This window comes from Suncus etruscus, chromosome 6 (assembly GCF_024139225.1).
Source record: "Suncus etruscus isolate mSunEtr1 chromosome 6, mSunEtr1.pri.cur, whole genome shotgun sequence".
Lineage (NCBI taxonomy): Eukaryota > Metazoa > Chordata > Mammalia > Eulipotyphla > Soricidae > Suncus > Suncus etruscus.
This window is the reverse complement of record NC_064853.1, coordinates 2818332-2879279: the sequence shown is the minus strand read 5'-3', so window position 1 is coordinate 2879279 and position 60948 is coordinate 2818332. Positions and strand designations below refer to the sequence as shown.

The following is a 60948-nucleotide window of genomic DNA, read 5'->3' as shown; positions in this document are numbered from 1 at the left end:
CTCTGTGCTGGTGTCACCCCAAGGGTATTTGAGCTGACCTCTGAGGGTAGATTTTGGCGGTATCACCCTTCACTTGTCCTTGAGGAAATGTGGCCTCTACAGCCCTTCTGTCTCCCAGTGGTGATGTGCTGGACTGTCCTGGACCCAAAGGCCCATGTGTTGTTGAGGGAGAAAGGGCTGTGAGGGAGAGGGGTGACTCTTTCTGCTCGTTCCCAGTTTCTATCCCCTGAAGCTGGAGTCTTGTTATACTGTCATGGATATGGAGGCCCAGGCAATCTCTGAGAAGCCATGACTCAGGTCCAGGGTCTTATTTGGAGTAGAGGGACTTGCAGAGTGGCAGAAGGGATTGCCTTGGGCTGCCTTGGGCCTTTGGTGGGCTTTCTGGGCTTCCCTGGGAAAGCCTGTGGGACCATCAGGGGCTAGACCCCTGCACAGCGGCTGTCTTAGAGGACCCAAACAGGGCGTGATCTTGACCAGCCCAGTGTTGAGGTTCTGGGGTGCTGGGATGAGGCTGGGGGCGGTTTGTCACCAGTCTCTGCTTAGCTGGGTGGCAGCTTGCATCCCTTGGACCCTGGTTGCCAGGAAGCTACGTTGCCCAAACACACCTTAACCGGCTCTGACCAAGGAAACTAGGGGTGTGGTTGTTCAGGGAGATCTGCTCTTAAACCTTAAACCAGTGCTCTAAGATGGGCCCAGAGGGGTGACACAGTGGTAGGGCATTTGCCTTGCATGCGGCTGACCTAGGATGAACCTCAGTTTGCTCCCTTGGCGAACTATATGGTCCCCCAAGCCAGGGACGATTTCTGAACGCAGAGTCAGGAGTAACCCCTGAGCATCACTGGGTGTGCCCTCCTCCCCCCCCCCCCAAAAAAAAAACCCAGTGCTCTAAGAGTCCCACACCCCTGTGCTTCCTGTTTCTGGGTTTTGAAATGTAACTTCAGGGCAGAGCATCTGCCTTGCAGGTGGAGGGTCTGGGCTCTGGCCCCAGAATTTCCTTGGTGACCCCGACTCTTTTCCTGAGACCCAGTAGTGGCCTCAGAGACCCCATTTCCCTCCCACCAGAATTGGCAGCAGTTGGAGTTCACAGCTTGTTGGCTGAGTTGGTCACTGAGCTGGTCAGCTCCTGGCCCCGCTGGCTGCCCCCAGATCCCTGAGCTCTGGCTGGTGCCAGGAGGTGGGTGAGGCTGCAGGAGGGTGGGGTGTTGGGCCAGGCCTGGTTGGTTGCAGTGTGTGGCAGTGCTGGTGGGGACACCGACCCCTCTGAGCACATCTTTGCCCGCAGCAGCAGAATGGGTGAGTGGCAGCAGGCGTTGGAGCAGAGTGTGGTGGTGCCCCCCCACCCCCAGAGGCTGCGCCAGCCCCCCAAAGAATCCAGGGCCTTCCAGTGCATCCTCAAGTCACTCGATGGTGCCCCCGTCACTCAGGTGAGCTGCAGAGCCATCGATTGCTGCTTGTTTACCCAAGTGTCCTCCGGCCTTGGCAGGGCTGGCAGTGCCTGGCAGGCAGCTCAGAGAGGAGCCGGCTCAGCGCTCAGTGGGTGCGGCAGGGCAGGGGGTGCACCGAGGGCCTGCGATGCCCCTTCTGTGGGACCCGCTGTCTGGATTTCTGGCACAGGGACCCACCTGATAGGGCGAACCCAGAACCCCAGGACATCTGTTGGGGCATTCAGCAAAGGGCAAAAAGTGCAGCTGAATTCTGGAAGGGGGTGTGGGGAGAAGGGGCTCAGCAGTGGTGTAAGGGTCTGAACATGTGTGAGGGGGTCTGAGAACAGGTACGAGGGCATCTGAAGACATGTCCATCTGTCTGCCCATCCGTGCTCATCACGGGCCGCTATGCCCCTGTCCCCAGGGCGTGCTGGAGTCACCTTCCGAGTCCCGCTGCCACCTGCGTGTGACGCTCTTCGACATCACGTACCGGCACTTCTTCGGGAAGACGTGGAGGACACCATCGAGGCCTGTCCAGTTCCTTGCAGGGTCTCCACCCAGGGTGGTCTTCAATGAGGTGCGTGCAGGGGGTGGTGCTTGGGGACAGTTCTAGGAGACCTGTGAACCCACGTCCCTCCCTCCCCACCAAAGACAAGAAGGAAAAGAAAAGACACCCCCCCCCCCACTGCTTCCCAGCTCTCTCCAGCCCTAGCTCAGCATTTGGCTGAGATATGGGTTTGATCCTCATCACCCCACTTGGTCCCCCAGCACTGCCAGAAATGAGACCTGAGCACCCGCACCCTTTCTCTGGAGGCTTCTTTGAGCCCCGAGTTCCTGAGGGACCTGGTCTCTTGAGGGATTCAGGAGAGTGTGAAGGGGGAACCTTTGATTCTGGCTCCTCATTTCAGGCTGAATGTGGCAGAGAGGGGGGCTTGGATCTCAAGTTGGGGTTACCTGAGGCTGCTTCTGGCCTCACTTGTCCACTGACAGCCCCCATGTGTGTGGGGGGTCAGACTCCTGCATGTAGGGCCTGCATGAGGACTTTAATTCCAGAAGCCAGTTCAGGTCCAGTTTAGGGAAACTGAAGTTCAGTTTCCTGAGAGAGCCCACACACTGCTGAGACTAGCTGCTGGAGGGGTGAGTGGGGACCACAGCCCCTCGTTTCCAGAGAGGTCTGCATCCCACCTCCCTGGAGCCGTGGCAGGGCACTGGGTCTGGCACCAGACTGCTGCTAATGCAGCGGAGACCAGCTTTGCCCAGGGACGGGCTGTCCTGCCAGTTGGCCTCCGTCCCTCCCAGGTCCTGGTGCCCAGACCTGGGGACTGAGCTGGGCCGAGCATAGGTGACCTGGAGACGTGCCTCAACCCTGCTGGAGTCCAGGTCCTCAAAGTGAGGGTGCTGATGAGCATCTGCAGTCAGAAGTGGGGGGCTGGTGATTGGCATCCTGGGCTCTGCTGAGACCCCCCATAATTGGGGACAAGGAATATTTACTGTGTTTAGAGGGGCTTGAGATGGGGTGTCAGCCTCTCCCTCATATTTACTGCCTATGTTGGTATGGCCTCATTGGTCATAGTGGCTTGCTGAGGAGATCCCCTGGGCATGGCCGGCACCCTGCTAGGGGACCAACTGCTCCTCAGAGGCTGCGGTGCCCTCACCTTACATGCGGCTGAGAAAGGATGAGAGAAGGTTTTTATGGGTCCCCCATTGCTGGAGTGTACATGGCCTCTGATCTCCCGTCTTCCCCTGCCTGGGGAGAGTCACCTGCTCTCAGGTCCTCAGAGTTGGCCAGTTCGGTCAGTCACACAGCCCTATTCCCTGAGCATCTAGGAGAAGCAGCTTAGGAGGTCCGAGCCCCACTGAGCCTGATTCCTTCTGAGACGGGCCTGAACCCCACTTGCCTGTCTGGTCCACATGCTGCACTCCAGCGCTTTGCCCTTCTCGGTGGCATATGTGTGTGTGTGTGTGTGTGTGTGTGTGTGTGTGTGTGTGGTCAAGCTCGTACTCTTGCTGCTTCCTTGGGGCTCCACGGATCAGGTGCTCTGGTTACAGACTCGCAGCCACCCTCAAGGGGACGAGGTGACGTGTTCTGCCTCCTCCCCTGACCCTAGAAACGCCCCTCAGTGATGAGGGCCTGGGAAGTCCATGTGCCGTGGCTGGTGAACATGGACACCATCCAAAGAAACTTCCGAAAACTCTCCTAGAGATGCTGGTGACCTGGTCCTGACTGCGCGGCCCTCCTGCAGGGCACATGGTCTGGCCTGGCCTGAGCAGGGGGCCAGTGTGCAGAGTCTTTGCAGAGGCTCTGGGAATCTGGGATAGGGACCCTGGATCCAGGATCAGGATCAAGAAATAGGCTGGGGGATCTAGGATCAGGAATCAGTCCAGGCTCCAGGAATCGATGATCAGGAATTGGTCCACAGCTGCCTCCCAGTCTGTCTGAGCTGGGTATCCCTCTCTGCCTCCACAGCCCCTGTATTTCCACACGTCCTTGGACCACCCCCACATCGTGGCCGTGGTGGAAGCAGTCACCGAGTCCCGGAAGCGGGACGGCAGCCCCCAGGCTCTGGCATGTGGCTTTGGGCTTCTTCGGCTCTTCAGTGGCAAACCTGAGTCTCCGAGCTCAGCCGCCTCGCAGGACAAACGGTAAGGCTGAGCATTCATGACTGGGCTCGGGGGGGGGGGGGGGCATGGTGCCACCTCTGAGCTGGCTCTAGCCTGGCTGACTGGCGGGGGAGGGTGACACAGGCCCCCCAGGCCAGGGTGAAGAGTTGGCTCTGTTCTCCACTCTGGCTCGATCCCCCACTGACGAGCTCCTGCCCGGACTCCATCTCCATCAATTTCATCCCTCTGCTCTGGCTCGATTTGTTCTGACTTGATCCCCTCTGCTCTGACTCGATCTCCTCCACTGACTTGATCTCCTCACCAACTCAGTCCCTTGTACTCTGACTTGATCTGCAGACTCGATTCCTTTCTCCGACTTGATTCCCCCCCAACTTGATCCCCTGCACTGACTGAATCCCCCACCCATTCGATCTCTCCTGCTCTGACCTGATCTCTGCTCTGACTTGATTTCCTTTGCTGACTTAACCCCTTGAGCACAGACAACCAATGCAGGACGGGGTGTGGGAGCAGCAGAATCAGGGGTGGAGACAGTGGCTGTGGCCCTATCCTGCTGCTCACCACCAGGAGGGCTGGACTCTGGACCCCTATTGGGGGATCTAACGCTGAGGATTGGAGGAGTCTCTTGGACACTTGCCCCGGCCCCTAGATGCAGGATCTCCAGAGCCCCCAGTGTGGAAACTTGAGGAAAAGCTCCCATTTGGGGATGCCAGCATCACAGGGCAGCTCTGGGCAGTCTCTGTGGGCATAGGTGGGTGTGTGGGCACTGTGCCTCAGGCCCAGCAGACAGCACCCCTTGTCTCGGCAGGCTGAAGTTGTACCACGGCACCCCCAGAGCTCTGCTGCACCCACTCCTGCTGGATCCCATCGAACGTGAGTTCCCCCAGCCTGGCTACCCTGCGTCAGGGGTGCAGTGGTGAGACCCTCCAGACGGGAGGGCTGCATCCACCCTCACAGGGACTTTGTGTGTGCAAGATGGCAAGGGTCCCTCGGTGGATTGTTCCAGCACACACCCTCAAGGGGGACCAGGGCCAGCCCTGTGCAGGGCATGGGAGCCTTTCTCCCTGTTTGTCCACCCAGAGGGGCTTTGCCACGGGGACCGAGGGTACAGGTGCAGCTCCCCTTGCTTTTGCTTGCAGATAACAAGCACCTGCACTCCGTGGAGGGCTGCTCTCTGCGCTACAGCCTGCAGCCACACCCGCCGCTCGAATCCGCCTTCCCACTTGTTCCCGAAAACCTGCTGCTGTCGGGTCACCAGCCTGTCCCCGGCCTGCTCCCCGGCCCCAGAAACCTGGGTAAGGCTCGACCCTTGCACGCAGCTCAGTGGGCTGCGTGCCTGTGTGTGCACATGGGATTCTGGCCAATGCATGAGCATTTCAAGGTGGAACTGGCATCCACTCACACGCATGAACATACATGAACACACGAGTGCACTAGACTTTCCCAGCATCTTGTAGGGCACTGTAAATTATCTTCGCTGTTAAATCCTTTGTTGGGTATTTGTGAATCCAAGAACAATTCCCAGAATGAGAAATTACTTTCCATCCCCTTGCCTCCTTTCGGGGGGAGACCTTGGTAATATTTATCCTCAGCAAATAATAATCCACACAGACAAGAAGGATAGGGTGTAAAAGATTGGGCAAAGAGAGCGAGAGAATCCTCTTGCAGCCGGCAGCTTTCGCAAAAGGACCCCTCTCCCCTGTCCATCAAGCTATTTATTGCCAACTCCACAGCGCCCCCACCTGGAAGGGCTAGGTGGGGCAATAGTCACAGAACAATCCTAAGGAAATACTTTTATAGACAACAATTCCAAGAATAATCTTATGGAAACTTTTTCATATACTACAGGGCACAGAGCCTTTGGGGCTGCAGAATTTTCCCATGGTCCTGTCACAGCCCCGAGGCTCAGTGGCTGCCGACCTGTTCCTTCTGGAAATTTCCAATCCATCCATCCACTTTGGTGGCTTGGTCCAGGCTGGGTAGCTGAGGGTTTAATCCCCAGAACTTCTGTGTTTTGGGGCCAGAGAGATAGTACAGTGGTAGGGTGTTTGCCTTGCATGCAGCGGATCTGGGATGAACAGTGGTTCGAATCCTGGCATCCCATATGGTCTCCCGAGCTTTCCAGGGGCAATTTCTGAGTGCAGAGCCAGGAGTAACCCCTGAGTGCTGCCGGGTGTGGCCTAAAAAACCAAAAGGAAAAAAAAGGGGGCTCGCACGGTGGCACTAGAGGTAAGGTGTCTGCCTTGCCAGCGCTAGCCTAGGACGGACCTGGTTCGATCCCCTGGCGTCCCATATGGTCTCCCAAGCCAGGAGCGACTTCTGAGCACTTAGCCAGGAGTAACCCCTGAGCGTCACCAGGTGTGGCTCAAAAACCAAAAAAAAAAAAAAAAGGAAATTCCGTGTTTCCTTCTGTGCTACAGCCCTGATGCCCCAGTTGGTTGGGGGAGGGAGGTGTCCCTCCCCCTGCCCAGGGTAGTAGTGGTCTCTGTTGCTCCAGGGGACGCCCTCCGGAAGCCTCGCCTTCAGAAGACGGTCACCTGGTACCTAGATGACGTGTCCTTCACCCTGTACCCTTCTTTGGAGAAGTTTGAGGAGGAGCTGCTGGAGCTGCTGACCAGCGACCACCTCCATGAGGTACCCACACACCCAGGCAGCCCCTCCCTCGCTCGGGTCCTTCAGCTCCCCAGTGCTGGCTATGGCAGGGTGGGGATGGGGCTGCCATCCTGTGCAGTAGCCACTTCGATCTCAGCCCTCCTGGGAAAGGTCTTTCCCTTTGTGGAGTCTCTGGCCAGACACTCAGGTGGTATCTTGGCAGGCGAGAACCTTTGGGCTGCGGAACTTTCTCAGGACCCTGTCATGGCCCCTGGCAGGCTCAGGGACCATATGGGGTGCCGGGAATGAAACCTGGGTCTGTCCTGGCTCGGTCGCATGCAAGGCAAACACCCTCCCTGCCGATGTGCTGTCCCTCTGGCTCCCTTTAAATTTGTTTCATACCCCGGATTCATGGGTTCTGTTGAGCATTGTTCCTGGGACTGAGGGGTGAAGGGATGCGAGATGGGGGCACGGTCCTGTGCTGAGGACACTTGGCTGCCCATGGGTGGGCCTGTCTTACTCGTCCCCTCCAGGAACTCTGAGACCTGCATTCTGAGCAGGCAGACCCATATTAACTGCCTTCCCTCTGCCTAGAGACATCCTCTCCCTCTTGTCCCATTGCCCCAGTGGGCTAGCCTTGGGGGCAGAGGCACTGGGAAATGAGGGGCCCTGTCACTGCCCTCCACTGGGGAGGGGTCTCTCTGTTTCAGGAGGAGCAGGATCCGGGGATCCGGGCATGGAGGGAGATTCTGGAGAATCTCACTCAACTACACAGGCTAGGGGGTCGGTTCCTTATAAACCAGAAACTGGGGGTCCCATCCCGCATGGTCCCCACACGTGTCTTCGTAGGGGGGCACCGCGTCGGCCGGTGGCACTCTGCAGGTCCTGGAGCGGCGGCTGCACGTGGGTGTCCACAGCGGGCTGGGCTTCGTGCACAGGCCCCAGGTGCTGGTTCTGGTGCCAGAGCGTGAGGTGGCCCTGACGCGCTCTGCCAGCTGCAGGAGGAGGTTGGAAGCCACTGCCAAGGCCAGGTAGTGCGCCCCCCACCGCTCACCCCGGTTTCTTCCCCTGTTTGATGCCTTGGTGGGTGGGACTCAGCCCTGGGATGTGAGGAAGCCCCTTTGTCTGTCTTGATATTACCTATCTATCTAAGATAGATAATATATCTATCTATATAATAGATATATGTAATATATATATATAATATATCTATTATATAGATAATATATCTCGGGGGTCTCTGGAGAACCCTGTGCCACCCTCCCCATGTGCCATGGGCTGGACAGGGAGGACAGGAGGACGGGGCTCTGCTCAGTTCCTGCCCATGCAGAAGGGGCATATGGCCCTGCCCTTACCTCTTCTAGCCACGCCCCTCTCCTTGAGCCCCACCCGGATCCTAGACCTGCCCCTTATTCACAGGTCCCTCCTCTCCCCTCCGAGCCCCACCTCCCTTCCATGAAACCTGCCCCTTGTCCCAAGCCCCACTCCTCGCCTCTCTGAGCTCTGCCCCTCACCCACCCCGCTCATCACACACAAGGCCTGCCCCCTTCCCACTTGCCCCACCCCTTACACCCCAAGCCCAACCTCTTGCCTCTGAACCACGCCCCTCCATCACATGCCCCGCCCCTTACAAGTCCCACCCTCCCCAGATGCCCCGCCCCTTTCCCATTCACTCTGCTCCTTATACCCAATCCCGATCTCTTGCCTTGGTGAGCCACGCCCCTCTCCTCACCGCCACACCCACATAGGTTCCACCCTCACAAAGCCACGCCCAATACCAAGCCACACCCTTTCCGTTTGCCCCGCCCCTTCTACCTAAGCCCAGCCTCTTGCCTCATTGGGCCACGCCCCTTTCCACCTGCCACACCACAAACCCCACCCCTTAGAGGCCACACCCACAACTAAGCCCCACCCTCTTCTGATTGCCCCGCCCCTTACCTCCAAGTCCCACCCTCACCTCCCCAGGTCAGGTCCCTGACTTCCCTGAATCCTGGCCATGCTCCTTCTGTGCCAGTGCTGGAGCTTTGGAGCATATGGTGGGCATGACACTGAGAGGGCAGAGCTGGGACTACCTGGGAGGGGCACACGCATGTGTCTGCACCCTTTCGCACATGTGCCTGGGGTGGAGGGTGTGTGGCCTGGGCACCGGCCTAACGTGGCCTGGCCTTGTCCACCCCAGCCCTGGCAACCAGGCTCTGGTGTCGAGGAGCCGCCTGCGACTGCCCGAGGTGGCCCCGCACCCCACCTTCACCATCGTCTTCCAGCTGGAGTATGTGCTGAGCAGCCCTGCAGCGGCTGATGGCCACGTAAGTTCCTGGCAGCTCCCTCAGCCCAGACTGCTGTGCCAGAGAGGCTGAGCCTTGGGCCCTGGGTGGGTGACATCCTTAGTGATGGCCCTGCGTGGGCCCTGGGAGCGGTGACTGACACCTGCTCCTGTTGCCGTGTAGACACTGCAGCAGGTGAGCTCAGGGGTCCCGGGGAAATACTGTTACTGAACCTGGTATCCCCTGATGCTCGGGGCTTATTGTGAGTTGTTGGAGGGAGGGGGGAATTGCTCCCCGTGGGGCACACTGACTGGCGCCACGCCAGCTGCGAGGGAACCCTGGGGCATGCACATGCAGCCTGTGGTCACTCGCCCCGTGGTGACCTGTTTCAGAGGGACTCGGGGCGCCGCGGAGGGAGGCTGGGGGACATGTCTCAGCATGGCTGGTGAGTCAGGAGTAGAGCTTCGACTCACGGAGAGGCTGGTTAGCAGCACATGGTGGCCTGGCAGGGGACCCTCAAACAACGTCAGGTCCCACCTGAGCGGTTGTGTTGGTGATGAGGAAAGAGGTTCAACCCCTGGCCAAGGCCTTGCACATATGGAGGTGCACAACCTTGGATCTTTCTCGGGGTGCCCAGGGGGTTCTTCCTACAGCTCAGAACTGCACGGAGGTGTCAGGGTTCAGGGCCTGCCTGAGGCCAGCACTGCTGGTGGGAACTTTGATGTCCTTTGCCCAGAGCCAGAGTCCACACTTCAGAAAGTGTCTCAGGATGAATGACAGGGACGCGTCATTCTGAGCTGGGGCGGGCACTCGCTGGGAAGTTTCCTGAAGTTTACAGTCCAACGTTTGCCTCAGAAGCTGAACCCTGAGACACTCTCTTGGAGCACTAGGGTGTGTGGGTGTTTCCCGAGCACTGTCCACATATCAGGGAGGACTCCCAAGAGCTGTCCATGTATTCAGGAGGACTACCTGCTGCCCCAATTCTTGTCCCATCAGTCCCTTACATTTTACTGCCCCAGATCATGGGCTGGAGCAAGGGCACATCAGATATAAGAGTGGGCTTGAGCAGAGGCCATTGAGGTAACTGGGAGGAGCACTCTAGGAGGAGCACAGTTAAGAGTAGCATATTTGGGGGAGGAGCACCATAGGAAGACCAGAAAGCAAAGAGCAGTCAAGAGCATAACTGAGGGGGCTGGGAAGGTGGCGCTAGAGGTAAGGTGTCTGCCTTGCAAGCGCTAGCCAAGGAAGGACCGAGGTTCGATCCCCCGGCGTCCCATATGGTCCCCCCAAGCCAGGGGCAATTTCTGAGCGCATAGCCAGGAGTAACCCCTGAGCGTCAAACGGGTGTGGCCCAAAAACCAAAAAAAAAAAAAAAAAAAAAAAAAGAAAAAAAGAGCATAACTGAGGAGCATTCCCAGGAGCAAGAGCACTACCAAGAGAAGGAGCATAGCTAGAAGGGGTACTGTAGGAGGAGCACTGCAGGAGGAGCACTGCACAGCCCAGAGCAGTGGTGGATGGAGGCCTAGAGACACAGCTGGGACATGGTGGGGGCTTCTCTAACTCCGAAGCGGGTCCTCCCTGAGCTCCCACAATCAGCACTGCCCAGCAGAAACCCCAGCAGTGCAGAAGATCAACAGAGTGAAAACTGGCGAGTGGCAGTCACAGTCAGTGGAGGCGAGAAGGGCACTGTGCCATCCAGTGGCAGCAGGCAGGGCAACGGGACATGGGACCGGCCAGTGGCCAGGCCTCGAATCATCAGACCCTGTGAACTGGCCTGGAAAGACTTGAGTCTGAAGCTTTTGAGACCCAGGAGTCGGGTCAGATCTCACATCCCCAGACGGCTTCTCAGAAGTCTGTACCACATATCCAGACTCCCCGGTGTCTGTATCAACAATCCAGTTTCACCACTGCTGGTGCAAACCCTGGCTTTGGGCGAGGCGCTCTGATCCAATTCGCCCCTCATGTGACTTCTGCTGTTTTCCATCAATGTGGTGCTCCAGTAGGGCTAGAAAATTCTGCTCTGGGGGCATGAACAGACAGACAGTCAGACAGACAGATGGACAATGTGAGGGGCTGGTGGCTCATTGCTGCTCTGACACTTCAGTGGGACAGCAGGTCCCTGGTGTCAGCTCCACGGCCACCATCAGGGGCACTGCTGCTCCGACTAGCTGGTGACCGCACAGCTCCCAGGGGAGCTGGCCAACCGACCCGCAGCGCCCTCCTGTCAGACGAGGCTGGAATTCCTGCCAACAAGCAGGGGAACCTGCCAGGGGTCCACTAGACGTCGGACAATCACAGAGAGGCCACAGGGAGCTGGATGATCAGAGGCGACAGGCCAGCAGGAGGCCCCCGTGGGAGCAAACCATCCCCACTGCAAACCACAGTGAATCAGCCACTGGAGGAGGCAGTCCAACCCCCTGGGGGGAGTCAGGCCAGCACAGGGGCCCAGGGTGTGGCTTTACTCACATCTGGTGGCCCCAGCGACACCCAGGCCAGCCCTGCGAGGCTTGGGAGCCCCCAGGGCTGCACCCGGAGGTGCCAGGGGTGACACCTGGCCTGCAACTGACCATGACCCTTCTCCTGCCCCTCCTCATGGAACCTTTGAAGAGAACTGGCTGCTGGACCTCTCATCCCAGTGGGGAGACCCGAGTCTCCTGTGGGTGGGCCCCAGCTCAGTCAGCCCGGTTGCCCCTCCTGGTAAATGACCGTGGCACCATAGCCACATCCGAAAACCACCTTTGTGGAACTAGCTCCCTCCTGTGGTGACTAGGGACATGACAGCAGGGATAGCTGCAGAGTGGGTGCTGCGTCGGGTGGGGTGCACCTGCATCTCACCCTCATCAGGGCTGCCGACACCAGTGCATGCTGGGATATGCACCCATATCTCCCCTTGAGCATGCTGGGACATGTACCTGCTTCTCCTCTGATCTGGCCCCTGTGCATGCTGGGATGAGTACCCGTACCTCCCTACACCAGATCCCTGTACATGCTGGGATGTATGTCCATATCTCCCCCGTGCACGCTGGTATTGTACCCGCATCTCCCCTTGTCCCCTTGTGCATGCTGGGATGTGCGTCCCGATGGGTGTTCACCCTGTCTGTCTCCTCAGGGTGCTGCTCCCTCACTGTCCATTATGCACATGGTCCGCTGGGCCGCCTGGAGCCCGCCGCCGGGGCCCGACTGCAGGACAGTGACCGTGCCTCTCCAAGGTGGCACCCGGCCCAACCCTTCTCGCTGCCTCGCATTCAAGGTGCCCTCGGCCAGCAGGAGCTCTGAGGAGGTAAATGCTGGTGGCTCCAGGAGGGTTTTCTGAGTACGACTCACAGGTGCCACCAGGGGGGCCCGCAGGAGACTGTCACAGAACCTGGGTCGTGACTGTGGCGGCTGCTGAGTGGTGTGGGGGGCCTGGAGCACATGCCCAGCATGCACAGGGACCCATGTTTGCCTTCTCACCCCATTGGGAGTGACCTCTGGTCCCCCCGCACCTCTGGGTGCTACCATTTTGGAGAGCAGTAAGAGTGGGCACATGCTATGTGTCAGTGAGTGGGGACACTGTCATCCTGGCGGGTCTCTAGAGCCTCTGGCCACCTGTCCCTGGCCACTCTGTCACTGTGGGCTGCCTGTGCCTCTGGGGGCAGGACAGTTGGTGTCTCTAGAGCCACATCCTCGGGTGCTCACACCCCTGTGTTCTGGAGTCAATAACTCGGACCTCTGCACCTGTCACTTGGTCTCCACCTCTTCCATTGTGTCTGTGGCTCTCAGGTGTCATTCAAAAGTGACCCTGAGGGGCTGGAGTGATAGCACAGCAGTAAGGTGTTTGCTTTGCACATGGCCGACCCGGGACTGATCTGGGTTCGATCCCCAGCATATCCCATAAGGTCCCCCAAGCCTGCTAGGAGTGACTTCTGAGTGCAAGGCCAGGAGTAACCCTTGAGCGATGCCGGGTGTGGCCCCAAAACAAAAAACAAACAAACAGTGACTCTGGACAGGGCAGAGCCATGACACAGTGGGGAGGACCCCCGTGGGACAAGGGAGGCTGACACCATATTGCCGTCTCCCATGCAGGTGCAGCAGGTAGAGTCAGGCACCATCCGGTTCCGGGCCTCGATGGACCCCGAAACACGCCCTAACATGCCCACGAGCCCTCGGCCAGAGCCAGAGCCGGAGCAGCGGGTTACCAAGAAGCCATCCAGTAAGTGCCTGGGGTGGGGGTGGGGGTGGGGAGCATGGCCCACAGGTGCTGCAGGTGAGTGGAGGGCTGAGTCCCTGTTCCTTCTACCTGTCATGCTGGAGGGATGGCCTGGCTGACACCTGAGCCCCTTTTTCAGGGCTCCCCAGATCCCTGACTTATGAGCGGTTCCTGGGATGTCTGGGATGGCGAGAGGCACATCTGGAGTGAGTGGCTGTGGGCTGGGAAGGGGATGGGAGATGAGTGGCCAGTAAGGGCCTTCTGGGGCTGCAGCTAATTTTGGGGTGCAGGTCAGAGTCGGGGTGAGGCCAGTGTTCAGGTATAGAACAAGTGTTGGTTGACCAGTGCTGGAGTATGGACCCACTGTAGGTGTAGACAAGTGTTGGGTATAGATCAATATTGGGATGTAGTCCCATAGTCAGGGTTGGTGTGTCCAGTTTCTGCCCATCAGGGTTGTGGGGTTCAGGCCTGGCCCACCCTGTGGGTCCCCCAGATCTTTCTCTGTGCTGGCAGGAGAGGCCACAGGGGTGCTGGAGACCCTCTCAGGGGGATTAAGCTGGAGGGGAGAGGAAGTCAGGGGGGAGGGTTGTTTCGAGTTCCCACACATCTATACTGGGGTCCATACCTTTCCTAGGTCAGTCGCGTTGACACTGGGGTCCTCCTCTTCCCTGGATCCTCTGTCCTCTCTTTCCCTGCACAGATCCCAGAGTATTGCTTGGGCCTGTGCTGGCAGGGGTGGGGTCTGGGACCTGCAGAAACGCTCCTGTGACCCATTTCTCCCCAACAGGCCCGTCCACGCCTCCACCCCAGAGGCTTGCCGCCCCCTACGACTCCCCGATGGGGCCTGGGGTAAGTTCCAAGTCAGCTGTGACCAGACACGAAGCTGACTCAGCACTAGGCTGGTGTGGATGGGGTTCCCCATGCCAAGCGTGGTGTGGAAGCCACCGGAAGAGGCTGCACAGCCCTGAGATGTGTGGCTGGTGCCCTGGGCTGGCACGGCAGCCTCAGGACCCCTAATTGTGAGGGACCCCAAAGCAGAGGCAGGAAGGCAGGGGCTGGACAGTGTGAAGAGGTGCTCTGTACCCCGATACTGCCAGGAACCTCACCACGCCCCGCAGGTCCCTCCTGTCAGTCCCAGTCTTCAGGAACAGTCCTTCTGCTGCCCAGCTCTTCATCTGTGGTCCAGAAGTGCTGGGGTCCTCAGTGCTTCACAGGGGAATGGGGCGGGAGAGTCCCAGGCTTGGGGCAGAGGATCCCCTTCCTTCCTGCACATGGGCCCTTCCACTTCCATGAACCCCGAGATTCCTGGGCACTCAGGGTAGTGCCTCAGCACCAGCAGTAGAGGGCAGAAACGGTGGACCCCCAGGCCATGCTCACCCCCACTTTCTTCCTTAGCTGTCCCTCTCCCAACTGGCTGCGTCCCCAGCTCAGCAGCACTGCGATGGGTCCCCCCGCCCCAGCTCTGAGACCGCCCCGGCCCCGCAGGTCAGTCACACCTTCCACTATCCTGGGCCCCTCGCATGGGAGTTGGGGGTGACCGTGGTGGTTTGGGGATTCCTTGGGCTGAAGTAGGAAGCAGGCTTGAAGGGCATGTCTGTGCCCCAGCCAGGCAAGGGGGCAAGACATCACCTTCTCTTTGGGGGGACTGGGAACAGAGTCCTGTTGGGGGACATTGTTTTAACAGTTGCTCTAGGGTCCCCTACACTGGCCACCTTGGGGGAGCTGTTCCCAGGTACCCTGATCTCCCTGCTGCTCTGATGCTAGAAAACCCTGGGGCCATCCATCAATGCCGAGGGTTCGAGGACCCTCAAGTGGCTGCCCTGGACAATGCCAGTTCAGACAGAGCCAGGCTGGGCCCTTTCTGTCTCTGCCCCTGCCTTGCCTTTTGCTCCCATGGCAAGGTACCCCCAGGCTGCCCCCACAGAGGGGCTTGGGGTCCCCACACTCCCAGGCTCCACCTGACGGTTTGGCTGCAGGAGCTGCCATGGGCCGGGGCCGTGTCGCACCTGGAGGCCGAGCTCAGCCCCGCCCAGCTGCTCCCTGGGGTGACGCCACCCTTCGTCCCGCTGCTGCACGCCCCCATTGCTGCAGGGACCCCGAGCCGCGGGTGAGCAGGGGATCTTGTGTGTTTTGGGGGATTGGGTGGACCCTGTGGGTGTGCCTGGCATCTGGTCTCTATGGTGCCCTCTGAATCCAACCAACCCTCTGAGCCCTCTGGATCTTCTGAATCCTCTGACCCCCCCCTGAACACTCTGACTCTCCTGAACCTTCTGAACCCCCAAACCCTCTGAACCCCCTGAAATCTCTGACCCCTCTGAACCCACAGCCTGGGGCGGAAGCCCTCTCGGGCAGCCTTGCTCCGGCTCCAGGCCTCAGGCTGCTCCCCAATCCTGGATGCCGAGCAGCTGCCGGCTGAGGACGTGGATCCCGTGGGCCCCGTGAGCTTCAGCCCCCGAAAGGAGGAGGCGGATCCACTCCAGGGCAACGACATCCTCCTGTGCTTCCTGGCCTTCAGCCGGTGAGGGCGCGCTCGGGCTCCCCTCCAGTCCCTTCCCTGCCCTGTGTCCCTGCTCCAGACCCTGCCCCTCTGCGTGACACCATATGCCGGGCCACACTGCCCGCCATCCCTGGCCCCTGCATTCAGTGCATCTGAGCTTCTCCCCCAGCCACCGGTTCACTCAGACTCTTGTTGGATCCAGGGTGCCCCAGACGCCCCAGGGGACTCCGTGGCCCTCGACCATCTACCTCACTTTCCAGTTCTACCGCTTCCCCCCGGCCACCACCCCACGGCTGCAGCTGGTGGAGCTCGAAGGGTCCGGGGATGGGAGCTCGGGCTCTGTGTCCCACATCCTGGTCCCAGTTGCCAAAGACCCCTCCTGCCACCCAGGTACGTGTCCTGCAGGCTACGGACAAGACGCTGGGCCATGACTCCGTGTAGTGGCTGTGTGCTGAACATGCGCGTTGTGTTTTGGTTTGGGGGCTATACACCTGTGCTCAGGGCTTGATTCCTATTTCTGTGCTCAGGGAGGCTCGGGGGACCCTGTGTAGTTCCAGGATGGACCCCAGAGCTGCCGCGTGTACGCTGGTGCCTTTCCACTGTCCTGTTGCTCTGTCCTGGGCTGGGCTTCCCTTGTATAAGGAGAAACCTGATACTCCTGGTCTTGGGGTTCAGTGTTGGGGATCAGCCCCAGTCCTGGGAGCCCCATGACCCCCTCATATAGCCCCCTCCAGCCCTTCCACTAACCCGTTTACTTGGATGCAAATCTCAGACGCCCATCTGTCTGTCCATCCTTCCTTCATCTTTACGATGAGCAGTCTATTGCTTCAGCCTGAAAACTTGGAATCTTTTCCCAAAAGTGCAGAGTCCCTTGTATTTTTGGCTAGAAGAGCAGCATGTTTCTCACCTCTGGATGGCCCCACCCCTCCGCAGGGTCAGCAGCGGCATCCCTGGCCCCAGGCTCCGGCAGGCCTCCACAGGCACCACTGGCTTTGCTTCACGGTCTCTGCTTTGCTCCCCCTGGTTGAACTTAAATGTCCTTTAGTTTTGGCCTCCCCCCCCCCCCCCCGCTGGACTGCCATCAACTGCCCTGGGTGTTTCCGGAGGAGACCCTGTTCCTCACTGACATTGGCAGGCAGCCAGGGTGCCATCCGTTACCTGACCCTGTCCCTCCTTTCTGCCCCACCCTGGTTCCAAGTGTCCTCAGGGCTGGGTCCCTGGAGTTCCGTCTTCTCATGTAGTGGGTAGGCGCTGTTGATAGGGCTAGAACAATAGCACAGCAGGGAGCATGATTGCCTTACACATGACCAAACCAGGTTTGATTCCCGGCATCCCATAGGAGTAACCTAGTGTTGAGTCCTGGGTCGGCTGTGTGCAAGGCATTCACCCTACAGCTGTGCTGTCGCTCCGGCCCCCATTTGTTTTGTCTTTTTGGGTCACACTCAGCAGCACTCATTGACTACTTCTGGCTCTGTGCTCAGGAATTGCTTCTGGCAGGCTCAGGGACCATATGGGATGCCGGAAAAAAAAATTTTTTTTTTTTTGGGTCACACCCGGCAGCGCTCAGGGGTTACTCCTGGCTCCACGCTCAGAAATCGCTCCTGGCAGGCTCCGGGGACCATATGGGATGCCGGGATTCGAACCAATGACTTTCTGCATGAAAGGCAAACGCCTTACCTCCATGTTATCTCTCTGGTGGATGCCGGAAATTTAACTGGGGTCTGTCCTGGGTTGGCTAAAGGCAAGGCAAATGCCCTACCACTGTGCTATCGCTCCGGCCCTCCCCTTGGAATCCTGCTGCTGCTGTTGCTACTCTGAGTTGAGGGAGATAGGCTCTGGGCTTCTCCTAGGTGGTGCCTGGGTCCTGAAGGTTTTTGGGGGGCTAGCTTGAGCTGGGGGGCTCCCTCTATGCCAGGCCCGGCTCACTCGTGCCTATCCAACAGGGGCTCCGGGCTTCCAGCTGCAGTACAGGGTGGACCATGGCTTCCTGCGACCTGGGGAGCTGGGCCGCTTCGCCCACTACCTGGCCACGCACAGCCTGCAGATCGACGTGTGGGACGGGGACTCTCTGCTCCTTGTGGGATCCACCGCGGCACCCATGAAGGTAGCACTCGTGGCTGTGCCCATGCACTGGCCCCTGGCACTGCCTGCTGGGCTCTGCCTGCCCAGGAACCCACCCTGGGCTCTCCCCGGGGCAACTTTCGTGCCATCTTAGCTCTGCTCACGCAGCTTCCAGGCTGAGGGCAACTGGGGTCCTTTTCCCAGCCTCTCAACATTCGTCCCCCTGGACCCCGAAGCCCAGTCCGCCTGTTCTTTTGGGGAGGGTACCAGCCGACAGGCGCCTCTGTGCCCTGCAGTTGACACCCTTGGGCACCTGGTACAGACTCAGGCTTTGGGGTAATAATGCTCCCCTCTTTGTGGTCTCAGCACGGGAGCTAGACAGTTGGGGCCAAGACCCCAGGGCGGGCCCGGTATCCAGGAGCAGAAGCACCTGGGTTTGGGGGTGTTTTGTTTTTCCAGCCGCTGCCTCTCCTCACCCTGGGCTATGGCCTTTCTAAGCCCTGCAGTGGCTCTCCCTTCCCTTCCCCTCCTCTTATTTCCCCTCCCCTCCTTTCCCTCCCTTCCCTTCTCTTTCCCTCTCATCTCTTTCCCTCCCATTTTTCCCCTCTCCACCCTTCCTCTTGCCTCCTCTCCATCCTCTTCCCTCCTCTCCTCCCCTCTTCTCCCTTCCCCTCTTCTCCCCTCCCCCATCTTCTCCCTTCCCCTCCTTTCCCCTCCTCCCCTCCTTTCCCCTCTCTCCTCTCTTCTCTTCTTTCCCCTCTCCTTTCCCTTCCTCCCCTCTTCTCCCCTTCTCATCTCCCTTCCTCTCATCTCCCCTCCTCTCCCCTCCTCTCCCTTCTTTTTCCATCCCTCCCCTCCTCTCCCATCCATCTTCTCCCCTCCCCATCCCCTCTTCTACTATCCCCCCTCTCATCTTCCCTCCTCTTGTCTCCCCTCCCCTCCTTTCCATTCCCTTCCCCCATCTCAACATCTGGGTTCCCCTCCTCTCTTGGCAGCACCTGCCCCGCCAGGGCCGCCCGGCCGTGCAGGTCTCACTGGAGCTGGACGTCCTGGCTACCGAGTACATGCAAGACACCACGGTGCTGAGTGGTGACTTGATTGGCCGTGGGGGCATCAAGCCCCTCGGTGTCCACACGGAGTTGAGGGGCCGACTGCACCTGACCATGGCCAATGTGGGTGAGTGTTACAGCCACCTCGTCCCTGCCAGCCAGAGTGTGCACCCTGGGAGAAGTGAGTGTGTGAGGGCGGCACACACAACTGGACTTGGAGGGTCCAGTGGTTCAGCCTCGAGCCTGCCCTTGACCCCAAGCTGCCATGCCCCTAGCTGCTTGGTGGCGCTGGCTTGTGCTTCTCTTGGTCTGACCCCAGTCTCGTTCCTTGGCCATCTTGGCATCTGCAGGAGGTTCTGCTTCCAGAGGGTTCATGTCAGAACTGCCTCACTCTGCGATGTTTGGGGGGGCATATGCCTAGCTCAAACCTGGCATAGATATGCTGGCCAGATGCCCAGGGCCCTGGGGGTGTGACCCGACAGAGCCCCGTGTCCACCAGGGGCAAGTGGTTGGACGGGCTGGGCACAAAGACAGCAGGCTCCAGTGTGGGCCCAAGGCTCAGTGACAAGCAGATGCTCCTGGGGGCCAGTGGAAGCCTTTGAGCCTCTGTCCACCCTTAATGGGTCCCTCAGGGAAAGCAGCAGCTTCACCCTAGGGCTTGGGCCCACCCGATGTCCGAGTGTGGCCCACAAGCCACACCACCCCCAGGTTTGTAGAGCCAGGAAGTGGGTTCTGAGCCCCAAGCCACTGGCTCTTCCTGTCTGTCTCTCCCATAGGCCGCCTGTGTGAGCGAAGCGCCAGGGCCGACAGTGCCGGGCCATCGCCCCAGACCCGTGTCATCTCCAGCGATGCGGCTGCCAGCTTCTCGGGCAGCGGCCTCCTCTTGGCTGGGGGCTCCAGATGTGAGTGGGTGCTGGGGCCGAGGGAGGGCAGGCATGTGTGGGCGTGTATGATGGATATTATGTTGGCTACACAGCACGAGCACAATGCATGATCATGCACACATGAACATGTCTGTGGGCGCACACAAATAGCATCTGGAACATATATGCACGCAAGGCACAATTTTCACACAGGTGCACACATGAACATGCACACAGATTACGCATGTGAACACATGTTTGAAACAAACAGTGCATTGTGCGACGCATGTGAGCAAACCACAAAGTGACAACCTTCATGGGCCCTTGGATTTTCCTGAGGTGGGACGTGTGACAGGAGTCTGGAGTCTGTTCCAGCCACTGGGAGAAACTGAGGCAGAGAGTGGTCAGGGCAACTAGGGGTGCTGGGAGCACTGGGTGGGAGCCCCATCACGCAGAAGCTGGTTACAGGGGTCAAGGGCGCACTGGCCTGTGGGTGTTGGGGCCTGGAGGTGCTGTGAGTCGGGTGCGCTTGACCTCATGCCTGACCCCGCTCCCCCAAACTGCAGCCCTGAAAAATGTGGTCCGGGCCCAGAGGCTGGCAGACGTGGCCTCTGACCTGGCTGCCCTGCTGGTCACTCCCCGGCCGCAGGAGCGCGCTGGGCCACGGGCAGCTGAGGCTGAAGCCCTTCGCCGGCGCAAGCTGGACCGGATGCGGGCGGTGCGGCTGCGAGAGGCCGGGCAGGCTGGCGCCCGGGGGACCAGCATGCTGGTGAGAGTCCCCCCACCAGGACTTGGGTTCCCCTCTGAAGCCTAGGATCCAGGGCCCCTCGGGCTGGTGGGTCACATGGGCTCAGGCCCTCGGCGCGGTCCTGGGGGGATGGTGGACTCCCCTGGAGTCTTGGGCCGTTAGGGGGGGTCATGTGCCAGTCTCTGTTTTCTGCCCAGCTCGAGGACAGACAGGGCCATGTGCCCTCTCAGGGAGGCCCTCAAGCTGGCTCCTGTACCCCTGGGGATCTGGCAGGGAGCTGCCCTTGGTTTGAGACATTTCCCCCTCTGGCCTGGACGCTGCTCCCACCCCTGTTCCCTGTGCCTCACAGCTCGAGTGTACCTCCCCTCCACATCCCAGACTAGGGGGTGGGGCCTGGGTACTGGGCAGGGTGGAGCCAGGACAGTGGGTGATGGGGAGAGTGGAGAAGGAGGAATAGAGGGGGGCAAAGAGACAGTGGAATCAGAGACAGGGAGATGGAGAGACAGTGGAGACAGAGATAGGGAGAAGGAGGGACAGAGGGAGACAGAAAGACAGAGGGACAGAGAGACAGAGACAGGGAGATAGAGAGACAGGGAGATGTAGAGACAGAGGGAGACAGAGACAGAGGGAGATGGAGAGACAGAGGGAGACAGAGACAGTGGAGACAGACAGGGAGAAGGAGGGACAGAGAGACAGAAAGACTGAGAGAGATGGACAGAGGGACACAGAGACAGAGGGATAGAGGGAGACAGAAAGACAGAGGGATGGGCGACCTGGGATGGACCCAATTTGATTCCTGGCATCCATATGGTCCCCCAGCCTGCCAGGGGCAATTTTTGAGGACAGAGTCAGGAGTAACCCCTGGTTGCTGCCGGGTGTGACCCAAAAACCAACCAACCAACCAACCAACCAACCAACCAACCGACTGGGACATAGGGAAACAGAGAGACAGTGGAGGCAGAGACAGGGAGACAGAAAGACAGGGGTAGAGGAAGACAAAAGAGCAGGGACAGAGGGCGACAGAGGGAGACGGAGAGACAGTGGAGACAGAGACAGAGGGAGATGGAGGGCCTTGGACTACAGGGGTCATGGAGTAGGGACAGACAGCAGAGATGGCACCATGGTGACCATCCCCGCCGCAGGCCCGGCAGCGCGCTCTGGCCCAGCACGCCCGCGACCTGCAGGTGGTGGCGGCCTACCGCGAGCGCACCAAGGCCCAGAGCATCGCCGATGCCCTCAGCCGGGCTGTGACCCGCCCGCCACACACTCCACGCCACGATGGGGCACCGCCGAGTTCTTCGAGTTTGCGCTCCGGAACCCGCACCACGCGCCGCACAACGGTGACCATCGAGATTGATGACCCCAGAGCTCAGGTGCGGCTGCTTGGGGTCCCTGGGATTGAGCTCCGAAGATGGGAGAGAACGGGAAGCAGACGGACGGATGGTCAGGGAGGGGGGAGAGGCCCGGGCCCATCGTCCCATCCTGTGTGTCCCCAGCGTGGTCGTGGACAGCCGGGAGTGGCGCCATCTGAAGGCCGCGGCTGGGCTGCACACACCACTGGAGGAGAACATGTTCCCCCCCGACGAACGGCCGAGCCCCACAGCTCTACCTTCGCCCCCGGGAGACAGCCCATGTCCCCTTCAAGTACCAGAGCTTCTCGCTGGGCCGGGCCCACTCGCAGGTGTGTGTCCAGGACCCCACCAGCTCTGCTTGGAGACCAGTGACCTCACCCCTGCTCCCAACTTGTCTGCCTCGGTTTGGGGTTCGATCCTTTGAGCCGGATGTAGGGCTAAGGTGCCAGGCAGGGTGAGGTGAGGTACATGAGTGTGTGGGCAGAGGATGGGTGGGGGAAGACAGGATGGGGTGAGGGTAAGGGCTCTAGAAGATGATGCAGCCCCACGTCCAGCCGTCCGCATGGCCCCATTTGCTCTGGGCTGTACCTGCAGATGCAGTGGTCAGTGGGTGCCCTGCAGGTGGCACGGGCGGGGGGCCCTTTATTCCAGGCTGCCCTGTTTCCCGTTTCCCACAGAGCCCAGGCATACCCAGCACCGAGAAGGATGCAGATGTGGGGTCCCCTGTACCATCCCCCACATCCGGTGACACGTCTAGGCAAGTCCAGGTGAGTGTGGGCTCAGCATCCTGGGGGTCCCTGCGCGTGCATGCATGTCAGGTCACACCCTGGGCCCTCTTGGAGCTTCTGGGGACTTGGTCCTGGAGGGGCAGTGCCTAGAGTGGCATAGGGGGTGGGCAATCTCCACTCCCATGTTGCCAGCCGCACCCCTGCCTGAGGCCCACCTGACAGTTTAGGGCTCTGTGGGGGTAGTTACGTGCCTGTCACCCTGAAACCACCTGTTTGTCCAAGGCCCTGCCCCTGCCTTCCTCTCTGTATGTCCTTTGTCTATTTTCTCCTTCTTAATCCTGTAAACACTGGTACAGGCTCTGCCCCTTGCCTCCTGCATTCCCTTGTCCCATCACTCTCCAGATGCCTGAGGTCACCCCCTTCTGCCCCCCCCCCCCAACATTCTCTCACCTCCCTCTGCTTGTCCCATCGCTGCTTGTCTCATGCTGCTTGTGGGGCAGACGGTGCACTGGCTCTCTCCTTCCCCTCCCCTCCGGCCTCTGCAGGATTCCCCCACAAATACTTCCCTAACTATTGAGACTGGCCAGATCCCAGATCTCTGCTCTTCCTGGGTGAGGGGAGCCCCGCCTTGTCCCCACTCCCCCATCACCCCCTTGGCAGCTCAGTCAGGGAAGAACAGGTCGGCAGGGACACAGGTTTTGGTTTCTCGAGGGGACACGAGATGGGGCTGCTGGGGTCTCACCCCAGCAGTGGCTGCTCCCTGGTGGGGTCCCCAGCCCTGTGCTCCCTTCTGCCATCACACATTACTGCTGCTCGCCTGGAGCTGGAAACTGGCCACCTCGGTGCCTCAGTTTCCCCTTTACCTCCAGAGACTCCTGTGGGTCCCCCCAATTGCCAGTTGTTTTTGACTTCTCGTTGTCGGGGTGCATAGGTCTTCGTTTTCCCTGAATTCGGTGCCTCCTGGGGGCGCATTGTGTCCAATCCTCCCTTTTGCTAATGAGAATTCTCACCTCTCGTCAGCCCCCATGGTCTGTCTTTACTCTTACTTCCAGGGCACTCTTGGGGTGCCCTAGACCCCTGTGTATTGTGCCCAGGCACCCTGTTGTGTGAGGTTTCGGGAGGTATTATCAGTGTGAACTCGGCCCTCTCAGTTCCTTGGGCCCGGGGTGGGGAGCACCTGGCCGGGCAGAACCTTCTAGAAGCGTTCGTGCCTTTTGCCCGCAGGTGGTGTTCCGCGCGGCTGGCAGACCCCTGGCTGTGCTGAACCTGACGGTGGCCCCCCAGCCGCATGCCGTGGACCAGGTGTTCCGCTTCTACCAGCCCGAGCTTACCTTCCTGAAGAAGGCCATCCGCCTGCCACCCTGGCACACGCTGCCAGGCAGGTGCCCATCCGTGGTGGTCTGCTGCTGGGGGGTGGGGGCTACCACAACTTGGGCCCCGGGGCCAGGGCGTCCCTGTCCAAGGCAGCACTGCTGGATGTCGGGGTTCCCTGGTCTGACTGGTGCCCAGTGCACGTGGTTCTGGGCTTGTGCCTTGTGTGACTGGCACACTTTGGACCGGGGAGGTTGGGGGCTGCTCTGGCTGCCATGTGGGCATCTCGGGGGTCCAGCCCAGCCCCCTCGAGGCTCCCAGGTGGCTTTCCCCGGGGACCTGTGGGAAAGGAGGTTGTGTCTGCTTGCCCCGGCCAGGGGCTCCTGTGGGAATGCCGGGGGAGGAGCCCCCAGTCCACGTCCGATGCAGTGACCCCAACGTCATCTGTGAGACGCAGAGTGTGGTGAGTCCGGGCCCCTCCCCTGCGCTCACCTCACGTTTCTTTGGTACGCTCAGGGCTGGTCCTTTTTGTCTGGCTCTGGAGGAGAAAAGCAGGAGGCTGGGCCCAGTAGCATGGTGGGGTGGGCGCTGACCGGGTACACGGCTGATCTGGGGTCGGTCCCCAGCACCATACGTGGTCCCCCGAGCCTGCCAGGAGTGAGCCCTGAGCAGTCAGGACTGAACTCTTGAGCACAAAGCCAGGAGTAATCCTTGAGCATAGAGCCAGGAGTGACCCTGAGCACAAATCCAGGAGTGAGTGATCCCTGATTAGAGCTAGGAGTGAGCCCTGAGCCTGCCAGATGTGGCTCAAAAGGAACAAGGAAAAGGCAAGAAGCCTACTGCAGAAGGTGGGGTGACCTGACTTGGGGGTGCGAGGCAGGTCTGGGGGTGATTCTCGACTCCCCAGCTCACATGAAGCTGGAAACTGAGTCAAGACTGAATAGTGACTCCTGGAATCGAACTCGTCCCGGGAAGGGCCCTTCTCATGCCTGGATTTTGTTTCTCTGCCGTTGGGGTCAGGGGTGAACGGTCAGATGGAACAGGGGGGCTCACAATGTACCTGCTTCTGACAGGGTCCCGGTGAGCCTCGGGATGTGTTTCTGAAGGTGGCCAGTGGCCCCAGCCCTGAGACCAGAGACTTCTTTGTCGCTGTTTACACGTGAGCAGGCGGCTGGTGGGGAGCAGGGTCTGGGCTGTGGGGTCTCGTGCTCAGAGTGGCCCCAGGGACACCCCAAGGTGTCTTTTCAGAGAAATGGGTTGGGTAGAGCAGAAGAAGAGGGGAAGGACCATGGGTGGACCCTGTCTTGGGTAGGGTATGGGTGTCCTTGTGCTGTTTGGGATTTGGGGTTCCCTTGGGCTCTCCCCTGAACTCGCCTCACCTAGTGGTCAGGCCCAGCCATTGTACGTCATGGTGAGTGAGTGTTCTAGCCTCACCCGTGGCCACAGATCCTCCCTGGGGCTTTGTCTGTCTGCCATATTGTCTTTTTTTGGGTGCAGTGCAGCAGCTGACTCTGACCCTGTGGCTGGCAGTGGCTGGGCCCAGGATACCACCTACGGTCCCCACAGTTCAGACTTCTGCCGGGATGGGGGACGGGGGTGACTGGGCAGGCTGAGAGCACGGTGTCCGCATCCTCTGTCCCCCCAGTCCCATTCCTGGCCCCTCTGCCCCCTTTTCTCATCCCCTGCGTCCCCACCCAGTCTCCCTTCACTCTCTCACCTTGGATCCTTTCGGGGTTCTCAAACCCCTGCGTCTGCCCATGCAGGGACCCCTGGCTGGCCACTCCTGCACAGATCTGGGAAGTCCACGTACACTCCCTGCAGCGTGTCGATGTCTCCTGCGTCACCGGCCAGCGGACCCGCCTGTCCCTGGTCCTGCGGGGGACACAGGCCGCCAGGAACGTGAGGGCCTTCACCTCGAACCCCCAGGAGCTGACGGTACGTGTGCAACAGTTGTTGGCCTTTCAGGCACAGACCCACAGGCCGGGCTCAGCACCCTGGGAGAGGTGCTGAAACTGGAGCTGCCATGACACCCCGTGACCGCCGCAGGTTCCCCCTGTGTGTGAGGCAGTGTCTCATTTCCACGGGACCCCCCAGTGCAGCTTGGAGTGGAGGGCTGTGGTCTAGGGGGACTGCTAACCATGACTCACCCCCTCACTGTCACCAGGCAAACACACGGTGCCATTCTGACAAGTAACAGTCTGCGGCATCATCGCATGATGGTGTAGCCTGTAATGTGTAGACATGTGGTACTGTGACACTGACACATCCTGACCGACACACTGGGGCAAGCTGTGACATCAGGGTGCACGGTGTGACACGGTGGCATTCTGACTTGCCATGACACACTACGATGTTCTGACTGACAAAGTGTCATGTGGTTACGCCCTCATGTGCCGTGAAATGCATCAGACCGATACTGTGACGCTCCCGAGTGCTGTGCTGTGAGAGCCTGACACCATGCCACACCTCGACACCTCGGCAGATGCAGTATCCTACCCTCACTGACATGTGACACTGTGACTGACACCCTGCGACATTCTGACTGATGCTGTGACCCCCTGAGAGAAACAATGTGACATCTTGACTGACACGCTGTGACACTCTGATATAATGTGACCCCCTGACTCACACAGTGTGACCCCCTGTCTGACATGGTGTGACCCCTGACTGACACACTGGGACACTCCAACGGATACAGTGTGACACTCTGGCTGACATGATACGTTGTGTCACCCTGACTGATGTGTGACGGGCCATGAGGCTGGTCTGGCCCGAGACTTACAATTCCCTGGGGACCCCTGAGTGGGCACAGTGCTGGGGGCTGCCTCGGCGTGGTCCCCCACAGGATGTAGCCAACCTGGACTCAGGCTCCTGGAGCTGGGCCATGGCTGGGGAGTTCTGGCACCCCTATCTGAGCTGAGGACCTCGCCCCTTCTCTCCTGGGAGACGGACCCCCAGGGCGTGTTTGTGCTGCCGCCTCTCGGGGTGCTGGACCTGCACGTGGCTGTGTGGCCCCGGCGGCCGGGCAGCCGCTTCCTGCTCCTGCACGTGGTCGACGTTGACTGGCACCAGCTCGTGGCCTCATGGCTCGTGGGCCTGTCCTGCCACCCACCGGTCATCTCCAAGGTTGGCTGGGCTTGGGGTTGGTGGGGCGTGTGCGTCCCATGACCCCCCAGCCCTGCAGGGCCCCCTCATCCCTCCTCCCTGCCTGCAGGCCTTTGAGATCCGGCTGGCCGTGGGGGACAGGCAGGGGGTGCAGAAGCGCATCACCTACACCAACCCGTACCCCGGCCCAAGGGCCTATAACCTGCTCAGTGACCGGCCTGACCGCCTGCGCTTCCGGGAGGATGCTTTCCAGGTGGGGGGGCGAAGGGGGTGGCTGTGGGGTGGGGGCCCCAAGTTCTGCCCCTCCCAGGACCAATGACGTGTGGGCGTTCAGGTGTTCTAGGGTGTGGGACCCCCGAGGAGAGTGGACCCAGGAAACTGTCAGGAGGCAATGTTCCTGCTCTGATTCTGTATAGGCAGAAGGGGGGGCCCATCCCCATCCCCCTTATTGCTCTCTGCCCCCTCCCACTCCCCATGGGTTTGTGGATGGGAGGAAGGACAGTGTCCGACTGTCCATATGCTCCCCCTCGGTCAGTGCAAGAGCCCCGTCAGCAGGAGGCTGTTCTGGGGGTGTCCCGTCACACATGAGGCTTAATTCCCAAGAGAGGCACTTCCTGGGTCTTTGGACTCCTCTTCTCGCCAAGTCACCTGCCTTTATTTCTGGAAGAGACAAGGGGCTCCCTTACCAGCGTGTGTTTCTGGGAGTTAGGGCACCCTCTGCACTTGTTCCCTGGAGTCAGGGTACTCTCCCACCTGTGTGTGTTGCTGGGTGTTGGGGTGCCGTTAGGGGCTGACTCCCGCCTATCTGCAGGTGGGGGCAGGGGAGACCTACACCATCGGATTGTGCTTCCTGCCGGCCACCAGCCCGGGAGAGGAGGAAATTCTCATCTACATCAATGACCACGAGGACAAGACTGAGGAGACTTTTTGTGTCAAGGTCATCTCAAAATGATGGTCAAAGTCAAGGTCATCTACATGACGATCTAGGTCATACACCAGCCATGGGTCAAGATCACTTCCCAGTGATGGGTCAAAGTCATCTTTCATCTGTGGCTCAAGGTCAGCTCCCAATGCCATTCAAGGTCATACACAGACAGGGGTCAAGGACATCTCCCAGCAATGGGTCAAGGTCATCTGGCAAGGGAGTTATTGCCCCTTCTCCAGCATCTCAGGGATCCCCTCACTTCTCCTGAGTGACCTCCCAGCCTGTGACTGTCACCGAGGTGCCCAGGAACTGTGAGGCTCTGTAGGTGGAACCAGGGCTCCGGCCATGGCCCAGCTCCAGACAGGCACCATCTGCTGGTGCACTTGTAGCTTTAGCCAACTGAATCCTGGTCAACATCCAGAAGAAGAGCAATGGGTGCCCAAGCCATGTGGCCACTCTGTGGTGTCCATGCTGTGGTTGCTGTGTTACTGGTTCCTGTTTCTGAGTCCCCCTCCCCCCAGTAAACATGGCCCTTTTTCGAGGACACTGCTTCCCGAATGTTCGCTGCCTTGTCAGCTATTTGATGTGTGGGTTGGGGTGGCATGGGAGTCCTGGCCTCAGCTCTGCCACCACCTTTGGGTGCTGGCCCCTCTGCCCCCTTGGTGATGAGGACGTGGGGGTGACACCAGGTCCCCATGGGGAGTCAGAGCCACGGCCAGCTCTAGGCACTGATCCAGCCCTCATGGCAGTGCCCTGATGGAGGGGGCTCAGCCTCCAGGATTGAGGAATTAGAGCTCAAGGTTAGGGAAACTTGGCCCCCAAGATTGGGGATCCAGTACGCAGGATTTGGGACTCAGCACCCAGAATTAGGGGTGATCACCCAGGATTGAATGATCAATGCCTAGGAATGGAGAGTCAGCACCCAGGATTGGGGAATTTGGCACCCAGATTGGGAACCCAGCACTCAGAATTGGGGACTCAGTGCCCAGCATTGCAGGATCTAGCATCTAGGGTTGATAACTTTGTCCCTAGGATTTGGGGGGGTCAACACCCAGGATTGGGGAACTGGGCATCCAAGATTGGGGACCCAACCTAGGGTTGGGGGGTAAACCCCCAGGATTGTAAAATTAGAGCTCAGGATTAGGGGAACTCAGCACCCAAGATTGGGGACCCAGCACCTAGGATTTGGGACTCAAGTGCCCAGAATTAGGGGGGTCAGTGATCAGGGTTGGGGATCCAGCACTCAGGATGGAGGCTCAGTGCCCAGCATTGCAGGACCCAGCACCCAGAATTGTGAACTTTGTGCCCAGGATTTGGGGGATCAACATATTGGTTGGCACACAAAATTGGGGACCCAGTAGCAAGGATGGGGGGTCAGCACCCAGGATTGGGTACCCAGCACTCAGGATTGGGGAGTTGGTCTGTCCTCAGCATTGCCAGATTCACTCACACATCCCTGTTAGGCTGGACTTAAATATTGGATTCACGGGCCCGGAAAGATAGCACAGCGGCCTTTGCCTTGCAAGCAGCCGATCCAGGACCAAAGGTGGTTGGTTCGAATCCCGGTGTCCCATATGGTCCCCCGTGCTGCCAGGAGCTATTTCTGAGCAGATAGCCAGGAGTGACCCCTGAGCATTGCCAGGTGTGGGCCCAATAAATATATATTATATATATTGGATTCTTTTGAAGGTAAGATCAGCTTGGCACTCTGTGCTCCCCTTGGGGCTGCAGTGGGAAACAGATGGACATTTAGGATGTCACAGTGACACAGTTTGACTCACCCAGGAGCCATGCCCCCTACCTGCCCACCCCTGCCAGCCCCTGCTCCATCTTGTGCTGTGCCTCAAGGACCCAGCTGGGACTCAAACCCAGGTCGAGACCAGGAGGCAAGTGCATTTTCATCTGTCTGGACTCTCAGAAAGTTTTTTATTTTTATTTTTTGATTTTGTGGGCCACACTCGGTGATGCTCAGGGGTTACTCCTGGCTACGTGCTCAGAAATCGCTCCTGGCTTGGGGATGCCTGGGGATGGAACCATGCCTTACCACTCCGCACCACCACTCCGGCCCCTGGACTCTCAGAGGTTTTTAAAGCCATTTTTATAGAGGCATAGGGATTTATGACCGACACTGTGCGATATACTTTTTATGCACCCACCACTCCAACACCACACCACTGCCCGTGCCCCAGGGCCCCTCCCAAGCTGTCCTGGCCCACGGAAGCTCAGTTCTGGTGCCAAAAATCTCAGTGCTCATGACTTTGGCTGTTTGTTCTTCCCTAATTTTCTTTACAGCCTACAGATGAGATGAGAGAGATCTTTCTTTCTGGTTTTTTATTTATCGAGGAGGTGGTAACACCCACACACATATAAATGATTAAAGCTCCTGAAGTTCTACAAAATTGTACATCAGCGACCAGTTGATTAAAAAAATTTTTCCATAAACGACCTCTTTCTCTTTTTATTGGTAGTATGAATAATTTGGCGCTAATACATTTAAAAATTAACAGGAAGTAGATAAATCCTGCAAATAAACAATCTAGTAAAGGCGAGAAGAAGAGACTAAAGCAAATGTTTAGAGGAAATCTAAATAGGCCTATAAAAGTGAGCTTATGCTTAAAATGGCCCTATTAGCTGTATGTCAGCAAGTATGAGAGATAATGCTTAAGCATTAATAAATAGCAGATTATAAAAAAATCTCTCTCATTGTACCAAAGTCACCTGAATAGAAAAGAATTATTAAACATAATGGAAACATTGATTCATTCTTGAAAAAGTATAAAAATTCCTTAAACTAGGAATAAATGGACTTTTTTTTTTAGTTTTTATTTTTTGGGCCACACCCAGCGGCACTCAGGAGTTACTCCAGGCTCTGCGCTTGCTCCTGGCAGACTTGGGGGACCACACGGGATGCCTGAATTAGAACCACCGTCTGTCCTGGATCGGCCACGTGCAAGGCAAACAAACGCCCTACTCCTGTGCTTTCTTTCCGGCCCCAACATTCTTACTTTTATATCCAGTTTAGAGAGTCTTTTTTAATTTTTATTTTTAATTATGAGAACAATGATGCAAAGAGGACAAGGTAAAGTTACAGTGGAAGGACAATCGCCCATAAACAGAGTTTTCAGAAGAAATCCCCTTGCTGATGCCTAAATATTGAACTTATAGTCAAAGAACATTAAGAAAAATAAGGCAGAACCCATGTACAATTACTTTGTCCACAAGTCCCCAGATTGTAGTACATTATAATATTTCTTAGCAGTACACAAAGCAACCTAGAGCCATGAGATTTATGTGACTCCTTAAATATTGAAGGCATAGTATTTTTTTATATTTTCATGCACATGCATATTGGTTTAAGTTAACATCAAAAGTTTAAGAGGTTTTTTTTAAGGGTTAGAGTCAAAGGAGCACAGTAAAAACGGTGTTAGAGTGGCAAATATTGTTTGCATAGGCCCACCAAAATATGGGGGACATGGAAAGGAAAAGCCTTGGTCTAAATACAAGGAGACCCTACCCCTGAAGTTTCCTGACATAAGACCAACTCTAGGCTCCAGGCAAACTAGTTTGTTCAATCCAAGTCATTGTCTGTAGTGCCAATACAGTTTTATTTTTCACGCAGTCTCTATTGTTGGCATCAGGTTTCTGTATTAAAGATTCTGGAATCTGCACATCCTACATTGAAGTCAGGCTGGTGTGGAGTATCCTCTAGTTTCACCTCACAATTAAGGGGCAATACAGAAAGCCCAGTCCAGTAAGCAGGTCATTGTTGTTGTTAAGTCTTCTCAGTGTTAAGAGAAGTCTCTTTTGAGTAGGTCGATGTCAGAGCAGTGGTAGGGTCTTCCCTGGTAGAGGATTGCCTCCAGGTGATGTTATAGACAACCTTGGACGTTTTGTAGATGTCTTCCCTAGATCAGGGGTGAATGGAGAATGCCCATTCTTTTGAGGCCTGTGCCAGGTCATTATGTCAATGTTCAGGGTGTAAGGTCCCATTGCACTACAAGATTTGTGTGTTCCCATCTCTATTAGATAAGAACTTATTTGTATGTATAGTATTTTCCCGTTTTAATGTGCCTAAGCAAACAAGAAATAAAGCCACATGGTGTTATCGGAGTATATGGGGGCGTAAGAACACGTCCAACAATACCCATGACTTGGTTCAAACATAAGCATTAAACTGAGGGACTCTTTCACCAAATTCCCTATTGAACAGTTCACAAAGAAGCAAAAAGATAATAATAAAAAAAAGGGAAATCGTCAGTGTATAAGAAAATATTCAGCAAGTGTTATAGCCATCAAAGAAAACACACATAAAATGTTGAAAAGACATACGTGTACATTCTATGCCTTTTGGAATAGTTGGGAGGGTGTTAACTCCAGGGCACCACTATGGTCTGTGACTTAGGATTCTACAGTACTTAAGTTAAAAAGGATAAATGTGGAGTAATGATGATAGGGGGTGAGAGAATTAAGAGAAAAATGATCTTTCGTAGGGGTGTGCGAAAGGGCAGAGTACAAAATGGACATTCTGCATACACAAAAACAATTCAATGATAGTGAGAACTATCGATGTATCTTGTGCTAGCGCCCCCACGGTTTTGAAAATATAGACTGGTAAGAGATTACCAGTGACTGCTTTAGTGCAACCCAAAAGTAAAGCCTAGGGTAACCTTCAAGCTTCGTCGAGGGACCCACCTCGCTGGCTTACCCAGACATGTGGCCAGGGGAAGCCCTGGAGATCTGGAGCAAGGTGGTAGAGGGGTGCTGGGGTCACTCAAGTCCTGCACCCCCCCAGGCCTGGTTAAGAAGGGCTCTGGCATGGCAGTGGCCTGCTGAACCCCATGCTGGTAGACTCCCGGCTCGCAGGAAGGAAAGAGAACCTTCAAGAAGCTGGGAGGCCGGAAGTTCAGGGCCCCCACCCAGACCCTCCCTTAGGAGCCGAGTGGGGAATGGGGGAAAGCCTAGGGCAACCTTCAAGCTCCGCCGAGGGACCCACATCACTGGCTTGCCCAGGCATGTGGCCTGGGGAAGGCCTGGAGATCTGGAGCAAGGCGGTAGAGGGGTGCTGGGGTCACCCTCAGTTTAGAGAATTTTTAAATGGGTGAGGCGACCTTTTCGGGAATTGGCTACATATTGCATTGTTTATAGGGAGCTAGGTGATTGGTCAGGGAAAGCTATATCTAATAAGGACTTTATGGTGGTTGCAAGCCAGATGTAAACAGAATGTTGGCCTGGGGGTTTGGTTGGATAGCTGGGGTAGTACGGCAAGCTTGTGGCACTTGTGGTATTTCCTGGATTTTTTTTGGAAGGGCATACCCAGTGACGCTCAGAGGTTACTCCTGGCTATGTGCTCAGAAATCACTCCTGGCTTGGAGGACCATATTGGATGCCAGGGATGAAACCCAGGTCTGTCCTGGGTCAGGTGCGTGCAAGGCAAACACCCTACTGCTGCGCCACCGCTCCAACCCCTATCTCCTGGAATTTTATCACCTATTTTATGGTAAGAGGCCTATGGAGCACTTGAAGCCTGTCATGCTTCTGTCTGGTCCCTTTCAACTATGCATGCACATCACGCTCAATGGCAAGATGCTGAGAGATTGGTCTTATCTTTTTTTTTTTTTTTTTTGGTTTTTGGGCCACACCCTGTGACGCTCAGGGGTTACTCCTGGTTATGCGCTCAGAAGTTGCTCCTGGCTTCTTGGGGGACCATATGGGACGCCGGGGGATCGAACCGCGGTCCGTCCTAGGCAGCGCAGGCAAGGCAGGCACCTTACCTCCAGCGCCACCGCCCGGCCCCTGGTCTTTTTTTTTTTTTTTTTTTTTGGTTTTTGGGCCACACCCAGTAACGCTCAGGGGTTACTCCTGGCTATGTGCTCAGAAGTTACTCCTGGCCTGGGGGACCATATGGGACACCGGGGGATCGAACCGCGGTCCGTCCAAGGTTAGCGCAGGCAAGGCAGGCACCTTACCTTTAGCGCCACCGCCCGGCCCCGGCCCCTGGTCTTATCTTTAAAGAAACTCCTTTCAACCTTCTCACACACTGAATTCCCTTCATGACTCCCTTCTCAGATGCCCTATCTTGTCCCTTCCAACCTGAACCAGGACCCCACTGGGTGATTCTTGCCCTTCTTCCATTTTTCATCTTGTCCTTAGATCCTGCCATTCCCTTCTGGCATGTAATGACTCACCAGGGACCCTGTGGGTCCACTTCTTGTGAGCCTCAACCCAGAATCACCCAACATGGGGTGCTCTGGCCACCAACCAGGGTCACACCCTGTAGTGCTCTGATAATGATTCAAGGCTCTATTTAGAAAGAAAAGGCACCTTTTCAATGGGGAGTTTGGGGAAAAACAACCATTATGTTTCCTTAACAACTGTCTCTTCTCCTGGTCATGGTGACCACGGGGGACCTTGGCTCCGACTCCCACCCCATGCTGCGTGTCTCTGGGGCTTTGGGTATCCAGGTGGCACTGAGATCTTGGAGGAAAGGGGAAGACAGCTCCCCAGTGGCCCGTGGGGGTGTCTATGTCCATTTGCATCCACCCCCAATTAGGTGGCAGTGGTCAGTGAATATAGGGGTTCATCTGGGAGAGGGTGTTTGTCTTGCAGACTGTTCTCAGATGACCTTCCTGCTCCAGGTGAGCTGTGGAGGGGAGCAGCACCTCCACCCTCCAGCCTCCAGGCCACTCTGCTGATCAGGGGAGCTCAGACAGGTCAAGGGCCTTTCCAGGCTCAATTCCTGGGCTTTGGGGTGGGTAGGGGCCTTCATTCTCTTATCTAGGATTTGGGGTCCACTCCCCAGATGTCTGGGGTCAATAAGAAGAGCCACAGACCAGAATTGTGGCTGTTTGAATTGTGGCCTTTTATTTGCTCAAGAGAGGGCACAGAAATGGCTTCTTGGACCTGGATTGGCAGCCTTACATGGGGGGGCTCCTGGGTGGGATCCCAGCATTGGGGGTGCAGCCTGTCCCTCTGGACCACTGGGTATGCCCCCCCACAGGTGGTGCCAGAGGAGAGGAGGGGAAAAGAGGATTGGGGAGGGGGGAAGGAGAGGTAGGGAGGGGAGAACGGGGGAAGGGAGGGAAGGGAAAGGCTGGGAGGGGAGAGAGAGCACAGGATGTGAGAGTAATGGGAGATGACGGGAGAGCAGAGGACAGAGGGGCCCACTGTGAGGCAGCTGAGGAGTGAGGCGTGTTCTGCTGCCCTTGATGCCAGCATGGTGCCCCCTGGCCCAGACCCGCCCATGTCCTGCCCAGTGACGCCTGTGTCTCTGAGCCCCGCCAAGACCCCCCCCCCCCCAATCTCGCTGGAGCCCCGTGTCTGCAGGGTCAGGGTTGGCGCATTCCTCAGTTGTGCCAGATGGTGGCACTATTGGCTCGTGAGAGCGTCGCCACCAGCCAGCCAGCCAGGGAGAGGGCTGGTGGGGAGCTTGTGGGCACCTCTGCCCCTTGGAAACCTGCTGGAGTCAGGCTGGCCAGTAGTGGCTGGAGGGAAGGAGACCAGTGGGGGGGGGGCGGGGACTGGGCATTGGGCAGTCCAGGCTCAGAACCAACTTCTGGCTCTGCCACCGCTCCCAGCACTCAGGCCTATCCCCTTCCTGTTTTGGGGGGGCTCAGGGCCTCAGACCTAGCAGCCGTGGTCTTAAAGGGGCTGATCTGCTGTGGCTCCTGGGAGAGCCTCAGGGACTCCTGCTGTGGTGGGGGGAGGCTGGTTCTGCTCAGGGAGATGGCGATACAGAGTGGGGTCAGGGCTGGACTCCCTGCAAAGCTGGATTCAAGGTCTCTGGGCGGAGACACCTGCCCGCCGGGTTCCATTCTGAGGGCCCCCCGGCTCCCATTCTCTCTAGGTCACAACCATCAGCCAAATCTTCCACCCTGGAACCTCTGCGTCCCTCCCCTCCCGAGACCCTTAGGAAAGTGAGCTGGGCATGGGGGGGCGTGGGAGTCCTGCCAGCCAGAAAGACCTTCCTTTGTGTGTAGTCATGGCCCTGTGAAGTCCCTCCAGACCAGAGACAGGGACTGGACTCTGTCCCCCTGGGGCATTTCCTGCCAGGCCCTTGTCCTTTTTGCCCTAGAACGAGGCTGCCCAAGCCCAGAGTCCTTTGCCCGGCATGGTCATCTGGGCCTGGGCCTAAGTGTTGCTTCCGGCCTCCCACAGGGTTGAAGCTGCTCCAGCGCTAGAGGAAGAGGAAGTAGAAGAGGAAGTGGAAGCAGAAATGAAAGAGGAGGTAGAAGAGGAATGGGAGAAAAAGTAGAAAAAGATGTAGTGGTGGAGAGAGAGGAAGTGGTAAAGAAGTGGAAGAGGAAGTGTAAACAAAGTGGAAGAGGAAGTAAAAGTAGTAGAAGCAGATGTGAAAAAGGAAGGAGAAGCGGAAGTGGAAGACAAAGTGGAAGCAAAGGAAGTGGAAGCAGAAGAGTAAGAGGAAGTAGAAGAGGAGTGGGAGAGGAAGTGGAAGAGGATGTAGAAGAGGCGAGGGTGCCTGGGTCCCCTGAACCATCACTGTGTGAGGTGCCAGCACCCTGACCCCACCACACCCAACTGACCTTAGCTGGACTTCCACACCCACCCGGGTCTCTCACTCCTGGAGCCTGACACCTGGGGTCCAGGCGACACTTCTCTTGCCATGGCTGCTACAGAGGTCAGCACCCCGAGTGGATATGACCCTGGCTGCTCCCCAAGTCTCATATTTCCTGCAGGGGACTTAGTGACCGATTGAGCCTCCATCCCCAAGATTCTGGAAACCTGGTCTGAATATCCCTGGAGGCAGGCTGCTTTCAGACAAATCTTTTTGTTTTGTTTTGTTTTGTTTTGTTTTGGGGTCACATCTTGAGGAGCTCTGGGGTTCCTCCTGGCTCTGCGCTCAGAAATCACTCCTGGCAGGCTCGAGGGACTCTATGGGATGCCAGAGATTGAACCCGGGTTGGCCAGCCTGGTGGCAGATGGCAGAGTTTGTCTGGTACCCCAGGAAGTGGCATAAGGGACATTCCATCCCACTGGCCAAAGCCTTGTAAGTTGCTGCTACAGAGTTAAGCCACCGGTAGAGATGGCTTGGCCCAGGGAAGTCTTGGGTCTTCAGTCCAGGGTCCGTGGCAAGTCTGGGACTTGGCAGAGAGGTCCCAAGTCTAGGGGTGTCCTGTGGGCTCCCCGCTCACTTAGCCGAAAGGGGCTTGGTGTTGGGCTCCAGTAGGCCTGATGGGCTGCCCACCAGCTGCAGCAGGGCCAGGAGCCCTGACTATGCCCCTGACTTTCCTGCTGGCTGGCTGACTGTGTGGCCTAGTGGGAGTCCCCCACCCTATCTTTGGGGTCAGCCATATAGATTGGGATCCCTGTTATTCTGACAGCTGCCTCAATCCGGGGCCAGAGGCAAATGTGACGACTCAGACTCCATGCCCAGGACTGAGCTAATCTGCTTTTAGCAGGAGGAAACCAATGACTCAAATTAGTCTCGGTGTAGACTCCCCCACAGAGAACTTGGCTGGTCTGAGGACCTCTTGGGGTGCGGGATGGGAATGAGCTTTTAGGCCAGACTTAGAAGGACCCCCTGAATATTAGAGCAGGGCTCAGGACTGCTTGGTTCTGACCCCCAAACCCTGGTGGGCTCCAATGGGCGGAGCCTTCCCACAAGGATTTCTGGGAAATGTAGTTTGGACTCTGCAACTTCTGTAGTACGGGAAAGGCACTTAGAGCTGGTGCACCATGTAACTTTCAACACACACACACAAGCACAGTGCCTGAAAAGAGGGGTACAACCTGGCTCCCCTGTGGGCGCAGGAGGAAGCTGAGCAAAGCTGCTTCCTGTCAGGGCCCTGACAGCTAGGATGATGTGTCCTGACTGGCCCGAGAGGCCTCAGCTGCAGCCACTTGTGAATTCTCTGACCTGGTGCTCGCTTGGGCAACACAGATTCTGGAACATTCTCTGACCCACAGAGGCTTCTCTATCTTTAGAAATTCTGAAATACAGTATTCTCTGACCTGTAGTGGCTTCTTCAGCCATCCTCACAGATTCTGGGACATTCTCTGATCCACAGAGTCTTCTCTATCCTCATAGATTCTGGAATATACTCTGATCCATGGCGGCTTCTCCATCCTCAATTTTCTGAAAGCCCGTGAACGAGGGATTTTGCACCTTGTACCTTGGTAACGCATGTCTTGGATCCTTGCCCGCTGCCCTGAGTCCTCCTGGAGGTAACTTGCTTCATGCCCAAGTCATGCCCAGAAACTGCTCTTGGCAAATGTGGTTGGGGTGGCAGGGCAGGTCCCAGGCGGATCCCGGCTGACCCTCATCTTTGAATTCCTTGCCTCTGTCATCCTGTTCTACAAGGAAGGTGCCGCTAAACCAAAATTCTCCTTCAAGGGAGGCGAGAGGGCCCGGGAGCTGCTGTAGAGGGTGCAGGAGTCAGACTAAAATTGGAGGTGACTTGGGGGTCCTGGAGCGGGTCAGGGGCCCCAAACCAACTTCCCCATTGGGTCAGCACTGGCGGGGGGGGGGGGCTGAGGCCATAGTATATGTTAAACCTTTAGGGTCTTCTGGGCTGAGCTGCCCTACCAGGGTCGCCTGCCAGGCATGAACACTGACAGCTACCCATTCCTCCCTTCCGTAAGTTCTGGGGTCCAGAACCCCCATTTCCTACTTCCATCATGAGTTCTGTATGATCCCTCCTTTCCTGTCTTCCATCAATTCTGGGGGATCCTCAATTTTCCGCCTTTCATCAGTTCTGGGGATCCAGACCTTGTTTCCTATCTTCCATCAGGAATTCTGGGTGATCCCCCATTTTCTGCCATCTAACAAGTGTTCTGCTCCTGGGTTACCCTCATCTGTGGCTGTCCTTAACTGGCCCAGTTCTCACAAAACTCCTGATTTCTGAGGGGATTTGTCCCTTTCAGAGCCGGAATCACTTTCCCACAGATGGAGGTACCTTGTGGGAGGGAGAGGAGTGTGTGTGTGTGTGTGTGTGTGTGTGTGTGTGTGTGTGTGTGTGGAGGGGGGGAGGAATGGCCCGACGCTCCATCTTCCACCTGAGAACAGCTGCTGTGTTCCTGTTTCTCTCCCATCTTTTTGCCTCCACTTCCCTCCCGCTGTCTCTGTCTCTCTCCATCTCTCCCAACTTCTCTGTTTCTCCCTGTTTGTCTCTGTCTGTTTCTTGGTCTCTCTGTCTCTGGGTCTCCTTCTCTCTCCCTCACCCTCTCTGTCTCTTTCCCTCTTCCCTTGGGGTACTTAGCAGGATTGGGGGGTATTGGGTACAGACTCCCTGATTTCAGACCCAATCTGCCCACCTTAACTGGGTCTCTAGTGTCCCTACAACCCAGGGGACCTTTCTTCCCCACTTCCCTCCCTCTCCCCTTTCTAGGACTCCACCTTTTGGGGGGCTCGAGTTGCTGCTGTTTCTACCTTGCTCAGCCCTGCTGCAGGGTGAGGCCCAGCTCCCAAGCATCGGGAATACCTTTTCTCTCCTCCCCTCCCCCACCTCCTGGAGACAGGCCAGGAATTGGGTCGGTGGGGAGGCCAAGTGGTTGGTTCCCTTGGGTCAAGTTTCCCTTTCTGCGCCCCTTTCGTGACTTCCCTGTGGTGAGAGCAGGGTCCCACGAGGGGCCCTGGTGGATGGAATGAGTTTGGGCATGAGGAGTGTTTGCATGCCATGTGAGCATGTATGTGAGTGCTGTATGTAAGACGGTGCATGTGTGTGAGTGTGCATGTATTAAAGTATACACACGTCTAAGGATAGGTGTGCATGGGAGTGTATGCATATATGTAAGAGTGCAATACAGGTCTAGGTGTGAGCATATACATACAACACGCATAAAAGCCTATATGTGCAATACACGAGCATGTGTGAGTGCATGCAAACACATGTGAGCACGTGTGGGCGAACACAACACATATGCACATGTGGGAACACACATGCAAGTATGTGTGCCTATGTGAGTGGAACAGGGACAGGGAGGAAGCATCCGGAAGTGTGGCGTGCTCTACTCTCTGGTGAGCCCTGTGTGGACAGTGGACCCTGCTCCCCCCCACTTGTCTCCACTGCTTACTGGTTGTGTTGCTTGTGGGACCCTGGGGAAGGAAAATCTGGGGGTCTGGCAGAGACTGAGCAGCTGCAGGAGCCTAGCACAAGGGTCCCTGTGTGTGTGTGTGTGAGAGGTCCAGGTGTGTGTCCTGTCTGGCCTGTGCACACAGCCTGGAAGTGTCACTGATCTTAGTTCTCTTTCTCTCTGGTCATGGGGTGCCCCCCCTCAAATCTCCCCCATCCTTCCGTCTCTGTGGGAGGGTCTTCTCACAGCTTGTTCCTTCTTGGGTGTGACCCTCAGCTATGTCCCTGCACTTGACCCTACCCCCACACCCCACAGCCCTGTCCTCCTTTCTTGCATCCCCTTTTCTGCAAGCTTCCACACACCGCCCCCCCCCCACTGAGCCACCTGCCCCTCTCAACATCAAAACTCCCTCTGGGGGCCCAAAATGCTCTAGAACAGTTGCTCCGTCTTTGGTTTTAATTGGCCCTTTCTGATGGATTCCCAGGAAAAGAAACCTCGCAGACAGAAACGCATCTTTTTATTGTCCTTTCGGGGAACTAAAGGAGCGGCGGAATGAATGATCCCCACTCCCGTCTTATTAAGTACTGCGTTGCCTTTTGATTTAAGAAGACTCAGACCTCGTCGAGTGCTTTTAAGAAAGTGGATGGTTCAGAAAAAAAAAAGTCCATTCAGCAAGGCAGTATATTTGGTTGCTTTTCATAAATTGTCTAGATTGCATTTTAAGGGACTGGAAATGGAATCCAGTCCCCTTTTTTTTTTTTTTTTTTTTTAATAAATTGCCGAAGCCGATTAGCTGCTGACGCATTTAGTTAAGTGAAAGGAGCTCAGAACTGCAAGCAGGCAGCACCTTGGAGGGCTCCAGGCCATGTCCTGGGTGGACGACATTTTACAGGGTCATCCTGATTCCCCTGAACCCAGCACCTGCTCAGATTTGGAGGGTCACTGGTATTGGGGAGTCCTGGTATGAGCAGGGGCAGGCCTCACCCCATCCTCTTCTCCTGGGTCTCCTTTAGCCCCCAGGAGACATACTGGGAAGGACCCACAGATAGAGGTGACCAATGGGCTTAGAAGCCTTCCCAAGGGTGTGTGTCTTTATTTGCATTTTTAATTTTTGAACTAAGATTCCCAACCCAGGATGTTTAATCAAAAGGCTTTCAGACAGAGAGCAGGTTACCAGGGTTTGCTGTACCAGACAGAGCCAGAGATCAGGGCTTGCCCAGCGGGGTGCAGTTGTGAGGCCTAAATATTAAAGTTTCAAGGTTAAGGAGGTCAAAACACTTCTTATGGAACTGTGGAATTCGCCGCTCTGCTTGGTCCCTGTGGGAGGTCCCAGATTGAGCTGATCTTGTCAGGAAGAAGGTCCTGACATATCCAAACCCAGCTTTTCCATCACTGACACACATCTGGAGACTCCTTGTGCCCTTCTCATGGTCATGGTGAAGTCGGTCTCTGCCACCTTTGGAGCTGAGCCTGCTTGGCCAGTGTGTGCCAGCAGGAGCTCTACCCCTCACTTCCTGTTGTCTTGGTTGCTTAGTGCTGCATTGCCAGGGATGTGGGATCTTGAGAGAAGATACCCACAGCTGGAGCTGGAGCCATAGCACAGTGAGGAGGACGTTTGCCTTGTATGCTGCCAATCAGGGTTTATTCCTTGGCATCCCAAGGGACCCCCCAGAAATTACCAGGAGTGATTTCTTTTTTTAATTTTATTTATTTATTGGTTGGTTTTTGGGCCACAACCACCAGTGCTCAGGGGTCACTCCTGGCTCTGCACTCAGAAATTTCCACTGGCAGGCTGTGGGGCCATGTGGCATGCCAGGAATTGAACTGGATCCTTCCCTGGTTGGCCGCATGCAAGGCAAAGGCCCTACCGCTCACTGTGCTATCTCTCCGGCCCCACCAGGAATAATTTCTGAAAACAGAGCCAGGAGGAGCCCTTGAGCGCTGCTGGGTATGGCCCCCAACACAACACAACACAACACAACACAACACAACACAACACAACACAACACAACACAACAACACTAATTCTCCCAGGGGCCAGAGTGGGAGAGGCACAGTGGGGAGGACACTTGCCTTGCATGCGCCAATTCAGATTTGATTCCTGGCATCCCAGAGTCCCTTGAGCTCCACCTGGAGTGATTCCTGAGTGTAGAACCAGGAGAAATCTCTGAGTACTGCCGGGTGTTACCAAAAGTCAAAAACAAAAACACAAAGCCAAAAAATAGCACCCTCAACAAAGGAAAACAATCTTCCAGGGAAAGCCGGGGAGCAGGGGTCAGGGCGCTGTCCATGGTTCTGAATTCACTCCTGACCACCTCAAAGCCTGGTTTGCTACCAGAGAGCAGGAGAACGTTTCTCAGGGGCGTGGAGCCTGGTATTCTTGGTGTTGGTTGGTGCCCAGGGACCCCCGATCTCACGGTTCCTCTGGCCTTCAGGACAGGACAGGTTTTCTCCAGGGAAGACTCTGCACATCTCTGCTGCTTAAAGATGAGAAATGGCCCTAGAGCAGGGGTCTCAAACTCAATTTACCTGGGGGCCGCAGTAGGCAAAGTTGGGGTGATCCTTGAGTGCAAAGTCAGTAGTAAGCCTTGAAAATTGGGGGTGTGACCCAAACAACTAAAACAAAACAAAACAAAACAAAAAAAGATTCCTTTAGGGCAGGGCCACAAAATGTTGTACGAAGGACCGCAAATGGCTGGTGGGCCTCGAGTTTGAGACCCCTGTCCTAGAGGGAGCCATACTGCTGGAGCTTGGTATTGAGACCAGGTGCCAACCCTGCTGTGGCCAGGAATCACACTTCCTGTGAGCCAGTTGGGAGGTACCTCAAGGTCAATGAAAAAGGAGTCCACCCTGTCATTGTGTTGATGGGACCCCGAGGTCTCCTCTTTGGACAGCGTGGGTGTGTGTCTGCTCTTTTGAGGAACCCAACTGGATGGCACTGAAATCAGTCACGAGACAGTGGCTCCCCACCTCATCGATTCTGAAAGGCTCTTGAAATCAATCCAGGTGGTACCAAGAGGGAGATTGAGCCAGGCACAATATTTGGGTTGATTTTGCTAAGTTCGGGAAAAGGCAAAATAAGGGGCGGGGGCCTGGGGTTTGTTTTTCTTTCTTTCTTTCCTTTTTTTTGGGGGGGGGGACACATACAGCAGAACTCAGGGGTTACTCCTGGCTCTGCACTCAGAAATTGCTCTTGGCAGACTCGGAGAATCATATAGGATGCTGGGATTTGAACCACTATTGGTCCTGGGTTGGCTGCTTGTAAGGCAAACACATCTGTGCTATCTCTTCGGCCCTTGGGGTTTGTTTCAGTGACTTTGAGCTTTTAGAATTGATTGGCATTGAGGAGGTGGGTGAATTTCCATGTAGAGGGGTGTGGGTGGAGGGGCCCAGAAGAAGGGAAGCGGTGATAGGGGAGCGATCTGCAGAGGCAGAGGGGACCCCACAAAGGCTCCCCTGCTGTAGGGTCCTTGTCAGGAAGATGGATATGGTTTCTGAGCCGGGCTACTTCCTGAGTCATCGCTCTGAGAAGATTGCTATCAAACACTGTGATAACCTTGTGAGGACCCCCAAAGCAGGAATATTCCACACATTGACTTTTATTAGGGAAAAATATGTCATGCTTTCCTGATAAAAAGAATAAAAAAAACACAAGAGACCTTGGGCAGAGTTTGACATTTTTACCATCATATAAAAATGTCTTCTCTGGGGCCAGAGTGATTGCACTGCAGGGAGGGAGTTTGCCTTGCAAGTGTCTGGACCTGGGTCTGATCCCCCAAATCCCATGGGCCCCCCATGCCTGCTAGGAGTGGTTCCTGAGCTCAGAGCCAAGAGTAAGCCCTGAGTATCATTGGGCATGACTCTAAAACAAAGATACTAAACAAAAAATATACTCTTCTCTGGACCACTTATAGTTTGCATGCTGAGGCTCTCAGAGCTGGTCTATGTACACTGGAGGGACCCCAAGGGGTGGGATGGGATCCTGTGTGTGTGTTTGTGTGCAAAATCCTTTTTTTCATTTTTGGGCCACCCCAGAAGTACTCAGGGGTTACCTCTGACTGTGCTTAGAAACCACTCCTGGCAGGCTTGGGGGACCATACAGGATGTGGAGGATCAAACTCGAGTCTGTCCCAGGTTGGCCGTGTGCAAGGCAACTGCCCTACCCATTATTCTATCTCTCCAGCCCCAAAATCCTTCGATGTGAATAATAAAAAAAAAAACAGATGACAGAGGGCAGAGTGGCAGCAGGATGGATGACGGACAGAAGGAAGATGGTGAGAATGAGGTATAGACGGGGAGATAGGAGAAGTGACTTTTTTGCTGGCCTGCAGGGACCACACTGTGGACTGGAAGCACTTGTGTTGGTCCCTGGCTCCATTGTGCCTGGCCTGGTGGAGCATGTTGGTGAGAGCACCTGCTGTGGGAGGAGGAAGCATTTCTTTAAGGAGCTGGTGGAGACTAGTGACATCTGAGTCATCCTTGGTCCCTGTGCTCTTGGGGTGCTAAGGGGGTTCTGTGGGGGCGGATCAGGGTGGCTTGATGTAGCTGGTGGGAGAGAATGTGAACATTTAAGGGGTCTTTGTGGAGGGAAGATTTTAGGTGCTGAAGTTGTTGCTGAATTGCCCCTGGATCCCTAGTCTAATGAGATAGTTTGCTGTGCGCACACATGGGCAATTGTATTTTGGGGGCTAAGGAACGCCTACTGCTCTGAGGCTAGAGGCTCATTGTGTGGGCTTTGGAGGGTCTTGATTCTGCTTTGGTGAGGACTGGGGAGTTTTTCTAGGTTCCTGGGAAGCAGATGGGCTTGTCAAAAATCGGGGTTTAGGTAGGGCTAATAGTAGTTGCAGATGACTGAGCTGAGAATTGAAAAGCAAATATCCTAACAACAGTGACATAGGAATTTGGTTTTCTTAAAAAAAAAAAGATTTCTTCAAGCTCACATGATTCACTTTTTAGTTTTTGCTTAGAAACAATACAAATAATGAACTTGCGTGAAATCCTTTAATTTTGGCCTCCCCTTCCACCAGCCCTCTGAGGTCCGGGAGAAAGACAGTAATGTCTGCTTTGGAAGTGAACAATGGGATGGTGATGGAGATAATGTTGATGGGGACCTGAGGATGGTCATGAGGCTGATGATGACCGTGAAGAGCTTAGCACAACCCAAGGAGGCGGGCATTATAATCAAGGTCATTCTCTGGAGGAGAAAACTGGGGGTCCCATTGAGATGGTAGGAAACATCTGTGGGTCCCAGCCAGTGGGGGGAGCTGAATGGAGATTTAGGTTGAGTCCTGATGTCCTGGGCACTTTGATGCTTATGGAGCAGGTGGGGGGAGCCCTAAGGATTCCTTTCATAAGAGGAGTGACAGCTCTTGGCTATGACCTCCCCGAGACCCTTGTCTCTTTCTTGGGGTCTCTGAAAATTCAGAGGCATTTCAACATTGGAGTGTCTGTCCCCATAAGCATCCCCAATCCCACAAAGTTCACACTGACCAGCTGTGTTGGGTTCCTGTTTGCAAATGTTTCTCTCATTAAATATCTGGTCCCACCAGACTGGCTGTCATTGGTTCTAGAACTTTCTTTGAGAACAATGCCCACACTCAGATGTGCAGAAGTCAGGGGTCCCTTGGGACTGGTGCCCCATGTGGGTTGCAGTTATGAGTGTTAGTCCACCCCCCATTCTTCCTGTAACCTTACTTGCTAATAAGACCTGCCCATTTCTGGGAGGGGTCTTTGGTGGGTAACAAAAAGTTTTGCCTGAGGGAGAGGAGAAGATTTTGGAGGATAGAAGGAGCAGGAGGAGAGATGGCTGAAAGGGGTAGAATGCAGGGCCAGTGATGAATCTGGCTTAAAAGGTTATGATGAGGGGCCGGGCGGTGGCGCTAGAGGTAAGGTGCCTGCCTTGCCTGCGCTAGCCTTGGACGGACCGCGGTTCTATCCCCCGGCGTCCCATATGGTCCCCCAAGCCAGGAGTGACTTCTGAGCTCATAGCCAGGAGTAACCCCTGAGCGTCACCGGGTGTGGCCCAAAAACCAAAAAAAAAAAAAAATGGTTATGATGGGCCACACATGTTGGCCAGGGCCATGAATAAAGCTGATATCTCCTGGAACCTGTCTGTGGATGATTTCCTCGCCACTGTCCTGAATCTACAGATCCGACAGCTGCAGGGGGTTGCAGACATGTGGCCTGGGCTGGAGGAAAAAGGCCCCTCCTTCTCCATACACCACCATCCAGCCCCATCCAAGGGCTGATATGCAACAATGAGGGCTGTGAATGGGGCTGGGAGCTTGGAGATGTCGTCAAAGCCAGAGTTGCAGGCATGAGGGAAGTGAGGAAGGCCAATAGCAGATGTGTGGAGCTGGTTGAGGGGCAGGAGGAGGGGAAGTCACCAAGCAGAGGGCAGGCCAGGGTAGGCCAGAGCCTGGCACTGACATCCACCTCCAGAAGCCCTGCTTAGAGCTCAGGACTGACTCTAGAGAGGGGAGGAGTCCCAGCACACAGCCCCCTTCCCTGCCTGGCTGATGGGGGGAGGCCGGGAACTGAGCTGAAGTGTGGGATGGAGGTGCTGCCTCTGCCCGATTGCTCCTGTGAGATGGAATGGTCACTGCTGAATTGCTGGAGAAACTGTTTCTCAGACCCTCTGTTCCTTCTGCTCCCTTTTCTCTGGTACTCTCCCTGGCTGACTCCTTGCCCTGGTCCAAACCTTGGCCCTCTCTCTTCCTCTCTCACCTAAGGGGTTGGCTGTAAGGCCCCTGGCCTCGCTGCTCTGCCTCTACCTTCATTAAGTCCTGTTCCTAACCTCTTGTTGGTTTTTAAAAAAACTTTGTTTATTTATTTATTGGTTTTTGGGCCACACTGGGCAACACTCAGGGGTCACTCCTGGCGCTGCACTTAGAAATTACTCCTGGCAGGCTTGGGGGACCATATGGGATGCCAGAGGTGGAGCCTGGGTCATTCCTGATTCAGATGCATGCAAGGCCCTGCTGCTGTGCTATCGCTCCAAAACTCCTCTTGTTGGGGTTTGTTTGGCCCCTACTCTCTCCTTCTCCCCTTCCTTTCCCTCCCTCTCTCCTCTCTCTCTCCTCTCCTCCTTTCCTCTCCTCTCCCTCTGTTCTCCTCCTCTCTCACCCCTCCATCTTCCTCTCCTCCTCTTCTTTCACTTCCCATCTCTCCCTTCTCTGTTTATGCTCCCAGTGGCTGTGGGTTTAACCCCTTCCTGCTCCCATAAGTTCCTGGGGATCCTCTACTGGTGAAGGAGCTTCTGCCAAGAGGTGAGCCCCAGCCTGATATGGGGGTGCCGCTGAGGAGAACTGGAAAGAGAATGAAAGAGCAGATGGGGAGGGGCTCCTGTAGAGGTCTGGGGGAGGCCTAGGAATGAAAATGCCGCTCTCATTCATACTAGGTGTTCCTGGAGCATTGTCTTCTCAGCTCTCGGACCCCCAACAACCCCCACTCGCTACCTTTACAGTCCACACCCAGATTCCACATGCTGAAACCTGCTCTTCCTGTTCTTCCCAGACCCTGCTTCCCAATGTGTGCTGAGCAGTCTCAATGTAGGGCACTACTGGGGGAACTTTGAAGACTCCCAGATAAAGGGGCGTCATGCTACACAGTCACCTACCCCTCCACGATTGGCCCTTCAAGACAGGCAGGAGAATGGAGGGGCCTGCTGGGATGAGGAGGGTTCAGTTTCCAGTTTCCTGGGGTTTCCCCCTCTGAACCTGGGCTGCTCCCCATGCTCAACCCTGTCCCTTGGCACGGGGATGCCCAGGCCCCCTGGGGCAACTGCTGCTGAGCCTGCTTCTGGGTGAAGGAGCTGGCACAGCTGCAGACGTGTCAGGAATGCACTGCCCACGCGGGCACAGCGTGGACTGAGGGTGCCCTTGCCTTTTCCCCAGCTGTCGCCGGCTGATTGCAGCGATCCTGATTACCCCATGAAATCTGGGGCCTTTGCAGCTGCCTGGGTGGGGGCTGGGCCCAGACAGGGCACTTGAGACTCTCCTCTCTGTGACCAGGGGCTGTCTTAGGGTGGGTACACTGAGTAGGGGTAACACTGGAGGACCCCAAATGGGAGTTAGTACCTTCCTTCTGTGTGCAGTGGTGATCTCCAAGAGCCACGCACTCTCTCCTCTGGGCTCCTCATAACTTAGGGCTCAAGGGGGGGGGGTCGGGTCACCTGTGTGCACACCCCAGAAGGGACCCAAATCCTGGCTCCTTCAAAGATGGTCCCTGCTTTCCCCCCATCTGGTTGGTTCCATCTCAGTTCTGTGCTATAAGATCTCCATCCTTAGCAATCTTCTGCTCTTGGTATTGGGGTACTCCTGCTTCTTCTCCAAGGAGGACGAGGCTGCCACATTATCCCCACGTCTTTGGTGTTTTGGGGCTAGTCATGACTACTGGGTGACTAGTGGGTCATGACTCACAGCATGAGGCTGACCAAGGGCAGGGTCATGGAGGCGGGTATGGGGTGAGCATGCGCACTGGGTGCAGGGTGGTTGATATTAATCATACTGGGCTCACCTGGGGGCGCGGCTGAGTGGTGGGCATGCGCATTGGGTGCTGGGTGGTTGATATTAACTATGATGTGCTCACTGGGGGCGTGGCTGAGTGGCAGGCATGCGCACTGGGTGCCCGTGTGCTTAAAACCATCTAGCCTTGGTGCCATGCTGTTTGGAGGACCACATTGATGCTGACTCTGAGAATGTCCCATCATACCTTCATGCATCAGAAGGTTGCAACTCCTTCCACCAGTTTGGGGCCTCAGGATGCGGAATTTGACATATTCTGAACAAAATATATTGGGGTCTCAGAGCTCTGGGCATTGGCGTTTGGCCCAGGGCAAGGTAAGTAAGTGCTCCTTCTCTGGCCAGGAGCACAAGTAGGCTTGCAGGCTGCGGGCCGATGGCTCTCTCTGCTTCCTACCTCCCTGCTGCACTTGCATCCCCGCCACCAGCTTGGCCTGGGAGTGGGGACGTCTGCTTTCTTCCAGCTCCCCTGCCGTCTGCTGGTAGGAAACACACTTGGCCCACACCAGTGCTCAAGTGTCCACAGAGAATAATCAGCCATCTGCCCATCTCTGTCCTGCCGCCGCCGCCGCACGCCAGGGTCCCCCAGAGTCCTGTTGATATGTTAAGCTGACCGAGGACTGAATGCCTTGGAATGGATGAGGGGGAAGGGAGGAACTGTTTATGTCCATACGAAGTCACACATATTTGCACACACAAGCTACAAATATGTGTGTCCAGTATACAGATGAGCACATCTGTGAAGATGTGTACGCGTGCAAATAAGTTTGTACACACAGGCAGTGCATGCATGAAAGCAACAGCCCACGCACACAGGAGCACATGTGTGTGCCTGTCACGTGCGCATGCATGACGTGTGTGCAGAGAGCTGCCTCCAGATAAGTGCTGGCAGGCACGCTCTCAAGTCAGTCATCTGTGCTCCTCGCCCCCCTTGTCCCGGTGGGTGGGGTGCCGCCCCCATGACCCCCTTCCTGCACAAGCGCCTCCACTCTCTCCCTCAGCGCTCCGTGTGCTGATGGTGCACTCCTCCCCTTGGCTTTAATTAGGTTCCATAAAACATTGCCCGCTGAGTGTTCTGGTTCAGTAATTACTCCGGCTTTCAGGTTCAGAGAAAGCGAATCCTTCTTTTGAGTCACTTCACAGAACGCGTCATGCTGGAGGGGCTCAGTGCCCTCTGGTTCCACAGTCTCCTCCGGAGTGGCTCTGAGGAGTGTGTCGGCATGGGTACAGGAGGCAGCTGGCCCCTTCCCAATCCTCCTCCCTGTTCACCTGTGTCTTGGGGTCCTGGATAGGCACCTGTAAAGTGGTGGAAGTCAGACTCCCAGAGGCGGTGGCATCAAAGCCGGGACAGGCTGTCAGACTTTCTGCTCTTTTCCTGCCATCTTGAAGAGGGGAGCAGACCCCTTTCCTTGTACTTTGAAAACCTGGTGCCTTTATTTTGATACTTGTTCTGAGCACCCTGGGGTGATGGCTGATGAATGTGGGGGCCTAGTGTGCCCTTGCTGGTGCTCCCTCCTTCCTGGTGCTCCCTCCCTGTCATGCCTTCCCTAGTGTGCCCTCCCTCCTCATGGTGCAACCGACCTTTGTGCCCAAGGCTGCCTCAAGTGCTGGGAGAGATAATAGAAGGGTAGGGCCCTTGCCTTGCACATAGTTGACCTGGGGTTGATCCTCAGCACTCCATATAATCCCCTGAACCATCCAGCAGTGATTCCTGAGGACACTGCCACGAGTAACCCCTGAGCCCTGCTGGGTGTGCCCCCCAACTAAAATTAAAAACAGCAAAAAAAGAGCCAAGTGAGTCTCCCATCCCTTCCACTGCCTCATGTCCAGTGGGTAACTGTAAGAGTCCCTGCTTCTGTCCCGGGCCAGAGAGCAGCTTCCGGTGGTCCCTCCTTGAGCCAGGCCGGTTGTCTATCTCAGCTCGCCACTGTGCCTGTCAGGAGTGCACAGCCACAGCTTCTCAGCCACTGGGGAAAGTCTGTGCTTAGGAGTTGCAGCAGGTGCCAGCCAAGCCAATGTGGTGTTGACAGCAAGCACAGTGCCGCATGGAGATGTCACACTCAGATGGTGGCATATGCCACACATATCTCAGTGAGGAAGAAGCAGAAACCAAGTCTCAGCAGGCTGAAAGTGCCCCCAGTTCCCGCTGTTGGGGAGACGATGCCACCTTGGCCCCTTGGCTTTCGGGGTGTAGCTCTACCCCTGCTTTTCCTGAAGAAGGTCCCAAGGGTGTGGCCCTCACCTCTGTGGGGGGACGATCAAAATTAGATACTCAGGTTAGAGAAACCCTGGGGTCCCTCAATCTAATGAGAAAGGGAAGAAAGGTCCCATGAGCACCGCAGTTAAGAGGGGCAGTGTCTGTTTTGGGGCGTCCTTCTGACCGAGACATTTTCTAATGTTTTGACCCCTAACTTTCTCATATTCCTTGCCACAGGGGAATAGAAGTTGTCAGAGTCTGCTGTCATCTTGGAGTCCTCGTGATATGGAAATTGTATGGGGGTAAAGTCGAGAGGTACACAGGCTTCCTGGGGTTACCCCCAGCCTTGCCACTCCCCAGTGCCGTGTTTGCATGTAAGAGCCTGTGTCCATGTCTGAGCGCCCCTGTGATGGGGTGCAGGGATGCGTGGGGGAGGGACTGCAAGGCAGAGCTGTGAGCTCCTAGGCCTGGATCAGGAACTCTGCTCACAGCCTGGCTGTCACCACCCCCCACCTTCCAGCAGAATGTCCCCAGGGCTGTTTAAGTCCGGAGTGCCACCAAGACTCTTCCTCAGCCTCCTTCCTTTCAGTGAGGGTCAGGTTGCCCCATCCAGACCCTTTACCCCTGCATTCCCACCCAGGCCAGAGACTCGCATGTTCTCTTGCCAAAGGAGAAATGATTGATTGGACTTGGAGCACATGTCCTTCCTCTGAGCTCTTTTTTCTCTCTTTAAATATTTGCAGAGCCATTTTCTGTGCCAGCCTCGGTGACTTCTCATCTATTCATCCCACAGCATCTTCGGGGTGAGATGTTGGGATTGGGGGGGTGGGGTGTCTTGTCCCACAGAACAGTCAGTGATTTCTCCCTGATCTACCCTGTGGGGAGAGAGGTCAGCCAGGGGCTCCATACTCAGATCTGAGAAGCAGGTGTCGAGGGAAGCAGTTGGGGACCTTTCACGACCACCTTCCTAGGAGGAGTTTCTAGAACATTCCTCTTGTGCACCCACCTCTGGGGCCTGTGCATCTGTGGCTCCCACTGGCTGGGGGCATTTTCTGCCCAATCCTAGTGCTGTTTTTATTTCCATGGGGAGCCGTCTCAGTTTCTCCGAGGCAGGAGTGTGGCTGCGTAGGTTCTGGGGCCAGTTGTGGGATCTGGTGGGGGAGCTAAGACCTAGAGAACAGTGGCCCTTGGGGACTGGTGCCTCTGAAACACCAGGGCCCCCTTTATAGCCTGCCCTGGCTCAGGGCTGCTCTCACTGAGCCCCAGGATCTCACCTGCCTCACCCCACAGATGTTCCCAGGGGCTCCTGCCATGCCTGTGGGCAGCTGCGCTAGCCCTGGTGGTTCCCCCTCACTGGTCCCCTGCGATTACCGACTCCGACAAGATAAGTGCAGAGATGGGGAAGAAGCGTTTAGAATTCTTCGCGGCAATTTTCAGGGTAATTTTATGTCTTTTGAATTTAATACAAAAATTTGGGCTTGTATGTCGTGTTTCTTCCCATTTCATTTTTCTAGTCATTCATTTTTACTGCCTTTTTACAAAGTACCAGTTCATGACAAATTGAAAGTAAAACATGTGTCCTTCCCCACAGAGTTGAGAAGCCTGCTCTGAGAACAGCTGGTTTTGGGGGAACACTTAGGGAAAAACGGATGGCCTCGGAAAGCCACCTCCACCAGGGGCCATGGCAGAGGCTAGATCTCAGGGGACAAGGACACAGGCTGGACCATGGGAACAGGGCACAGGGTGAGTGTGAGTTTGTATTGCACCAGGGAAAGAGGAAGTATTGAAATTTGATTGTAAATCTCTTATCTAAGTCTGTCCTGGGTAGGATCGACCTACTGGTGGCGCCCACATTGAGAGGATTCTAATTTTGTCCTAATCAGGCTTAGAAATAATTCCTGATATGGGAGGAGTGTGAATTTGTGAGGAACAATTTATCCATCCATCCATCCATTCATCCATCACCTCCCCATCATTCACCATCTACCATCCATCCATCAGCATCCATCCATCCCTCCACAGCCACCAATACTTCCATCCATCATCGATAACCAACCCATCTTCCCTCCATCTTCTGACCACTACCATCATCCATCATTTAGCCAATCTCTACTCACTCACCTACCATTCATCCATCCACCCATCATCCATTTATCAATCATCATCATCCATCATCCATCCGTCCATCATCCATCCATCATCCATTCATCATTAATCAATCCATCTTCTCTCCATCCTCTTCCCACCTACCGTCATTCATCATTTATCCCATCTCTACCATCATACATGATTCAGTTCACTTAGCTCTCCTTCTTCACATCCCTCCACTCCTCACCCATGCATTTATTCACTTGCTCTCCATCATCCCATCCCTTCTCCCACCATCCAATTCTCTTCCACCCACCCACCCATCCTCCACCATCTCCATCTGACTATCCCACCCTCTGTCTCTCCCATCTTGGCTGGGCACCTAGAAAGGGTCTTCTAACCAACCTTGTTCTTGGTGCTGAGGGCACAACACTAAACAGAGACAATCTGGGGCCAGAGCGGTAGCAGGTGGTGGTGTGTTGAGTGACCACAGGTCCTGGTGCCCAAAGGGAGAAGGTCCCAGAGTCCTAGCTCTTCAAAGCTGCAGGACCAGGACACATATATGGGGCTCAGCCTGGCAGCAAAAGCCTTGGTACTACTCAAGGGAAAGGGATCCAGTGATCCACCCCTTCCAGGGCAGGTCTCTGTGATTCCCCCTACCAATGACTGAGGTGCTTCTCAGTCAGAGAGGTCATGTGGGATTCCCATTCCATGACTCTAGGTATACTCACTGCCGCATAAGGTTCCCCACTGCCACTAGTCCTTTATGGTGAACCCACATTGGGGTCTGGAGACCCACTGGAATAACTTCAAGTTAGGGTAACTCCCACTGAACCCAACCTCTGATCTCTTACTTCTTTCTGAGGACTCTCACCTCCTGAGATGAGAGGTACCATGCCTGCTAGGTGACCTCATCCCCCCCCCAAAACCCAGGAGCAGAGAGTTCCAAGGCACCGGATTTCAGGGTGGGCTGTTAGGCAGCGCAGAGATGTGGAACAGGGGATCGTGAAGAAAATTAGAAAGAGTCTTTTGTAAATTGCCTTTTTTCCCTTTAATATTTCATGTCATTAAATGCTTTTCTACAACATTGATTTTAATGGCTACATGTTAGCCCGGAGTAGGGATGGGTTGGAAGGCATCGACCCCCCTGCAGCCTGTCTCTCTCCATCGCCTCTCCCTGCCCGCCCCCATGCCCACTGCCCAACGGTGACTCTCTTGGGCTCTTCATTGTCCTCACCCCACACAGAGCTGTCACCAGGGCAGCCTCTTCTGCCCTGCCAGCTCACCCTTCTTGCTGCCAACATCTCTGCCTGCAGAAAATGCCCTGGTGGGCCCCGACTCTGGCTTAGCACAGAAGCTTCCAGAGGGGATGAGGAAGGAGAAGGGGTGAGGAAGACTGGGTTTGAATTTGGTGCTGGCAGCTTTCTTCTCAGCCACAGGGGTCTATTGGATTAACCAGGCCCCTCCCTATTCTCCACCCCCCAGTGTGTGGTTTGGATTCTTCCTAATAAAAATTCTGGGTTCAGGAATACGATCTCTTGCATTTCTGGCTTTCCTCCACTGAGCTATCTTCCTTCTTAGGAGTGGAAGACTTGTTTGTTGGAATTCCTGAACCCCTTTTTACCCCCTTCAACGTGTGTGGATTATTTTTTGCATTGGCGTTTGCTTCCAGACCCATATCTCTTCAATGTCTGGGTCACAGAGCATGCAGTTTCCATCACATGGGTCTGTAAGCTAAGGCCAGGAGACTCAGCTCTGTTCCCTTTGTTGGGTCACTGCAGCAGGTGACCTCAGTCAAGTCCCCTCTCTGCTGACCTCTAAGGATGCTGGACTTTCCAAGTCTGTGGGGACATAATTTCACCAAGAGCACTGACCATGCCTCTGGACACATTTCTGCACACATTTCTGTCCCTTAGAAAGATGTTTTTTTGTCAAATGCCCATGCTGTGCCCCAACCTTTCTAGGGGATGCATTTATTCCTGAAACGTATTTTATGCAAATGATAAGTAATCTCATCATTTCTCTGTAACTGTGTTTTGGGAGACCACAGTGCACAGTTCCTCCATGCAGACAAACATCAGGTCCAAGAAGGCCTGAATCCAAACAAAATCCACCCCCAAAGAGACAGAAGATGGATGTTCATTGCCATAGTGCAGACGAGAGCCTAGGGGAAAGCACGGGAAGCATCTAGGAAAAAAAAAGAACACAAAAGGGAACCTTGAAAGGGTGTCTTCGGATTTCTCAGCAGAAACTTCGCAGGTGGGAAGGAAAGAGATGATGTTATTTCAAGTGCCAGAAGAAAGGGCTTTGGAACAGAGAACACTCTACCTCACTCTGTGGCCACTTGGGATTGAAGGGCGGATAAAGAGATTTGCAGACAAACAAGAGCCAAGCGATTCATCACCACTTAACCAGCTTTGCCATAAACACTAACGTGAAAGGGGAACCCTCTGGAAACAGCAAGGTGCCTACAATGTGCAACATTGGGAAAGGGAAGAGCAGAAATGGACTGTTTGTAGAATCTGGGGAGAAGCCTGCCCAAGACAGGGTGAGGGTTGAAAAAAAATTGGCTGAAGAAATACGTGAAAATTGTAAAAATAAGAGAAAAATAAGTTCAAGATAAAGACAAACTAAAAATATTGTCAAAGGCAAAGAGAAAAGGATTGGAATTAGTGCTACATCAATCACTGAGTTTTTAGGGTCTCCTCAGTGATGCTTCCTGCTGGCAATTCTCAGCCAACCAAGCGAGTGTTGAATGGGTAGGCCTAAGGATGTGATGCCATCAGGGCTGCCAAGACCACCCCAGAAGGGTCCAGGAGCTTCCAAGGTCAGGGCTGGTGGTCTCAGGGGGTCACATGATGCCTGGTATAGAATTGGGTTGGCTAAAGGCAGCTTAACTCCTGTACGACCTCTCTGGATGCTTCTCTAATGGTTCATAAGCTATTCTCACTGACAGAAAGGTATAGTGAGACCAACAGGTAAAAACCCAGAATCCAATCTGTTTCCACTGGAACTCATATTCGACCTAAATATAAGTTTATCTTCAGAGTAAAAGGTTGGACAACAACCTGACATACAAATGGTCTTCTTAATAAAAGGCAGGCAAGGGACTAGAGCTATAGCACAGTGGGGAGGGCATTCGCCTTGTACTCGACTGACCCAGATTTGATCCCTAGCATCCCATAGGGTCCTCCCAGCCTCACAGAAGTGATTTCTTAATGCAGAGCCAGGAGTATTGCTGAGCATTGCTGCCATGGCTCAATAAACAAAAAAACAAAGGGCAGACATAACCAGCCATCTGTCAGGTGAGAGAATATTTCAGCAAGGCACGGGAAGGGGCAAGGATGGACATTACATCATGGTGGAGGCTTCACCCAGGAAGAAGACCCACCTTGTTGTACTGGTCAGTACAACCAATGACAGCACATCCACACACATGAAGCAGCTGTAGTTGGGTGGCTGCTTACGTCCCTATAAAGCAATGTGATCCCAGAGGGGAATTGAACCTCACGAGTATAGGATAACACCCAGAAATTAGCCCAAGACAAAGACATTTCCCCAACTTCCTTTTTCCTTAACTTCTACTTTGATATGTAAAAGCCCATTTTTGTCTCACTCTTGACCTTCCCCCTCCTGGTGGATGGGTATTGATATAGTCAAGAAAAGTCAGTTTTGGTTTGGTGCTCAGAGAAACCCCAGGAAGAAGCCAAATGGAAGCCACTGACTCTTGACTTTTCTTACTGGCTTGACTATTATTTTTTTGCCACTACACTGCTTTTTCAGATCCAGCTGCATGGGGTTTAGAAATATGGTGTCTGGGGTAATCTCACAACTTGTGGGTTTTATTTTGCAACTGATTCTGAAGCACATATGCTAAAAAATGGAAAAGATACAGAGAAGATTAGCATGGTCCCTGTGCAAAAATGACATGCAAATTCGTGAAGCATTCCATATTTTTGATCATCCCAGAGCCTTAGGCCTCATCTTTGGATCTGGCATGATTTTCTGCACCTACACCAGAAATTGACCTACCAGGACAGAACCTTAAATTGCTTTGGCACATAATTGCACCAGGGTGGGCTCACGTGCTACCCTGACTAAGACTTGGAAATCAGCAATGACTTGCTTTGAAGGCAGATTTCCCTGCCTTGCCACATAACAGTGAGATGAAACCAGGAGATGCCTCAAGATATCCTGACCTAGGCATAGGATTATAGGCTAACACCAAGATCTCCAATTACTGAAGCCTGACAGCAAAAGCTGTGATTGAGGGAGACCTTTCCTGGGACCTTGCAGAAAGACTTTGAGGTTAGACAGATTAGTATGCCTGGAGCCTGTAGTTGGTATTATGGCAGGATGCTTCATGGGTAGGAACATCTATTTTTAGGCCAAAAGTTTTTTTTTTTATCTATTTTCCAACTTTTCTGCACCTATGCAAAATATTGCCAACCCTTTTATCTTTTACTTAGAACATTGGGTTGTGAATTACTTTGTATTACCTCATATTTTTGTATTTTCTATAAAGTACAATAGGGGGAGATGTTGGATTAACCGGGTTCCACCCTATTCAGTATATGCTTGTTACTCATTGATCGGAAGCACCTTTAGACGGAAGCATCCTTTGGATTGGTGCCTCAGACCATCTGTTCTCCACCCTAGAGAGTGGTCTGGCTCTTGCTAATAAAAAGCCTGGTAATCATAAAGCTAATAAACTGCTGCGGTTTCGATTTTCCACAACCGAGCTATCTGCTTCTTAGGAGCTGAAGGCTTCTGTGTGGGAGTTCCTGAACCTGTTTTATTCCCTTTGGATTATTTCCTATGTTAGCGTTTGCTTCCAAACCCACATCTCTCCAGTGCTCTGGACATGGGGCATGAGGCTTCCGCTTCACAGGAGCATCGTTACCTGAGAGAGAGCAAACCCAGCTAAAGATCCAGTAGCCTTAGCTGGCAAACTGGGCCAGTTGAGCAGAGAAGACATTGATGGAACGTTCCAGTACAAAGCATGGCGTTTCTGCCATTCTCAGCATTCTCGAGAGCAGAAGGTGAGCTGAGTTGCAGAACAACGGAGAACAACAATGTCAATGATCCTCTGAAGATTTGCATCACATGAAGATTTTCTTCCAGTCATGACATCGCCAAACTAGAACTTAACTGCACAAACAAAATTGGAAAAAAAAAAAAAAAAAAAAACCTCAGACAGGAAGACTAGAGGGAGCACATGCTTCTCCCAAACCACGAGGTAATGAGGAAATGAAAGCAGAGATTACAAATAAAATGCTTGGAGGATATTGATAAAATGTATGTGGAATAATCACACTGCACAAACAGCCAAGCCATGGGGGAGGGGGGAGAGTTGGGACTGAATTACATGGCAAAGCTATACGGTAAAATATGGATCAGACTTCCTCAGAGAAGAAATACAGAGGACCATCCAGTAGGCATGTGAAAAAGTGTCTGAGATAGGAAGAGGGAGGGAGAGGGAGGGAGAAAAAGAGATTGTTTGACATGGAGACAGAAGTGTGGGAGGGCAGGAGGGAAACTAGGGGCATCGGTGGCAGGAAATGTGCCTGGTGAAGGGTGTTGGACATTGTATGACTGAAAGTCAATCATGAACAACTTTAAAACTGTGTATCTCATGGTGATTCTATTAAATTTATTGACTAAAAAGATATAGGGCCAGAGTAATAGGGTATTTTTCTGGTAGGGCATTTTCCTTGGACCTAGTTTGATCCTTGGCATTCCGTAGGGTCCCTCAAGCCTGCCAGGACTGATTTCTGAGCCCAGAACTAGAAGTAACCCCCGAGTGCCGAGGGTATGGCCCTCCCCCAAAGCCCCCACACCAAGAAAACAAGATCAGACCCTGATTTGTTCCCTGACACTTCATGCCCCTACCCCCAGCATTGCCACTACTGGGTATATCCTGGTAGCTCCACCCTCCCAAGCACCTCTTTGATAGATCAATCCTCAAGCTCCTAAACCAAAACACTGGAGACACACGGGTCTGGAAGCAAATGCAGGAAATAATCCACACACACACACTGAAGAGGTGAAATGGGTTCAGGAATTCTCAACACGCAAGCCTTCCACTCCTAAGAAGTGGGAAATTCTGTGAAGAAATCCGGAAACACAAGAGAAACGGGGGATTAGGAAGAACCAGACCACACCCTGGAGTGGAGAACAAGTGGCCTAAACACCAATCCAAGGTGCTACATACCAAGATGTCTCCAAGCACTGAGTAACAAGACATACTGAGTAGGGTGGCACCCCGTTAATTCAACAGGGGTGGAAAGCATGTAGCTAGGGGAGGTAAACATGGTGGGATAGGTGGGTATCCTGGTTCAGCCCTCCTTGGGCATCAGCTGACCCTCTATAAAGCCCCAGAGCCTGGTGTATAGCAGGCAAAGACCTCGGGAGAAGTGCCTGGTGTGGGTGTCACTTGGGATCCCAGAGGCCTCCAGAATCACTGAGAGGTGTTGGATTAACCAGATGCCACCCCACTCAGTGATTCTGGAGGCTTCTGGACACTGCCAAGGTGGGCCTGTTGGTGTCAGGGCTCAAGGAACACCAGTATAATAGACTGGCCCTTGGCATCGAACCGCACCAGCTTCTGGGAGTTCCTGCAAGATATTTTTTTCTTTCTTCTCCAAAGGAATAAAAATATCAAGTAAACAATTCAACTTTACACTTGAAGACATGGGCGAGAGAGACAAAGCTACACTTTATTTGAAAGGGAAGAAATGATAAAATACAGCAGAAACAAATGAAATGGAAACCAACAAGGCGAGACACGAGAGCCATAAAACTAGGAGCTGATATTTTTCCCCTCAAAGATAAATGGAACCCACCAACCCTTTGCTCGGGTGCCAAACTCCAAGAACAGAAGCTGCAAGCGCAGAATTTCAAGTGGGAAAAACTCGATCGGCTCTAGGAGAACTGCAGAGGTTGGTGAGAGAACACGGTGAGGACTCTGCCTGTACATTGGGTACTCTGAAAGGAAAAGGAGGAAAATCAGAACAAATCTAGGCTCCCAAAATGAAAAAAGAAGAGATTGAGAGTCTGAACAGAGCAGTGCTAAGTACAGAAATGAAAACAATTAAAAAATTACTCCTAGGAAACCAGAGTCTAGGATGGATGGGCATTGCTGTTACATTCTGCAAAACCTCTCTGAATGAAACCTAGTCGGCTCAAATGTTTCCAAAATTTAAATAAGGAACACTTTGCAGTATGTTTTTTATTTTTGGAATGAGGTCAACACAAATTTGATTCCTAAATGAGACAAGAACGTCCCAGAGAAAGCAAAGGATAGATCAATATCTCTGATGAACATCGATGCAGAGATTCTTAACAAAACAGTCGCGATTGAATTCAACAACACATTAAAGGAATCAGCCTCCATGACCAAGTGGGATTTATTTCAGGGATGCAAGAATGATTCAACATATGCGAGTCAATTAATGTAATACATTCCGTCAACAAAAGGAAGGACAAAAATCATATTATCATCTGAGAGATGCAGGGAAAGAATTTGATCAGACTCAATACCCATTTGTGGCAAAACCCTTTGTAAAACGGGGAGAGAAAGGACATAATTCAACATGATAAGGGTTAAATGCCGCAGACCTCAGCTAACATCAGGCCCCACGATGGAAAAAAGGACAACTATATTCTTCTAAGATCAGCTAAACGATAAGGTTGTATATTCCCACCACTCATAGTTCATTTATTCTCATATGTCTTGGAGAAATTAGACAATGAGAAATAAAAGGGATCCATATTTGGGGGAGCAACGCCATTGTTGTCTGCAGATGCGATACTACGTGGGAAGTTCTCAGTATTCTACACAACAGTTAGGAGCAGTAAATGAGCACAACACAACAGCAGCAGACCAAATAGGCATTCAGAAATCATTTGCGTTTCTATCTGCAAACAACTGTGCAGAGAAAGGAATTAAGAAAACAATTCTGTTTACAGTGGCATCGAAGAGAATTAAATACTTCGTAATAAATTTGACAAAGGAGGCGAAAGAACTCTGCCACACAAGTTCCCAGACATTCTGCAAAGATAGAGAACATGACACAAAAGACACAAAAGTCCCAGCGGAGGGGTGGGGAGGCTCCATAGAGTCAGAATGGTCATTTTGCCAGAAATGGGATACAGAATCAATGCAATTATGATTACTAGTCGAATAATATTTTGTACGACTCGAGGAACAAAATACTTGTGATTATGTGAAAACACTAGAGATATTCCCCCAAGCTAAAATTTCAGGCATCTTTTTGTCTTCAGATAAAAAGAATATCAAAACAGAGATCATTGAAACAGTTCAGTGATTCTGAGTGCATGTGTGGTTGGCAGAGAATGGGGTTCAATCCCTGGTACCTTAT

General features: G+C 54.7%; 1 protein-coding gene and 1 non-coding gene across 2 annotated transcripts; both read left to right on the top strand.

Moving 5' to 3' along the window:
* Window positions 1-1285: 1285 nt before the first annotated feature.
* On the top strand, window positions 1286-27798 carry NPHP4 (nephrocystin 4). Its single transcript, XM_049775408.1, is given in 33 exon segments — window positions 1286-1424; window positions 1849-2001; window positions 3892-4067; window positions 4852-4916; window positions 5183-5338; window positions 6541-6677; window positions 7485-7666; window positions 8815-8941; window positions 12009-12179; window positions 12965-13091; window positions 13876-13937; window positions 14484-14573; window positions 15065-15195; window positions 15415-15606; window positions 15788-15975; window positions 17529-17689; window positions 18642-18822; window positions 19472-19597; window positions 20125-20327; window positions 21449-21559; window positions 21561-21587; window positions 21589-21642; window positions 21644-21684; window positions 21803-21881; window positions 21883-21987; window positions 22336-22425; window positions 23611-23764; window positions 24075-24160; window positions 24771-24856; window positions 25461-25632; window positions 26644-26823; window positions 26912-27055; window positions 27614-27798. Coding segments are annotated over 33 exon segments (4233 nt in total). The 5' UTR covers window positions 1286-1289; the 3' UTR covers window positions 27755-27798.
* Window positions 27799-56417: 28619 nt separating this feature from the next.
* LOC126012319 (U6 spliceosomal RNA) lies at window positions 56418-56522 on the top strand. The gene has a single exon (XR_007496835.1). It is a non-coding gene; the product is annotated as a U6 spliceosomal RNA (small nuclear RNA).
* The last annotated feature ends 4426 nt before the right edge of the window (window positions 56523-60948 follow it).